General features: G+C 39.0%; 4 protein-coding genes across 8 annotated transcripts; 1 reads left to right on the top strand and 3 right to left on the bottom strand.

Annotated features, from left to right (window-relative positions):
* Positions 1–35854: 35854 nt before the first annotated feature.
* On the bottom strand, positions 35855–37141 carry LOC131018769 (uncharacterized). Its single transcript, XM_057947474.1, has 4 exons — positions 37079–37141; positions 36798–36980; positions 36500–36709; positions 35855–36402 (listed from the first exon to the last, which is right to left on the bottom strand). The coding sequence occupies exons 1-4, from the start codon at positions 37139–37141 to the stop codon at positions 35956–35958; spliced, it is 903 nt and encodes a 300-aa protein (XP_057803457.1). The 3' UTR covers positions 35855–35955.
* Positions 37142–38438: 1297 nt separating this feature from the next.
* On the bottom strand, positions 38439–39683 carry LOC131018768 (uncharacterized). Its single transcript, XM_057947473.1, has 4 exons — positions 39636–39683; positions 39355–39537; positions 39063–39266; positions 38439–38965 (listed from the first exon to the last, which is right to left on the bottom strand). The coding sequence occupies exons 1-4, from the start codon at positions 39681–39683 to the stop codon at positions 38690–38692; spliced, it is 711 nt and encodes a 236-aa protein (XP_057803456.1). The 3' UTR covers positions 38439–38689.
* An 8877-nt stretch (positions 39684–48560) lies between these two features.
* On the top strand, positions 48561–52166 carry LOC131016607 (fructokinase-like 1, chloroplastic). 4 transcript variants are annotated; one of them, XR_009099102.1, is made up of 3 exons: positions 48755–49584; positions 50006–50873; positions 51689–52166. XR_009099102.1 is itself a non-coding variant. In XM_057945313.1 (2 exons), exons 1-2 carry the CDS (start codon positions 48856–48858, stop codon positions 50696–50698), a joined length of 1422 nt encoding a protein of 473 aa, XP_057801296.1. In that variant the 5' UTR covers positions 48561–48855; the 3' UTR covers positions 50699–50961. The 4 variants fall into 4 exon arrangements, 1 of the variants encoding a protein (XP_057801296.1); XR_009099103.1 differs by having other exon boundaries at positions 51682–52166; XR_009099101.1 differs by lacking the exon at positions 51689–52166 and adding an exon at positions 51128–51392.
* LOC131016605 (O-fucosyltransferase 28-like) lies at positions 51486–55017 on the bottom strand. 2 transcript variants are annotated; one of them, XM_057945311.1, is made up of 7 exons: positions 54200–55014; positions 53466–53538; positions 53319–53389; positions 53166–53254; positions 52959–53091; positions 52181–52887; positions 51486–52088 (listed from the first exon to the last, which is right to left on the bottom strand). In XM_057945311.1, the coding sequence occupies exons 1-7, from the start codon at positions 54695–54697 to the stop codon at positions 51890–51892; spliced, it is 1770 nt and encodes a 589-aa protein (XP_057801294.1). In that variant the 5' UTR covers positions 54698–55014; the 3' UTR covers positions 51486–51889. The 2 variants fall into 2 exon arrangements, with proteins under 2 accessions (XP_057801294.1, XP_057801295.1); XM_057945312.1 differs by having other exon boundaries at positions 51926–52065; positions 54200–55017.
* Positions 55018–72089: the final 17072 nt, after the last annotated feature.

The following is a 72089-nucleotide window of genomic DNA, read 5'->3' as shown; positions in this document are numbered from 1 at the left end:
GTGGAGAAGTGATTAATTATGGTCCAAAGTAGTGGGTTATTTGTTCCTATTTTTCAGGAATCATGATTTCTTTAGCCAACATCCACAATGGTCAACTGAAAGTTTTTGGAAAGGTAGTGCAGCGGTTGTAGAAAGCTTCTAAAAGTACGTGGAAAGTGGAACTGACCATGACATGACATCCTATAAAAGCTACAAGATGGCCCTCTCATGTGTACGTTTTGGAAGTGTGATTTCACCGACCCAACATTCACTCACAATCAACTCGTCATTCACCGACCCAACATTCACTCACAAGATGGCCCTCTCATACGTACATTTTTGGAGAGGTAGTGTAGTGGTTATAGAAAGCTTTTAGAAGTGGGAAGTGGAACTGACCATGACATGTCAGCCTATAAAAGCTACAAGATGGCCCTCTCATACGTACGTTTTGGAAATGTGATTTCACCGACCCAACATTCACTCGCAATCAACTCGTCATTTATCCTACTGCAAACGTGACACCGATTCTTCAAGCCGTGCTTTGACGGATGTTAGGTCCCGAAAGGTCTAGAATAGGTGTATGGGGGGGGGGGAAATACACCTATATGCTATTTTTGAAAACAGACAAGACAACCTTTTAACTGATGAAAGAGTTAACGAAAACTTTAGTTACAAAGGTTGAAGACTGATACTGAAAGACTTATGGGAAAAAGATATTAGTTAGGCACAAGGCTTTAACTGATATTCAGGTAGGACTTTAGTCTTGATTTAAAACAGATGAGTGTTATGAATCTTACTGATTATCTGAAGATTTATCAGTTAGACTAATAACATTGGCAGCGGAAAACTTTTCTTTTGAAATAGCCTTTGTGATTAATACGTTGTCAAGATTAAGGTTTCACTTTGCAATTAATCAGTTTCAGTTAAAAACAAGTTTGCGCACAGATAAGAAAGTAAAACTGAAAGCGATAAACGACAAAGGAGTTTTTACGTGGTCTGGAACAAATTCCTACGTCCATAGTCAGTTGATCACACTGACAAACACTCTGGGCTTGTGCTTACGGGTGCACAACAAACCTTGAACCGAAAATACACTTTTCAGTACCAACACACTAGGTTGGATTTCTCGCCCACTCTTAGCTCGCTAAGACACAATAATGCCTTTTCTGCGGATAGCTAAGATCTCTTGGAGTCAGAACGCTAGTCTGAACTCATCTCTACTCAAACACTTTTTTCGCTCAGTTGAAAGGAGGTTCGAAATACCAACTAGATCACAGAGAACATGCTCTCTGTAATCGGGAACTTAGGCTTTGGATAAACAAAGAATTTGCATAACGATCTAAGAGAACGTATGTAATCAGTAGACTGATTTTGGCTTTGGGAATTCTCTTTTCGATTAAAACTTTAGAAGACTTTGAATGGCTGAGTTGCAATTTTGGCAGCGTTTCAGCTTGTGTATTTGAATCGGTGAAGATTGAAGTGATCCTCGAGCTCTATTTATAGGAGAGGTCTTCAATAGATCCATTGGCGGAGATGGTCTTCAATCTGTTGTGAGAGTAATTCAAATTTGGTTGAGGCTTCAATCTTCGAGGTTCCTTATTTGGTGAGAAACGGCATCTCAGGTACAGGAGGTAAGGCGCCTCTAAAAAGTAATCACAAAAAAGGAATGCATTGTAGAGAAAGAAAGATCATCAATATCTCTGCAATTAATGCGGTTGTACTTGAAGTGCGTGGCTTCCTTTTAACTCTGAAGTTTTAATCCGAGGAAGAATGTTAACTGATACTTGAATTTAGTATCAGTCCGCTAAATCCACGTGGCCTGCATTAATGAATCAGTCATAACTGATTCTTTAGTTGAGAAACTCGTCCAGTCAAATATTAGTATTTGATTTGGCTTTTAATTGCAAACATCAGTTGAGTTCTTCAGTCTTCAGTCTTCAGAACACTAGTTAAACTAGAAAAGAACTCCAATACTTGAGTTCGAAAAGTTCTAGTCTATTACAAAGAAAACCTAAAGATTTTGGTATCATCAAAACTGGGGATATGATATTTCATTAAGTTTCCAATAATTTCCCCCTTTTTGATGATGCCAAAACCATACAATCAGTTCTAAGAAAAAGAAAAGACTGAACACAAAAGGCAAGTTACTAAACAGGGTGAATACTATTCCCCCTTAACAAGGTAACCTATAAACTTGCACACAGAGGAAAAACAGAACAGTTAAAGAACAAAACTAAGACATAACTGAAATAAGTAATCAGAGCCTGGACAAAAAGACATTGTCAGGTTGAGATCAAGAGAAATAACATTTTCATTTCAAAATAAATGATGAGAAATCAGTTTTGATACAGAGCAAAGCAAATAAAACAAAGAAAATACACAAACACAAAGTTCGGATTTGTGTCCATGCACTCTAGCAGTCTGCTTGTTTGATCTTTAATCTTCATCTTCATCTTCTTCTTGGTCTTCATCTTCATCTTCATGTTCCTAAGCTTGTGATGCAGCCAGATCAGAGCTAAGCTCGCGCCAGGGCAGAGCTGAATCCCGCGCCAGACCAGAGCCAATCTCGCCAGAGCTGAAGTTGCGCCAGAGCAGACCTGCATAGCATAGTAGAGCATACCTGCAGAGCAGAGCAGAGCGAACTTCCAGAACAGAGCAGAATAAGCTTCCAGAGCAGAGCTAAGTCTCAGAGCAGAGCTGAAGTGTAGAGCAGAGCTAACGTTCAGAGCAGAGCTGAAGTGTAGAGTAGAGCAAAGCTAACGTTCAAAACAGAGTTGGCATTTCCAAAGTGGCGTTTTCCAGAGCGGGCATTTTGCAGAGCTGGCATTCTCAAGAGCTGTCAAAGCGTGCTGAACAAGTTTCTTTTAGTTTCCTTCTTTTTTACGTTATTTCCTTCATTAGATTAGGATTTTAGTTTGCCTATATATATGGCTACATGTGAACGAAAAACCTAGCTAATTTTTGATATATGATATTGTGAGTTATTCTCTCTCAAGTTTTCGAATTCTTCTTGATTTTTCCAAATAAGAATTCAACTATCGACGTAACGGCGAGTTCATCATCCCTCGTTGCGTGTCATTCATCGTCCCCGAGTGGCTGCATCAACTGCATGTTGGGGTTTAGGGATTCGTCGCCTAAATTATTTCATGGGTTAGGTTCAGATATTTTGGGATACTTCATCTTTATATTTTCTGTTAGTTATTCTTTACGAGTTTCTAAGTCTTCCGCGCGTACATACTGGTTCAGTTCGGCAACATCAGTCCAAGTCCGATGAGAACCACATCACACATGGAAAACGTCATGGACGTTCGCGAAGCTCGGAGGCAACGCTAGTTTATAGGCTACTGGGCCTACTTTCTCTAATATATCATATGGCCCTATATATCTCGGTTTAAGTTTTCCTTTAACTCCAAAACGGTGAACTCCTCTGGATGGGAAAACTTTTAGAAAAACTTTGTCTCCCACTTCAAATTGAATCTCTGTCCTTCTGGTGTCTGCATAAAACTTCTGTCAATCTTGTGCTTCTTTTATTCTCCGTCGAATCTATCGCACTATGGAAATCATCTCTTCTATTGCGTCTGGTCCAAGTACTTTTCTTTCTCCAACTTCGTCCCAATAAAGCGGAGATCTACACTTCCTTCCATACAAGGCTTCGTATGGAGCCATGTTGATAGTCGACTGAAAACTGTTATTGTAAGCAAATTCAATCAGGGGCAAAACTTGCTCCCATTGTCTTCCTCTATCAAGCACAACTGTGCGGATCATGTCTTCCAATACTTGAATAGTCCTCTCGGACTATCCATCTGTTTGCGGATGAAAAGCTGTACTAAAATTCAATTTAGTACCCAACTCCTTCTGCATGCTCAACCAAAATCGTAAAGTGAACTTCGAATCTCGATCAGATGTGATCGTCATCGGTACTCCATGCAATCGCACTATTTCTCGGATATAAATCTGAGCTAGCTTGTCAGATTCTTGCTGATGAGGCAGGTTTCTGGTGGGCTGTCTTTCCAAGAAACGACGTAGAGACTCCCTTGTCTGAATCCTTTCAGAACCACCATCTTTTGATTGTTTCTAACAGTGAATTCATCTTTCTTGATTTTCACTGTGAAACCGTTGTCACAAAATTGACTCACAGACAACAAGTTATGTTTAAGACCAGAAACAAAGCTAACATTACTGATACTGGCGTTACCCATGTTGAGCACATCGTAGCCTTTTGTTTCTCCGATTGAGTTGTCTCCGAATGCAACTTTGAATCCAGCTTTCTCAACGTACTGAGACAGATATTCTTTATAGCCCGTCATGTACTTCGAGCAGCCACTATCCAGATACCACGTTCTGATTGAAGCTTTGACCTCTTCCTTCTTTTTGTGTTTCCTGACATTGACCTGCAAGGAAGAGTAGCTTCAGGCACCCAATCAAGCTTTGGGTCCTTTGATGTTAGTTCGAGTTCCCTTTGGAACCCATATCTGCTTCAGAATTGGTCTGGCTGATCTCTTGCGCTTTGTTGATTGTCTGATTGACGTTGTTGGCGCTTCAGTTGGCACATGAGCATTCTTCTATTGAGAAATTCCTTTGAAGGCCTCACTCTTGTAGCAATTCTGTCTGATGAGTGGTTGAGGTCTTCTTTGCTCGGCGAAGTATCTTCCTTGAGATACTCGAGTCTTTGTAGACTTACGAAGACTTGACTGATGTCCAGATGCTTGTTGTTGTGGATGTCGCTTGGTTCGTCTGGACTCAGCATTGCTTGGTCTCCATGGATGTTGTTCCTTCTGAAACTGAACTGATGTCAGTTTCTGACTGATGTAGCCTTTCTTCCCCCTGGATTGGTGAGGAAGATTCTTTTTGACTTCTGATGTTCCTTCCCCGATCTTTGACTGAAATCTGCTTTCCAGTCTTCTTAGTAGGGTGATCTGGTTGGGGGCCTCCTTTGCTCGTCTATAGCTTCGTGGAGGTGGAACATTTGATCTAGCCATCAGTCTGCGCTTGCGAACTTCATCCATATCATGATCTCTTGATTCTTCTGATTTTGTGATTTCAGAAGGATCGTCCTTTGAAATGATCATGATCTTCTTTCCTTTGTCAGCTGCAACCTTTCCTCCAATGCTTGTAACAAGACCTTTCGATGGAAAGTTGCTCATCATGGGTGACTGCATCATGCAGTTCTTGACTGTTTCTTCTAGCTTGTGATTGAGCCTCTTGATCTCATGAGATGCTTTCTCACATTCTGAGTTGGAGTTTCTGAGCTTTTCTTCCAGTCGGCTGTTCTCCATGATTAGCTGATCAAGACAAGTTTCATCCGGAAAGTAGATGATTGTCTGATTCTTAGCTCGTTCATCATTGATCTCCTTGTCCAGTTTCCGAGAAACCAATCGCCAGAGAAATCAACATAAAAGTCAGAGAAATCAATCTCCAGAGCAGAGAAATAAGACAAAGCAGAGAAATCACCCATTCCTCTGGCGATAGTAATTTCTCTGGCGCGACCCGTGTTGGAAATCCTTGACATCATCTAATGATACGCAGCGGAAATAACAGTCAAGGAAAAGATCTAGATTTACAATTGAATCATGTGTAGAGATTACAAACACACAACAGTTAGAATAACTTACTTGTTGTGTTGTTGTGTAGCAAACAATCCTGTAGCAATCCTGCAGTTGAATCCACTACTATGGTATCCACGCATATTGCAGATTCGATGCAGGAACAATTCCCGATGCACAATTCAATCTTCGAAAGCTAGGAAATCTCGGATTGAATTCTATAGTGCTCTAAGTGTTTTCTCTCTTGTGTTTTCACGTGTGCTCAACTCACAGACAAAAGAAATATATTCCTATTCTTATAGGAATAAGACACGCCTGTAAACCCTAGGTTAAACAGGCCGGGCTTTTCTTTTGTCTCCAATTAATTAATCCAATAGTCAAACTATTTACTAATTAATTAAAGCTTATTAGAATATATCAAATATATCCTAATCTAGTCCATATATCTTTCAATCTCCCACTTGGACTAGCATTAGATTAAACACCAAGCACTATCTTTGCACCCTTGAGCGAATCAACAATACACATAAAGTGTGACCCAATAGGCCTCCATTATCGTCGATAATCAAATTAAAGTCTACACAAAACTCCTAGACTGCGTTGTGTAGCGAACTCGATATATGAAGAACGTTTACGTGGATTCTGTAAACAAAACCTTTATGCGAAGATATAGTAACATCCTTTCATTCACGAACCACTCGATAGAGCCTAGAATTTGCCATTGTGTCTTTCTAATAGCTCTATCAATTTATCTCATCTTTATTAAATGACCTCCATCGATCATGTTCAACTTTTAAAGTTCGAACATATCAATTGCACTGGCCAGTGACTTAACGGTCAAGTAATATAGAGAAACTGAGTGTTCTTCTCGAAATGTAAATCGAGGAACGAATCCTAATCTTGGCACAACTACCATCTTCCCTTATATCCCGATATACCCAACACAAGCCGTATCTACCCCTTTGGTTGGAGTGCAAGCATTGTACTTGGTCAAAGTATACCCTTCAATAAGTAAGATAAGTATTGCCCTCAAGTCAAAGGACTGTCACAATCTCACACACCAATAATCATAGACACCAAAACAAATGATATATTGGTTGGGTATGCCAATACTCTCTAAAGTATCCATGCATCTATCACGAGTATCTAATATCTCATAGTCGTGGGAACAACTATATTCTCTAAGAATGTGATACAGATCGCATGCCAACTTATAACATATCATCAATATCCCAATCTTGATGATCCTTAGTTGGGGCTCTTTAAGAGTTATACTCTATTGCTAACCTCCCACTAAATTAGCAACAGTATTAACTCATGGGAACATTTAATTGAATGAGAACAAATAATCAAAGTAATCAATCAAATAAATGCATAATGCCATTAGTGACATCAAATGTCATAAATGTGATCAAGTAATAAGTCTCAACACAGATTATTTCTAGACATATTACTTTTACTCCCACTGACTAAAGCCAGTCTCAAAGATATCCAATGCCCAAACACTCAAAGTGCTTGTTATGATTCATAATGCATAACAACCGGTCAAAAGGATTAGCTATGTCCTCTTATGTGGGAACTTGCTCTAACATAATCTCTTGTTTCTAATATCTCTTAAAATCTGCCAACAATGCTAAGCACACAAACTACACCTTGTGTAATGAAAATCATGACATTCATGACCATCCTATTGCCCTAGCGTTAGGATCATTCTTTGTGCATTAAATCTCATTGTCATTAGAAGGACAATCCTTCCTTGACAAAAAGATGCCATATTCCATTGGTAGATGTCCTTTCGGACTTCTTCATGGAGTATCGCCTTAACATCTTGCCTATGTAAGTGGATTTTGATAGCCTAACAATCCATTAGCTCAAACTCAATGGATCTGGATCCCAAGGATATAATAGACTTTACTCAAATCCTTCACCATGAAGGAAATTTACAACTAGTCTTTCATGGATTGCATCATGAGTACAATAATTTTCATTTTCAATATGTCATACATAAATGATGATGAAAATTGTGTTCTCATTCTTGTGTTTCCTATAAACACAATACTTTATTTGCTTTTGACTAAAATCAAACAATTTGATTTCTTTGTCAAAACATTTGTTCCATATTCTAGAAGCTTGTTTTAGTTCATAACAACAAGTAAAATCTCAATGGACTTGACTTTTGCAATTGACGAAAAGATCATAATCCATGCTCTCGCACTGACTATAATCTTTTGCCACTAACCTAGCCTTGCAGGTTTGCACATTGTCATTAGCATCAAATGGATATTACCCCAGATGATGACTCAGTTAAGGTCTAACCAATCCATTTCAAATTTTATGGCTTCTTGCCACTTCTAAGAATATATGACCATCATCGAACCTATGACTATCATAGTTTCGCATAAGTTCTAAGATCATAACCAATTTCAAATTCTTTCTTGTATTGATCTTAGACCAATAGATTAATTCTTCAACTGGTTTATGTTCTCTAGAACTTATACGACGTTGCATTTGTGCAGGCTCTTTGTTATTCTGAACTTGAGGAAGTTGATCCGCTATATCATGATGAAGAATCTTCGACATCCAAGTCATATCTCCCCCCGTATTGAAGAATCTTGCATTTCTGCATAATCTTCAATACTGCTCTTATTGGATGTAGATGACGCTCTAAGTAGTGCATCAGTACCAATGAGATCATGTAAAGCTCCCACTAAAATCTTGTTTAGACTATCTAACAAGTTTTTTTTCTTCAAAGTTGACTTTGTGGCTCTCAAATCTTGTCAAGATCTAAGTCATAACGATCTTGTTCTCTATAGACCAAGTCTTTTCAAGAAACATCGCAATCCTAAAACTGAGAACTTATATTTTCCAAGAAAATAGTAGTATTCTCGTGTTTTCTTCGGATATCCCACAAAGTAACTCTTCTCACTTTTGATTCCAACTAATCAGTGAGCATTTTCTCTACATATGTAGTGTAACCACCCAAGGTTCACACATGTGTAAACTATGCTTCTTTCAATACCACATTCATATGATATTTACTCAACTAATTCAAGTGGAACTTGGTTCAGAATATAAGCAATAATAAACAAGGCATGGTCCCAAAGATACACTGAAAGTTTTGAGAAGCTCATTATGGATTGAACCATATCTAATGAAGTTCGATTTCTCCTTTCGGATACCCAACTCAGATAAGGTATCCCTAGAGGAGTCCATTGTGGATGGATTCCATATGACTTCAAGCAATCGACAAACACATGGTTTAAGTACTTATTTCCCGATCTAATCTTAGAGATTAAATACTTCTCCAAGTTGTTTCTTGACTTCTAACTTAAACTCCATAGATTTCTCAAAGTTTCTGATTTGTGTTTCATAAGACACACATTTCCATACCTTAAGAAATCGTCTGTGAAAGTTGTGAAGTACGAAAATCCACTTTGTGCTTGAGTTGGAAACGGTCCACATATCACTATGTGAATCAACTCAAGTACTTCTTTAGCTTGTATTCTTTTCCTAGAAAGTGGCTCGTTGGTCATTTTAACCTTGAAATGTGATTTCACAAGCACTTTTTGACTTTACGTCAAAAGGTGTGAGATAGTCTAACTTTCTCGATCTTGTTATTCATTTCTCATTGAGTGACCAAGCCTACATGCCAAAGTTAAGTCGGACTATTCGCATTGCTTGTGATAGTTTATTTTACACACTGAGGATATTTTGTTCGCTTTGAGCAAATATAAAGTATTCTCAAGTGAAATATTTTCATCTCCATTAAGCAAAGTAGAATAAATTCTATAAGCAAAATGGAAAGAAAAACTTCAATGTCTAACACGAGAATGGAAATTATATTCCTCGTAATTTCAAGAACAAAATAACAATCTAACATGTCCACAATCCCAAAGATAGATCAAATCTATAAGACCTTATGCATTTAGCAGCAACTATTGCTCAAAACAAATGCGCAAGTCAAATTTCTTTGGTCTCATTCTCTTGTTTTTAGTTAGACAGTACACATTTTAACAAATGTGTGAACTATAACTCGTATCTAATACCCAGGAGTATGAGTTGTTACATGTTCACCTCAATGAAAAATATACCAAATTCTGCTATCAAAACATCCAATGTTTTGAACATCAAGCAGTATCCCTTCCAGTGCCATTTTCTTGACAAAAAAGGACTTCATCTTTGGGTAACTTCTGCTTCTTTTGGTTTCCACCTTAGGATGCAAAATTTAGTTCTTTGATCCTTCTTCTACCTTTTCTTTCCTTTTGGGTTAGAATTGGCAGAAGCATTAATCATACGAATTTATTTGTCCTTAGTGGAAGACGATTCAAAATCGTTCTTAACATGTCATGAAACTCATGGCAGTGTCACTGTCCTATTGTTCATTTTGAATTCACTATGAAGTTCACAAATGAGACAGATCATTACTGCAGGATTAAGTTGATTGAGACAAATATCGGATAGTCTCGTCCCAATCGTGGCCAACCTCTCAATTAACTCAATCTTTTTCATGACATCCATAGAGACCTTGTCTACTCCATGTAGATTAATCCTGAAGAGATCCATGAGTATCTTATACTTTATGGTCTTAGCTTCTAAAGCATTAACACTCTTCAGGTGTATCAACATCTCAATCGAAACGTGTGATCATGTTGTTTATGCAGTTCCAAACCCATAGACACAATCATGACACATTTAGCAGAAGTTACATCATCCATATGTTTCTTATAACTTTCAATGTCAAACATTTTGAAAGTTTCTAAAGTCACATTAAGGATGATGTGGATTGATTTCTCCAAGACATAATCAATCCTATCTAGCCCTAGCACCAAACGCAAATTACGCGGTCAATCCAGAAAGTTTGACCTAGTCAATTTACCGTATCCAACAAACATAACAAAACAGTTGCAGATAAAACAGAGATAAAATAAAGCAGAAAAAGGAATCAAATCAAATAAGATCACATTTATTTTACTAATCAAACAAGGCATTTTGTTTTGATTAGCTCCCACTATTTTTACATATTTTATGACCCCAACATAAAATACGAATTTATTAAACATAAATTATAGTGGTCCAAGATCCAAGTCAATATTATGCAGCCTCTGCTTGGGCTGATGACTACAATAATATTACTTAGTAGGCCTCTAAGTCAATTGCAACAACCATTTTGCAACTCTTGGTTGATTAATCTAATTAATCTGCGTCCTCTAATCACTTTGGTCGAGTTTCACGCCATAAATGATCAAGCAAGTCAACCCCATCACACGGTGCCAACCTATGTATGAGCCTTGGCCTTGTAGATTAGAGCAAACACTTGGGTGTAAATACTCTTGGTCGAAAAGGATGGGTTGCTCAAACAATTATGATGGACGACGCGTTTTGTGCTTACACAAAGACTTATATTTAGTGGGGATTTTGTATGTGATTCTAATTGCTTATATTTAATATCAAATATTAAATAGCAAAAACAATTACTGGGTGCCGCCTACCCAGGCATAAGAAATGCGGACCACACATATTGGGTGCCGCCTACCCATACATAGTAACGCGGACTACATATAGTGGGCGCCGCCTACCCAAGGATAAAAGCGGTCTCTAACTACTATAGTTAAATAATAAGCATAAAATCAAATAGCATGCTTATCACAAAACAACATAGAATCTCTACGAATAAAATCCATTAATCCAATTAAAATTTTATTCTCTAATTAAAATATGGGTTAATCAATTCGTATTAATTCCAAATTAATGCAACATTATTATTTCAAAAATAATAATTTCATATATTAATTCAAAATTAATATAAAAACTCATCAAATATTATTATTTCAAAAATAATAATAATCCATGATTTAAATCCAATTAATGAATTAGTCAATTTATATCAATTCCAAATTAATATAAATATACATTCAATATTATTATTTCAAAATAATAATACTAAATAAAATTCATTAATCTAATTAATTTATATTAATTCCAAATTAATATAAACACACAATGATTATTATTATTTCTAAAATAAAATAATCAAAATTTATTAATCTAATTAACAAATTTAATTCTGAAATTGGGATTAATATTATTAATTCAAAATTAATAACAGTTTTTTTTTTTTTTTAGTTAAAGGCCAAATGGACAATTAATTAAAACCATAGGGCCAGGCCCAAAGGAATAATATTTGCCCATCTTAGGCCCAACAGCAACAGCCCAGCAGTACCAGCCCAACAAAAGAAAGAGGCCCAGCCCAAGGCCAAAGGAACCCACGGCCCAGACCCGGTTCTGAGGCTAGGGTTTTCAGCCTTTGCAGCAACAGCTGCCGCCTCCCTTCCTGTCAGCCCGTCGCCGCCGCCTTCAGCCACGCCGGAGGAGGATCGCGACTTGTACGGCGTCGCGCGGCATCGCCGGACGGATCCCCGCCGGTTGTGGTGCGTTGGCTACTAAGCCCACGTCGAAGAGAGGCGTTTTCTTGGAAGGGAAAGCAGCGACGCTCTCGTCACGCCACCGCGATCCAGTGGCTTTCATCCACCAACGCCGCCACCTCCCCGTCGCCTTCCGCGCCGGCGGCCAAGCCTGCACTAGCGGGATTGTTACAAAGAAGCAGCGAGCGTCGGCTCAAAGCCACGACGCACCACGACGCAACCAGCAGCGGGTGGTCGGGCGCTGCACACCGGCGTGCCCCGACCTACCTGCCTCCGCCACATCTGTCATTCACGTTCCCCGCATCGGCGTCGAACGACGTTTATCGCAGTAACGGAAGTACAGAAACGGCGCGGCACGACGCGATGCCAACGGCGGCAGACGGTCGGGCGCAGCACCCCGGCGAGCCCCGAGCCATCTGTCGTCGCCTCTCACCGCCCCAGCAGTGTCAACGTTGTCCGGTGAACAATCGAAGCAAGTTCGACAAGTAATAAATTGCCCAGCAAGTGAAAACGATTTTCAATCCCAATTCAATGCTCAATTCCAAATTTTAAATTTCAGAAACAGATTTCTAAAATCATACTTAACCCATAATTAATTAGAACACAATTACAATTATAAATCGAGCCCCGGGCTCTGATACCACTGTTGGAAATCCTTGACATCATCTAATGATACGCAGCGGAAATAACAGTCAAGAAAAAGATCTAGATTTACAATTGAATCATGTGTAGAGATTACAAACACACAACAGTTAGAATAACTTACTTGTTGTGTTGTTGTGTAGCAAACAATCCTGTAGCAATCCTGCAGTTGAATCCACTACTATGGTATCCACGCATATTGCAGATTCGATGCAGGAACAATTCCCGATGCACAATTCAATCTTCGAAAGCTAGGAAATCTCGGATTGAATTCTATAGTGCTCTAAGTGTTTTCTCTCTTGTGTTTTCACGTGTGCTCAACTCACAGACAAAAGAAATATATTCCTATTCTTATAGGAATAAGACACGCCTGTAAACCCTAGGTTAAACAGGCCGGGCTTTTCTTTTGTCTCCAATTAATTAATCCAATAGTCAAACTATTTACTAATTAATTAAAGCTTATTAGAATATATCAAATATATCCTAATCTAGTCCATATATCTTTCAACCCGTTCCTCTGGCGATAGCCGTTTCCTTGACGACAGCCGTTTCTCTGGCGAGAGCTGCGAATTCGGCAAGAGTGGGAGTATTTTCCAGAGTGCGCATCCAGCTGGAGAGTTGCCTTATTTTACACGATTCTATTACCTTTAGAATTTTACTTTGCATGACAACTTTCATGGTGATCGAAGGAAATCTGAAAACTATAAATAGGTCCTCTTTTGACCTATTCAGAAACCCAACATTCATATTTCAGTTTTATAGCTTTAGAATATTTTAGCTTTCCAGTTTTCAAGGCTTGGATCAAGATTGAAGATTCAAGCCGCTACAATCGTTTTCAATCGGTTTTTATATAATTTTGTTTTTATAATTGCGTTGAATTTAATTATGTTTATGTTTTGTTTTGCGATGTTTGGCTAGTTCCTTAATCTGAACCTAGGGTTTGTACATAGCTGATTAATTATGTGTGTTTGATTTATTGATATCAAATTGCCTTCTAACTTGTGATTCATGATTCGTGGTGCTTTTTATTCTTGTGAATTATCTGATCAATGATTTACATGTCTAGCTGTTCAGTTTGAGTCTTGAATGCGATAATTGTTCAGCCGATTCAGGAATGCATGATATAATATTAGCCTTGAGTCTTGAATGCGATAGGTGAAGCTATAGGAAGCTATTCTTTATGTGCTACTTGGAGTTAATTTATTCCTTGGAGTCTTGAATGCGAAAAGGGGTTAATTAATCTACGTTCATAGGTGTTCGTTAGAGAAGCTTGTGAATAATATAGTGATCTTTCATCAGGGTTGGATTAAAATTGGTAATTGAATCAATAGATTAAATGCATGTAATTAATTAGTAAAAGTACATCCCTAGGGTCAGAGTATTTTATTATTTGAGTTTTTACCTTATTTTATTTGTTGTTATTTGAATTTAGTGCTAATCAAACCTTCCTACTTTTTGTTGCCTGTCTACTGTTATAGTCTGTTTAGGAGATAGCTAGAGTTATTTCGTTGTGTCAGTCCCTGAGGATACGATACTCGATTGCTTATTATTTGCTATAATTGCCTGTGTTAGTTGCAGTTTTTGTTGCTATAAAAATAGTGATCAACTTTTTGGCGCCGTTGCCGGGGACTGTTAAGAAGTTGCTTTAATATTTTCGATAGGATTTTATAGTACTACAGGTTTTATTTGTTTATATTTTTCTTTTCTGACTTTTAAAAGGTGTGTTTCTGTAGGTTGCGTGACACTAGATCTCACGGAAATCCTCTTTTTGAGTTTGACCTTGAAATCAACAAGACCTTGCGCAATCTTAAGAAGCAGAACAATCAAGTTGAGACAGATACGATGGCTACTCCTGAGCAAATCAAAATTCAAATGCGAGCTCTGCAAGAGCAATTGAAGAAGCTGATTGATAAAACAGAGGCTGAAGAGGTTCAGAAGCAACCAGCCATCAATGTGAAGGAATATTAAATTGAATTAATACTCGATTGCCCGATGATCGTTTCTTGGATTATTATTAATTCATCATACAACGATTAAATCCTAACATGCTCCTATGAATTTAACAGCTGCACATAGGTGTTAGGAAAACTTACTTGAGAATCGGATGCACAAACTGTTGATGATCGCGTCGAAAGAATCTGACTCCAGCTCTGATCTTCTCGACTGTATCCCGCTCAATTCCCAACGTTGGATGGACAACGAGCTATGGAAATTCCCAAGACAGAATGGCCACACACGTTTCCTGCGCCTTCCTCTGCTCTCAAAACCCTAATTTTTATCAGTGTGTTTTCCTGAGAGCTGACAGCTGTATTTAATAATACAGAAAAGAGGAGGAGGCGCCAATCTCTCTGTGAGGGCCGAAAATCTGTCTTCTTGGGCTAGGAGACATTGGGCCAGCCCAGGGACCAGATACAAGGAATAAAGATGGGCCTCAAATAAATTAATTTATCTATGGTCAGCCCAGACCATAATTAATTTATAAATATCAGTTCATTCCACTAGAGAACCGATACTGACTTACCCCTTTATTGCCGGTGATGAGTCGGGGCTTGTATTTAGACTTATTAAATCTCCGTATTTAAAATATCCGACATCCATTAATTAATTAGAGCTCTGACAGCTTAAATTAATTAGGGCTAATTGCCTGTAAATTCCTAACGTTTCTACGGAATTGGTTTTTGCACCTTTTTTTATTTTTCTTCTTTTAAATACCTAACCTTTCCTTTTTGTCTGGTTTTTGTCCGATGACCGGTTTTTTTTCACGCCGGCGCCGGAATTGATTATGTGGCAGCCGGAATTAACACTGTAGCAGCCGGAAATTGACACCTAGGCTAATTATTGACATGTGGAAAAAAAATAATAAAAAAAAACAAAAAAAAACACACACATAATCATCTTCCCCAATCTTCCCCACCCCCAAACCCTAATCTCCCTTCCCCCTCCCACCGCCGCCACCCTCAGCCGTCGGCGACGGCGACGGCGCCCGCCGCCCCCCTCCCCCTCCCCTTCCCCCACCCACTCGCCGTCCCCCTCCCCCTCCCCTTCCCCACCTCGGCGCACCTCGCTGCCTCCCTCCCCTTCCCCACCTCGGCGCCCATCCTCCTCCCCACCTCGACAGCGCGGCGGACGAGCTCCAGGGCTCGGCGGCGACGTCAGCCAAAATACAATCTCAAATTTCTTTTCAGACATCCCCAAGAATCAACTACACACCAAGAACACACGCAGAAGTCGTCGAATCCACCAGAAATTTCAGCCACCGGATATTCTAGGGCTTTTCTCAGAAGTCGTCGAATCCACCGGATATTCTAGGGCTTTTCTCCCCGCGGCGGCGATTTAACAGAAGTCGTCGAACACACGGCGGCGGCGACGATTTAACAGAAGGGCTTTTCAGCCACGGCCGCCGCCTCGCCATCCCTTCTCTCCTCGCCTCTGCTCTCTCTCATCTCCCAACGCACACACACAGACGGCCGCCTCTGATGCCCCTCGTCCCTCGCCCTCAAACTTCATCGTCGTTTGATTTTCGGATGAGAGGTGGCGGTGCCGGCGTCTGGTGGCGTGTGGTGGCGGCAGCGGGTGGGGGGGAGAGGGGAGGAAGGGGGAAGAAGATGGTTTCCACGGATTTTTTTTTGTTTTTTTTATTCCACATGTCAATAATTAGCCTAGGTGTCAATTTCCGGCTGCCACAGTGTTAATTCCGGCTGCCACATAATCAATTCCGGCGCCGGCGTGAAAAAAAACCGGTCATCGGACAAAAACCAGACAAAAAGGAAAGGTTAGGTATTTAAAAGAAGAAAAATAAAAAAAGGTGCAAAAACCAATTCCGTGGAAACGTTAGGAATTTACAGGCAATTAGCCCAATTAATTAATCTCTTAATAATTCCTTAAGCAGTACCACTCAAACTTTATTATTACGCCTGAACTTAATCAACCTGCAGGGTTTAGCGTAATAAACCTTATTGAGCTCCTTAAGGGGATGTCATTATCCTATACCGGATACGGGTACTAATACAGATAATCAAATATCATATATTAACCGCTATCACCCAAGATACAGAGTACTCGAGTTAGTATATAACTTTCACCCATAGTAAGTCAAAGTGATATACGAATTAATATATATATCTGAATACTTATTAGTATTAAGATTTATAAGTCGCCGAGATCTTTATTCTTCACTTAAGTCAGATAGAAGAATTCATCTCAAACTGTGGTCCTATCAATACGTAATGACGTACCAGTATAGACAAGTAGCCAAGACAAACTACTTCCATCTATACTGCAGCCTAAACCAATAACTTGTCCTAGAGTTATTTCGGCTGTGATCATATTATATCTCTTAAGGTTATTCCAATTATATGGTTTTCTGTGATCTACAACACACCATATAATCTACTTATACAGAGATAAAGAACATGCATATGCAATCATGAACACAATCAGATAAGAGATAAGAATAGTGAAAACAAGAATCATTGTATACAAGCATAAAGTTCTTGCTTTCAGTATACAAATCCAACAATCTCCCACTTATACTAAAGCAAAACCTTTAGTATACAATGTGTCTAAATACTATCTATTACAAAAAAACTTCACTTCATCTCTCCCACTTATATTGAAAGTTTTTCTCTAAGTGGGTGGCATCAACCGCAATCCCATCCCTCGAGCATGCTTCTCATAGGTCTTTTGCGGTAAGCTTTTCGTGAAAGGATCAGCTAGGTTCTCCAATGTATCAATCTTTTCTACTAGCACATCTCCTCTGTTTACGATTTCTCGTATGATGTGGTACTTTCTCTCTATGTGTTTTGACGCCTTGTGGCTCCTGGGTTCCTTAGAATTTGCCACTGCACCCGAGTTATCACAATAAATTATGATACTCTTAGGCAAATTAGGGACCACTCCTAGATCCAAGAGGTAGTTCCGGAACCATACAGCCTCCTTAGCAGCTTCCGAAGCAGCTACATACTCGGCTTCCATGGTGGAGTCTGCAATGCACTTCTGCTTTGCACTCCACCACGATACGGCTCCACCTCCCAAGGTAAACACATAACCAGAGGTAGATCTCTTCTCATCCCGGTCAGCCTGGAAATCCGAATCGGTGTAACCCAAAGGAAATAGACTGTCTGACTGGTAAACTAGCCTATAATCTCGAGTCCTCTTCAGGTACTTGAGAATATGCTTTACCGCAGTCCAGTGTCCTGGTCCAGGGTTCGACTGATATCTTGCAACCATGCCAACGACATAGCAAATATCAGGTCTCGTGCAGAGCATCGCATACATGAGGCTACCTACGGCGGAAGCATAGGGTATCCTCCTCATCTCCTCAACCTCACTAGGCGTCTTAGGACACATGTCCTTAGATAGAGGAATGCCATGTCTAAAAGGTAGCAAGCCTTTCTTGGCATTTTGCATGCTAAAACGAGCAATCACAGTATCAATGTAAGACGCTTGAGATAAGCTCAACATCATTTTCTGGCGATCACGAACGACCTTGATCCCCAGGATGTACGCTGCATCTCCTAAGTCTTTCATTTGAAACTGTTCGGATAACCACTTCTTTATGTCTGATAATAGCTCAACATTGTTGCCAATGAGGAGGATATCATCTACATAAAGTGCAAGGAAAACCACGTCACCATTGGCATCTAAACGGTACACGCAACTTTTATTCTCACAACAAGTAAATCCATAGGATTTAATGACCTCGTCAAAACGTTTGTTCCATGACCTCGAAGCTTGCTTAAGTCCATAAATGGACTTCTTAAGCTTCCACACAAGATGCTCTTCGCCCTTCTTCACAAACCCTTCAGGTTGCTGCATATAGATGTCCCTTCCTTCTTCAAGGAAACCGTTTAGGAAAGTGGTCTTGACATCCATTTGCCAAATCTCAAGGTTCATGTGGGCTGCTATGGCAAGGAGTATTCGGATAGACTTGAGCATGGCAACCGGCGAAAAGGTCTCATCATAATCTATACCATGTTCCTGGGTATAACCTTTCGCCACCAGTCTAGCTTTAAAAGCTGCGACTTCGCCATCCGAATCTCTCTTTCTCTTGTATACCCACCTACTACCTATAGCTAAAAAGCCATCTGGTAGTTCGGTCTTCTCGTATACATCCATAGCACCCATGGATTCTATCTCAGAAACCATGGCCTCGTACCAAGAATCTGCATCTTGATCTTTCATCGCTTGTCTATAGTTATCAGGGTCGACATCCTTTTGTTCATCAACAGGAAGTAGATTCGAAGATTCTCCCAAGAACATAAATCGATCGGGTTGAACTACAACCCTCCCACTACGACGAAGCGGTGGTGGTACAGCTGTGACAATGGTTCGTGCAGTGTCTTGTGGTGCATTCACTTGCACACTTGGCTGGGGTGATGGAATCGCCTGCCCATTGCCTTCGATTTCTTGAAGGACAATCTCGGACTTAGACTTGTGATTATTTTCATAATCGTGTTCCAAGAATCGTGCGTTGGTGCTAACAACCACTTTCTGATCCTTCGGATTATAAAAATAACCACCTTTCGTTTCCTTAGGGTATCCTATAAACAACATTAGTTCGCATCTCGGCTCCAATTTCCTCGCTTCCTTGTCTAGCACGTATGCAGGACAACCCCATATCTTTATATGATTCAAGCTGGGCTTACGCCCTGACCATAACTCAATAGGAGTTTTAGGAACCGATTTGGACGGTACCCGATTCAGCAAATAAACCGCTGTTTCCAAGGCATATCCCCAAAACAAAATAGGCAATGATGCATAGCTCATCATAGATCGTACCATTTCCATAAGAGTCTTGTTCCTTCTCTCTGCTACACCGTTCTGTTGGGGAGTACCCGGTGCAGTCAATTGGGATATAATCCCAAAATCCGACAAGTATTGCAAGAACTTGTTCCCGAGGTATTCGCCACCGCGATCAGACCGCAATGACTTGATAGATTTACCCGTTCTCTTCTCCACCTCCGCCTTGAATTCTTTGAATTTCTCAAAGCATTCAGACTTGCGTTGAAGTAGGTAAATATATCCATATCTTGAGTAATCGTCAATGAAAGTGACGAAGTACTCATACCCTCCACGAGCTCTAGTGGACATCGGTCCACACAAGTCAGAGTGAATCAATTCCAACACATGCGAGGCCCTATTCCCCTTTGCCTTAAAAGGCCTGGCCGTCATCTTTCCCTCTATACAGGATTCGCAGGTTCTAAATGGAACCGCTTGAAAATCTTTCAAGATTCCATTTGAAACGAGCCTTTGGATCCTATTTAGATTGATGTGGCCTAATCTTAGGTGCCAAGTATGTGTATATTGTTCATGAGAATAATACTTCCTCTTATTCGGATTTGGAAGGATTTGTGATGTAGATGCAACATGGACAGAGTTGTTAATTGGACATGTAATAGTATAGAGAGAGTTGTTCAAAATTCCAGAACAAATAGTCTTGTTATCTCTCATGATAGACACACCCCTATCAAAAATAACAGAATATCCATTCAAAAACAATTTTGAAACAGAAAAAATATTCCGCCGAAACTCCGGCACATATAAAATATCTCTCAAAACTAAAATGTCATCACCAAAACATAAAGATAAATCTCCAATTGCAATAGCTGCGACCTTCGACGCGTTGCCCATGGAGATGGTGATCTCATCACTTGCCAGTTCCCTTGTTGGCATGAAGCCCTGCAAGGTGTAACAAACATGGTCAGTTGCCCCCGTATCCACTACCCATGAATGAGTAGAAAACGAAGCTAAACATGTTTCAGTTACTAAAACTTGTGACGTACCTTGTCCCTTTGCCTTGAGCACTGGACAATCTTTCTTCCAATGCCCAACCTTGCCGCACTTGAAGCACTTTCCCTTGGCCGTTGGCTTGTTCACGCCGCCGGTAGGGCCATCTGCTTTGGCTTTACCGCTCCCACTAGCTTCATTGTCATGCTTGCCCTTTGGACATTTCCACTTCTTTTTCCCGCCTTTCAACGAAGAAGTAGATCCCTTGGCAGCAACAAGGACCTCTTTCCCATGGCCCATCACTCCCTCTGCCGCAACTAGAGCATCCAACAACTCATTAAGAGTGTAGTTGACTTTGCTCATAACGACATTGAGACGGAAGTTCTCAAAGGTCTTGGGGAGAGTATTGAGGATGATATCGACCTTGGCTTCGCCTTCGATACCCCCTCCTAGCAGATCAAGCCTGTCAAACAAATTTGTCATATGCATGACATGATCGTGCACAGGACTGCCCTCGCTCATCCTACAAGATAAGATTTCTCTCATCAAGTTAAAGCGAGCAGACCTCTCGGACTCCCCATAAACCTCCTTGAGGTTTAACATGATGGTCGCTGCGTCATCCATGACCTGATGCTGGAGTTGCAAAGTTTGCGACATAGTCATCATAATATAGCACTTGGCCATATTATTCGACTTGTGCCACCTTTTATGCGCGTCACGTTCCGCATCAGTCGACTTATCAGTTAAGGCCGCGGGACGTGGAGTGGTAAGCACAAAACTGTGCTCATCAGCGTCAAGTATGTACATAATATGGCGTTTCCATTCGGTGTAATTAGGACCGATGAGAGGATTGTTTGCTAGAATGTTAATAATCGGAGACATATACATATCTGAAAGTAAACAAATAAACATGTAAGAACATGAAAAACATATAGTTCGTAACAATAATATTGTAACCTTTTGATAAAACAATATTAATGAAACCTCCAACGGCTCAAAGAATCCCATGTGCAAGCCACGTTGGGTGGACGTTTACATACGAACTCCTTAACCAGACTATTTACCTAGTCATTTAATTTCCATCCATGTCAACTTAACCTTTTGACAAAGGAAATTAATAGTTGGCACCTTAACTAGACCATATCATCATCAAGAAGGGACTCATTTGGGAGTTGTACATTGTACTTGATATGATATCAAAGCAATGACCACATTTTAACCTTGAAAATTAAATTCTCGAAATTAGCATACTCACTCGGACCATGCCGCTTTCAATTTAATTTTCTTGGTTATCTTATTTAATTCCATTCTCCAAAGTACTTGTGAAAATTACACAAGTAAGCCACGTTGGGTGGACGTTTACTGCATAACTCCCACTACTTTAATGGTTTAAATATTTTTTATAGAAACCTCTTCTGACAAACTTATGAAAAACAAATATGAAGTAAGCCACGTTGGGTGGACGTTTACTCATATTGCTAATCACTTTGTCTAGAGACCGCATGTGGAGGTCTAAAATAATTTTTAATTACTATAAAAATTATTAAACAGCTTAGTCTTTTTCTTTCAAAAGGTTTGTTCATGCTCAAGCACATAAACCTAAACATGCTTCTCTAGAACGCAACATGTAAATCATGCTCGCAGAATTCTAAAACATATTTAGGAAAACGATAAACCTACTATCATGCTTGTCTAAGCGCAGTTAATAAACAAATATTAACAAGCAAAGACGTGCAAAAGCAGGTAAAGAGCATAAGGGATTAACAACCACGACATGCAAAGAACAGTAATAAAAGAATTAAAATTCTTCGTGACCCATTCGTGGAAACCCAACATCTATTCTATTACAAAATAAAATAGAAAAAGAACAGGCCCAAAACAGAATAAAAAACTCGGCCCGAACACATGGGCCCGTCAAGCTAGGGTTTGGGCCCCCTAGGGTTTGAAACGCAACTAGGGTTTGAGAAACCCTAGCCGCCGCCGCCACCTTCCATCACAGCCGCCGCACAGCGCCGCCCGGCAGCACGCGGCGACCCGGCGCTGGCAGCAGTCCCTTCCAGCAACCTCCAGCAGCAGCAGCTCCTTGGCGAACTCGGCGGTAGCAGCAGCACCCGACGGCAACAGCAACGGCAGCAGCGGCAGTGCGCCGCCCGCCGGGCGCGCAGCGCGCAGAGCGCGCAGGCGCGGCCCCGGGCGCGCACCGCCCCTGCCGGTGGCTTCCCGCCCTCACCCAGCACCTGCCCACCTTGCCTTCAGCGTCCAGACCGACCAGAGAACAGCAGCGGCAGCGCGGTCGCCGATCTGGGCGCGCTGCGCATGGTGTGCACGCACCCGCGCGCGCGCTGCCCCTCGGCGCCCGCAGCCCCTCGCTCCCGGTCACGAACGCCTCGCCTCGCCTCGGACCAGCAACCTCGGTGACAGCAGCACGCAGCAGCGCAGCCGCCTGACCAGGCGCGCGCAGCGCACGGTGCCGAAGCGCCCGTGCGCGCGCGGCCCTCGGCGCTGCGGCTGCCCGTGCCACACCGTGTCCGTGGCAACCTCCTTACACATTCCTCGTCGTTGATTCGTTGTCATCCTCGTTTCGTTCCTCAGTTTTACAGATTTACAACGGAAAAACAAATACAATTGAAAACCTAATCTAACCACGGATTTTCTCGTGGTGAAAAACGATTACAACGTCCAACGACGTATTCCACGAATCAACGAATCACGAAGAACAATAGTAGTTAAAACCAACGCACATTATTAATCGTACATAAATTAATAATAGAGCCAAGAAATTAATCCTGGGCTCTGATACCAATTGAAGGAATATTAAATTGAATTAATACTCGATTGCCCGATGATCGTTTCTTGGATTATTATTAATTCATCATACAACGATTAAATCCTAACATGCTCCTATGAATTTAACAGCTGCACATAGGTGTTAGGAAAACTTACTTGAGAATCGGATGCACAAACTGTTGATGATCGCGTCGAAAGAATCTGACTCCAGCTCTGATCTTCTCGACTGTATCCCGCTCAATTCCCAACGTTGGATGGACAACGAGCTATGGAAATTCCCAAGACAGAATGGCCACACACGTTTCCTGCGCCTCCCTCTGCTCTCAAAACCCTAATTTTTATCAGTGTGTTTTCCTGAGAGCTGACAGCTGTATTTAATAATACAGAAAAGAGGAGGAGGCGCCAATCTCTCTGTGAGGGCCGAAAATCTGTCTTCTTGGGCTAGGAGACATTGGGCCAGCCCAGGGACCAGATACAAGGAATAAAGATGGGCCTCAAATAAATTAATTTATCTATGGTCAGCCCAGACCATAATTAATTTATAAATATCAGTTCATTCCACTAGAGAACCGATACTGACTTACCCCTTTATTGTCGGTGATGAGTCGGGGCTTGTATTTAGACTTATTAAATCTCCGTATTTAAAATATCCGACATCCATTAATTAATTAGAGCTCTGACAGCTTAAATTAATTAATCTCTTAATAATTCCTTAAGCAGTACCACTCAAACTTTATTATTATGCCTGAACTTAATCAACCTGCAGGGTTTAGCGTAATAAACCTTATTGAGCTCCTTAAGGGGATGTCATTGTCCTATACCGGATACGGGTACTAATACAGATAATCAAATATCATATATTAACCGCTATCACCCAAGATACAGAGTACTCGAGTTAGTATATAACTTTCACCCATTGTAAGTCAAAGTGATATACGAATTAATATATATATCTGAATACTTATTAGTATTAAGATTTATAAGTCACCGAGATCTTTATTCTTCACTTAAGTCAGATAGAAGAATACATCTCAAACTGTGGTCCTATCAATACGTAATGACGTACCAGTATAGACAAGTAGCCAAGACAAACTACTTCCATCTATACTGCAGCCTAAACCAATAACTTGTCCTAGAGTTATTTGGGCTGTGATCATATTATATCTCTTAAGGTTATTCCAATTATATGGTCTTCTGTGATCTACAACACACCATATAATCTACTTATACAGAGATAAAGAACATGCATATGCAATCATGAACACAATCAGATAGGAGATAAGAATAGTGAAAACAGGAATCATTGTATACAAGCATAAAGTTCTTGCTTTCAGTATACAAATCCAACACAATGAAGCATTCATACCACAGTATGTGTACCAGGAGCCCCCACGAGTGAACGTAAACAACTTTGAGCTGAAAACGGGTTTGATCATGATGGTCCAACAGAGCCAATATGGTGGACAAGCGATTGAAGACCCTAATGCGCACTTGGCGCATTTCCTGGAGCTGTGTAGCACGGTGAAGATGAATGGTGTCCCCGATGACATTATCCGTCTTCGTCTTTTTCCCTTCTCACTGCGGGATAAGGCGAAGTCGTGGTATCATACGCTGCAGCTGGGAGATAATATCATGTGAGAAGATTTAGCTTATGCATTCCAACGCAAGTTTCATCCGCCTGGCCTTACGTTGAAATTGAAGATGGACATCGTGCAGTTTCAACAGTACGACGGAGAAAAGCTAGCGGAGACTTGGGAGCGGTATCAGGAGAAGCTCAGAAAATGCCCAAGCCGTGGATTTGATGAAGGTACGCTCGTGATAATGTTCTACAATGCCTGCGGGGAGCGTACAAGGATGCACATGGATACAGCTGCAGGTGGATCTCTACTCCAAAAAAGTAGTTCTGAAGCATGGAGCATTATTGATAGTATGGCTTCTACGAGCTACCAATGGCCATCTGAGCGAGTACAATTGAAGAAGGTTGCAGCTGCGGCAAGTTCTGATCCTATGGCAGCAATGGTTACTCAACAGGCAGCGATGGCTACACAGCTGGCAGAGCTGACTACAAAAATTGGTAAGTTGAATGTTGGACGTCATGAGCAAGCTGTGATAGACCCGTCAGGCATGGAAGATGTCAATTATGTGAATGGCAGAAATTATGGGAATTTCCAGCGAGGACGGCCAAGAATGTATGGCAGAGGTCAACAATTTCAGCAGGGTCAGCAGCAGTTCCAGCCAGGAGCACGCCCGCATCCTAACCTTTCTTACGGCAATCCGAACAATGCTTTGCAGCCTCCACCTGGATTTTCTGTATCTAGCGGAGGAGTTATAAATGAGCCGAAGAAAGTATCACTGGAGGATATGATGCAGCAGATGTTAACAGAGATGTCTAGCATGAAGACAACTGTTAATTCAAGGATGACTAATTTGGAGTCTCAAGTGGGAAATATTGGGAATAATTTTTCATCACTGTCCAAGCAAGTGCAGATTTTGGAGACTCAAGTTGGTCAGATTGCCAACCAAGCAGCTGCGCAGCACACACCAGGAAAGTTTCCTAGCAACACTGAGATCAATCCTAAAAATCAGTGTAATGCGATTCATCTAAGGAGCGGGACTCAATATCAAAATCATACAGAGCAGCGGGATCATACAGAGCAGCGGGACGGCAAGAATGGAAAGGAAAAAATGTAGAGATTATGGAGGAGGATGACCTGGAGACGATTGTGTGCAATTCGCCGCCTACTTCTAAGGTATCGTCGAATACCTCTGCTGTTAAGAAGCCTATTTCTACTCCTACGTTTCCCAGGCCAGAGTACAAGCCTATAGCACCATTCCCGAATAGCCTGGCAAAGCCGAAGATGGATAAGATGTTAGCCAAGTTCATGGAGATGTTTTCAAAGCTTCACATCAACATTCCTTTACTTGATGCTTTGAGAGATATGCCAGGCTATGCCAAGTTCCTCAAGGACGCAGTCTCCAACAAGAAGAAGTTGGGGAAATATGAGACGATAAATCTTTCCGAGGAATGCAGTGCTGTGGTACAAAGAAAGCTACCTTTGAAGCAAAAGGATCCTGACAGCTTTACTATAGCTTGTGTGATTGGAGGGCAGAATTTCTCCCGCGTTCTTTGTGATTTAGGGGCAAGCATCAATTTGATGCCTCTCTCTATTTTCAACCGGTTGGAGATTGGAGATATCAAGCCTACCTCTATTGCATTGCAGATGGCAGATCGTTCCATCACATATCCCAAGGGAATTGTGGAGGATGTCCTAGTGCAGGTGGAGCAGTTTATTTTTCCTGCAGATTTCGTAGTCTTGGACATGCCGGAAGACAAGAATACTCCATTGATCTTAGGACGTCCGTTTCTAGCTACGGGCCGTGCGTTGATAGATGTGCAAGAGGGAGATCTGACTTTCCGCGTCAATGATGAAAAGATGACGTTGTCCATTTATGAGGCGATGAAGAAGCCAGCTGAGCGACAAATCGAGGATTGCAATTCAATTGAGTCTGTAGTGGATTTTCCTGCAGCCGTGGAAGATCCTTTGGAGGAGTGCATCACACAGTCATTATACCCTTATTACAATCTAGACGAGGCGTGTGATGAGATCTTAGATTATATTGCAGAGCTGGAGGCCGTAGAGAGACATCCCATCGATCCTGTGTCTTACATGGATATTCACAAACCTGTTGATGGGGGAAGCAAGTCGGTGGAAAAAGAAAAAGAAAAAGAATTTCCTGCGCCATCGGAATCATCCAGAGTAGCGGGATCATCCAGAGCAGCGGGATCATCCAGAGCAGCGGAATCATCCAGAGCAGCGGAATCATCCAAAGCTGCAGTCGCACCCAAACTTGAGCTGAAATCGCTTCCTGAGCACTTGAGGTATCAATTTTTGGGTGACAATGAAACTTTTCCTGTTATTGTATCTGCCTATTTATCTCCGTTGGAGTTGGAGAAGTTGATGCGAGTTTTGAGGAAATACAAGTCTGCTATAGGATGGTCTATTTCTGACATCAAAGGAATTAGTCCTTCTATTTGCATGCATCGTATTCTATTGCATGCTGATCGAAAGGGATGTGAGAACGTGGTAGCTGACCACTTGTCTCGTTTGGAGAATCCGATCGAGGGGGATGATCCGAAGATGGCCATCAATGAGTCTTTTCCCAATGAGCAGATTTGGGCCGTGCTATTTAAGGATCCTTGGTATGCAAAGTATAGCAATTACTTGGTTATTGGAGCTCTTCCCGAGGGGTTGTCGCACTATCAAAAGAAGAAGTTCCTCCATGATGTCAAGTTTTATTATTGGGAGGATCCTTACCTATACCGGAGGTGCGCCGATGGCTTTATTCGACGATGTGTTAGGGAGCATGAATGGCCGAAGATCATTGAGGAGTGCCATAGCTCGCCTAGTGGAGGTCACTTTGCTGCCAATCGCACTGCCATGAAGGTAAATCATAGTAGATTATATTGGCCTTCAATTTTTGCAGATTGTCATGCTTTCGTGAAGTCTTGTGATCGATGCCATCGCATGGGCAACATTACCAAGCGGGATGAGATGCCACAGAACATCATTGTAGAGGTGGAGCTATTTGATGTGTAGGGAATTGACTTCATGGGTCCTTTCCCTCCTTCATGTGGTTTTTCCTATATATTGCTTGCGGTGGAGTATGTGTCTAGATGGGTGGAGGCGATCCCAACTGTCACCAATGATTCAAAGGTAGTCATTAAATTCTTGCAAAGGAATATTTTGACGCATTTCGGAGCACCGAGAGCGTTGCTTAGTGATAGGGGATCGCACTTCAACAACAAGTTGCTAGCAAGCCTGTTGGTGAACTATGGAGTAAAGCACAAGGTGACGACTCCATATCATCCTCAAGCTAATGGGCAAGCAGAGTTGGCAAATCGAGAGATCAAGCAAATTTTGGAGAAGAGCGTCGCCAACAAGAAAGATTGGGCAAAGCACTTGGATGATGCTCTTTGGGCGTATCGCACTGCATACAAGACTCCAATTGGTATGTCTCCCTATCAACTTGTTTTTGGCAAATCTTGTCATTTACCTGTTGAAATTGAGCACAAGGCATATTGGGCGACGAGGAGAATCAATTTGGTGTTCAAGGTGGCTGGGCATACAAGGCGAGATTTGTTGACAGAGCTGGATGAGTGGAGGAATGAAGCTTATGAGAGTTCTCGTATCTATAAGGAAAGAGCAAAGAAATTCCATGATTTGAGCATCCGCACAAAGGAATTCAAGCCAGGACATGAGGTACTCCTGTATGATTCTAAGCTTCGGTTATTTCCTGGCAAGCTGCAGTCTAAATGGAGAGGTCCATATATGGTTCACAAGAGCAATTGGAATGGGACTTATGAATTGCTTGCGTCCAATGGGTCCACGTTCACTGTTAATGGCCATCGCCATAAAACATACTTCAAAGCAGAGTTGGACCCCGACGTGGAAGTGGTCAACTTCGTTGATCCATGACCGTAAGGCATCGTCGAGCTCTAGACGTTAAATTAAGCACTTGTTGGGAGGTAACCCAACCGTTTTCGTTTTATTTTTCTTTCTTTCAGTTTCGTTTTGTTTCTTTTTATTTTGTTGTTTTGTTTGGTTTTTTTTTTGTGCGGTGTTGAGCTTGGAAGTGGCGAGAACTCGCAATTTGTTCATACTACCGCTGTGGATCTTGTGTTTCTCTGCCAGATTTCTGGAAATCTTCATGTTTCCAGCGCAGCCTTTTCTACTCGTCGCTGCCCTACCCAGCGCAGCCTTTTCTACTCGTCGCTGCCCTACCCAGCGCAGCCTTTTCTACTCTTCGCTGCCCTACCCAGCGCCGCCACTCTCTACTCTGCCCAAGGTCACAAACCTCACTCTTCACCGCCTCTCACGATGGTTCAGCTTTTCATTGCCGATAATCAGGGACGTTTTCTACACTCTTCGTATTTCTTTTATGCCTTGAGGACATTGCATGCTTTAAGTGTGGGGGGTGTTTTGTTGCTTATATTTTCAAAAATTGGGTGAGATCAATCTTTCTACGCTTAGTTTTTGGTCTCGAATCTTGCTAATTTTTATGAATTTGTGGAAGAGAAGATGGTTTTCGATGTGTATTTCGGTTTGTGTTTGTTTGGTAGTTATTCTTATTTTACTTTTGATATATGTTTCTTGATTGTGCAAAGAATTATGAGTTTTGTTGCAACACTTTTGTAAGTTAGTAAAACGTGATTTGTCCGATAGATGCTAGAAGGAGTGTTGTCATTGTGATTGCCTACGATCATATCTTATCTGTGAAAAATGAAAAAGTTGGACGAATTGCCAACTCTGAAATTGCCAGCTCTGAAACATCTGGCTTGTTCTGAAAAAGTGGCAGCTCTGAGTCTCTGCTCCTCTAGTCTAACTATGAGCATGGGAAACCACGTGAAAAGACTTTGGATTACATCCAAATGATATTTATTTCATGAATTATGGCTCAACTGTCGAAAATCTTAAGCACACAAAGTGTGAAACAATGATGATATTGATTATAAAGGCGATCACATTAGGGAATTCACTTCTAGCGTAGAATTGAGTCTGATCGAATTACTTGCATTACTCTTTTGTTGCTTCTTAAACTTTGAGTTACTTGCATGACCGAGAGATGTGTGTTGATTGTAAAGTTTTGAATTGACTTTGTGAATGTTTGATGGAAATTAACATTGTTGAAATCAATCTCTTCCTAGGATTCATATGGATTTTGCTTGAGGACAAGCAAAAGGCTAAGTGTGGGGGAGTTGATTTATGCTTAAATTGCTCTATTTTTAAGGGTTTGTATGTGCGTGTTTTAAGATAATCTTCTGAAAATTGGTGCGTTTTATGGTGTATTTTATGCTTTGCAGGAGATTTAGGCTTTCGAGATGGAAGAATGAAATTTTGGAGAATTTTGGATGAATTTGGCATTTTCTAGGTGTTCTGGTCTCCAGAGCAGAGGAACCGACATCTCCAGAGCAGAGAAGCGCCAGTATCAGAGAAGTAAAGCCCAGCGCTCAATAGTCAGAGAAGTGAATCACCATGCCAGAGCAGAAGCTGTTTTCCTTACATTTGAGTTAGTATCGTTATTTATATGTTCTTCAGTTTTTATTTAGTTACTCTTAGTTCGTAATTCACCTTCATAATTGTTTACCTGCATACTGTTAGAGTCTGTTTAGGAAATAGATATAGTAATTTCGTTTTACAGTCTCTGTGGATACGATACTCTGCTTGCTGTTATCATACTACAATTACACTGTTTAGTTGCAGCTTTTGTTGCTATAAAAATAGTGATCATCAGTGTTCAGTTTTATCAATTGAAATAACACAATTAAGAATGTAAAACTGAAAGCTGTAAACAACACAGAGACTTTTACGTGGTTCGGAAAAACCTTTTCCTACATCCACGGATGGTTGATTAGACCAACAATCCACTCTGCAAGTGCTTAACAGGTGCACTGCAAACCGAACCTGTGTGCTTGCCGGGTGCACACAACCGTACACTGAAGAAAACCCTTCTCCAGTACCCGCGCTTCACTCGCGTAGGATTTCCCTTGCTTAACACAACCCGTGCTAAGAATCTCAGAGTCAGAAAACCCTTCTGACCTCCGAATCACTCAAAACACTCTTATGGGGGGGAGGTTTGAACGAGTGCCAACTATACTTACAAAGAACAAGTTCTTTGAAGCAAGTTTGACCTTTGGCTTCTGGGTAAACAGATATATGCCTAGGGTCTAAGAGAATGTATGTAATCAGCAGTGGCTGATTTTAGGCTTTGGAATTCTCTTCTTCGATTCAAGCTTTTGGGGAGTTTAAGCTTAAGGCTGAGTAGCAATTTCGGCAGAGCTTCAGCTTATGTCGTTGAATCGGTGAAGGTTGAAGTGATCCTCGAGCGCTATTTGTAGGAGAACTATTGAATAGATCCGTTGGCGTAAATCATCCTCAAGATTTCTTCCGTTGGAGAGCAATTCGAATTTGAGCTGAGGCTTCAATCTTCAAGGTTCCTTGTCTGGGTGGAAACGGCTCTCTTTGATGGACATGAGATGTGACGTCTCTGAAAAGTAACCACCAGATAGGAATGACCTCTGCAGAGATAAGATCCTGAGATCTCTTCATTTAATGTGGCTGTACTTGTGCGTACGTGGCTTCCTCTGAATGTTGGAAGATCAGTCCTAGGAGGAATGTTCAACTGATACTTGACTTTAGTATCAGTCCTTTGCGCGCATTAATTAATCAGTCTTCAACTGATTCTTCAACTGATACTTCAGTTGGTATCTGCAGTCTTCAGTCTTCAGTCCTTCAGTCTTCAGTCTTCAGTCTTCGACACCGCAGACTAAACTATAAACGAACTCTAACACTTGAGTTCAAAACAATTCTAGTCTATTACAATTAAGTCCTATGATTTTTGGTATCATCAAAACAAGGGTTAGGATATTCCACAAGGTTCCCAACAATTATAGTCTATGAATGTTCATTAATTTAATCTAATATATATCTATAAAATATTAGTATAGAAGGGGCAAAAACATCCAAATATTCTAAAATTATAATTGTTTAAACAAAATAACTCATAATATCAATATTATATATATGTAATCAAAGTAGTTCATTAAAAGTAATTTGTCGCTCACATATACAAACATAAAAGGAATAAATTTTCACCTTTAAAAATTTGAGGACAATATAGAGTAGTTGCTCTTAATCAAGACAAGTGATTTGCTATATTTGTTACCAACGTTATAATTTTTCAATGAAAAATACTAACTAAGATGTGAGTAGGATTAAAAAAATTAGAATAAAATCAAATTCGTTATTACAATTTAAACTTATGAAAATGATCAATTTTTTTTTTCATGAAGCGTCTATTTCTATATAAAAAGAAAGTAAGAATGTGAAAATGTCAATTCAAAATAATTTCACTTCATTGAATTTTTTGTTTTTTAAAAAATATTTACTTTCTTTAAAAAAAATCTTAAACTTTTATGTTATCTTATGTCATTTTTTTCTCATTCAATTTATATATTCAATTAAAAAAATTAATTCATTTTAGCTTCAAATTTATCTTTAAAAAAATCATAAATTCACACGACAAAAGAGTATAAATTTTAGTGTGCTCAAAACAATCATCAAACTTCTTCTCATCTTTATTGTCCTGATACGCGTTAATTTAATTCTTTGATTCACTCTAGCATTAATGTATTGTCAAATAATAAATCTTGTATAATTTTCTTTTACAATGATTTTCTTAATAATTGTGTAGAATTCAATCAGCCTATATAACTGGGACGAATGAAGTCTTTTGAAAAAATTTAGAGTTGTATATTATGCATCAAATAATAAAAATTCTAGAAAATCTTTTTTACTAATATGCATAAAAAAAGTTTTAGAAAATTTTTCTTTCTTAATAGAAACCTAAAATAAAAACAGATGAATATTTTGATGGACATTTTAACTAGCTAATAATGATAGTTGATAAAAATATGTTGTTAATTGATATTGGTCATTGATTTAACTTACATACAACTATAAAAAAGTCACCTTTATTTAAACAATTATAGTATTAATGAGATTTCTCTTATATAAGTTTAAAAAATTATCAACATTATCTATTAAGTTATAAAAATATTAGTATAATATAAAAAGACATTCATTAAAAAGTATAAATTACTTAAACCAAACTTAATTGAATTGCTAAATGACTTACAATGAGTTGCTATATATATCAGTTTGCGTTTTAAATGAGAATAGAAATCTCAAATTCTTGAAACAAAATAACATGTAAACAAACTTAACAAAAATCATCTCAATTAGACTTGTACATTTGTGTCTGCTCATATACACAACAATATTTGAATATAAACTGATATCATTTCATATTCTCTATATTCTCTATGCAAATCCTATTTGCCTATACATCATTTCTAGTTGGAAATATTAGAAATATTATTTCCACAGCCAGTCTCAGTAGCATCAACAGTCAACAACATCACTACCCTAATCAGAAATTCTATTAGCCTAACATCATTTCTAGTTGGCAAATATTATTTCAAACAACTGCAGTGAAGATATTGACAACTACCTTAATCCCACCATTGTTGTTCTTCTTCTCAAGAAGAACCCTTACAGTCTCAGCAGCATCAACAGTAGACTTTCCAACATCAGTACCCTCATCAACAGCAGCCCCCTTACCAAGATACTTCTCAAGAGCAGAATTTCCAACATCTTTACCCTCATCAAGAGCAGCCCCCTTACCAAGATCCTTCTCAAGAGCAGAATTTCCAACATCTTTACCATCATCAGCAGTCGCCCCCTTACCAAGATCCTTCTTAGGATTATCAGTCTGCAGTGAAGATATTGACAACTACCTTAATCCCACCATTGTTGTTCTTCTTCTCAAGAAGAACACTTACAGTGTCAGCAGCATCAACAGTAGACTTTCCAACATCAGTACCCTCATCAACAGCAGCCCCCTTACCAAGATACTTCTCAAGAGTAGAATTTCCAACATCTTTACCCTCATCAAGAGCAGCCCCCTTACCAAGATCCTTCTCAAGAGCAGAATTTCCAACATCTTTACCATCATCAGCAGTCGCCCCCTTACCAAGATCCTTCTTAGGATTATCAGTCTTCCCCTTCGCAGCAAATCGTTTGGTCAATCCGGTAAACTCCATAAAGAGCTTAAGACCACGCTGCTCACACTGCAAAACAAAGAAAATTAAACATAAGCAAAATAATGAAAACTATCATGTAATTAAACATAAAGACCACATGAAAAATATGCATATTAATACTTACAAAATCAAATGTTTTCTTCCCATAAGACTCAGGGAGTTGCTCAAATTTCTCCAAAAAAGCTCTAACATAACCAATGGCGCATACACTTCCAATTGATCCCACAGTCAAAAGGTATTTTTCCATTGATAGCATACGAGTACGACAGACATATGAAGGATCATTAAGAATAGCAAATACTTCGTCCAGTTTACAACCACACAAAGCATAAACCTACAAATTAATAAGAACAAGTAAGTGAAGTAACAAAAAATAGAATACAAACAAAAATAAAACAAATAAGTTACTTAGAAAAACATACCATTTCAAATAGTGGAATAATCGTGTTGACTAAGTGAAAATCAAAATAAGAATAATAGAGTTTTTTCTGAGAAGTACTCCACTGATTAAGAGATGTCTGAGCTATAGTACTGTTATTAGAGAGAGATGACGTATAGAGAACTTTGATATGTTGAAGTTGCTCAACATATTGAGCATGATGAACCTATATTATAAAAAACATAAGTTCAACACATTGACTAAACAGCAAATAAACATAAATTTAAAACAACACAACAGAAATTACAAATAGATATGCATTATCAATTCCAAACTTGGAGTGACAAGCTTCGGAGTGACAAGCTTCTTCATCAAAGTAAAAGATGCATGTAAGATTTAGATGAATTAGGAAATTGCAATCCTAATTCTAAAACTAGATTATTTTCACGCACATTGAGAAAATAACGAATTATAATTAATAGGTTTACGTTATACTGCACTTTGATTTAGAAATCACAATATCAATTTATAAATCTCACGATCTATGAGATCAATCATAACATATTTATTCAAAAGTAAAACCAATCAGAACATAATTAATCAAAAATAAAACCAATCAGAACATATTTATTCTAATGAATCAATCAAGCACATAAAACTAAACACCTTAACACCATAATATTCTATTTTTGGAAATCACACTATCAATTTAAATACCTCACTATCTATCACATCGTGAACAATTTAGAAACCACAACAACAATAGCATATATGTGGAGCTAAAAAAAACAATCGCATATATGTAAATAGCGGTTCAAACTTTTTTGAATTTGTATTGTTGGGCTGTCCGACTCGAATGACCCGGTCCATCATGTTATATTACTACTCAATCAGCATTCTTTCATTCACACATTTCTCATTTTTATTTTGGCGCTCGGGAGAAATAGAAGTGAAGAGAGAAACAGATACATAACAATATGACTATGGTGTTGGCATCGAAGTCGAAGGTATTTAGCTTTCTATTTATGTGCTTGATTGATTACACTTGAATAAATATGTTCTGTTTGATTTCGTATTTGAATATATATATATATATATATATATATATATATATATATATATATGTTATTGTTGATTTGATAAATAGTGAGGTTTCTAAATTGATAGTGTGATTTCCAATCAAGCACATAAAACAGAAAACTAAATAACTTCAAAGCAAGTGTCTGGAAATCACACTATCAATTTAGAAACCTCACTATTTATCAAATCAACAATAACATATATATTCAAAAACGAAATCAAACAGAACATATTTATTCAAGTGAATCAATCAAGCACATAAATAGAAAGCTAAATACCTTTGACTTCCACGCCAACGCCATAGCCATAATATTATGTATCTGTTTCTCGCTTCACTTCTGTTTCTCCCGCGCGCCAAAAAGAAAATGAGAAACGAATGAATGAAAGAATGTTGATTGAGTATTAATATAATAGAACATGATGGGCCGGGTCATTCGGGTCGAACAGTCCAACAATACAAATTCAAAAAAGTTTGAACTGCTATTTATATATATGCGATTGTTTTTTTTTTTAACTCCACATACATTTGTGTCTGCTCATATACACAACAATATTTGAATATAAATTGATATCATTTCATATTCTCTATATTCTCTATGCAAATCCTATTTGCCTATACATCATTTCTAGTTGGAAATATTAGAAATATTATTTCCACAGCCAGTCTCAGTAGCATCAACTGTCAACAATATCACTACCCTCATCAGAAATTCTATTAGCCTAACATCATTTCTAGTTGGAAATATTATTTCCAACAACTGCAGTGAAGATATTGACAACTACCTTAATCCCACCATTGTTGTTCTTCTTCTCAAGAAGAACCCTTACAGTCTCAGCAGCATCAACAGTAGACTTTCCAACATCAGTACCCTCATCAACAGCAGCCCCCTTACCAAGATACTTCTCAAGAGCAGAATTTTCAACATCTTTACCCTCATCAGGAGCAGCCCCCTTACCAAGATCCTTCTCAAGAGCAGAATTTCCAACATCTTTACCCTCATCGAGAGCAGCCCCCTTACCAAGATCCTTCTCAAGAGCAGAATTTCCAACATCTTTACCCTCATCAGCAGTCGCCCCCTTACCAAGATCCTTCTTAGGATTATCAGTCTTTCCCTTCGCAGCAAATCGTTTGGTCAATCCGGTAAACTCCATAAAGAGCTTAAGACCACGCTGCTCACACTGCAAAACAAAGAAAATTAAACATAAGCAAAATAATGAAAACTATCATGTAATTAAACATAAAGACCACATGCAAAATATGCAAATTAATACTTACAAAATCAAATGTTTTCTTCCCATAAGACTCAGGGAGTTGCTCAAATTTCTCCAAAAAAGCTCTAACATAACCAATGGCGCATACACTTCCAATTGATCCCACAGTCAAAAGGTATTTTTCCATTGATAGCATACGAGTACGACAGACATATGAAGGATCATTAAGAATAGCAAATACTTCGTCCAGTTTACAACCACACAAAGCATAAACCTACAAATTAATAAGAACAAGTAAGTGAAGTAACAAAAAATAGAATACAAACAAAAATAAAACAAATAAGTTACTTAGAAAATCATACCATTTCAAATAGTGGAATAATCGTGTTGACTAAGTGAAAATCAAAATAAGAAGAATAGAGTTTTTTCTGAGAAGTACTCCACTGATCAAGAGATGTCTGAGCTATAGTACTGTTATTAGAGAGAGATGACGTATAGAGAACTTTGATATGTTGAAGTTGCTCAACATATTGAGCATGATGAACCTATATTATAAAAAACATAAGTTCAGCACATTGACTAAACAGCAAATAAACATAAATTTAAAACAACACAACAGAAATTACAAATAGATATGCGTTACCAATTCCAAACTTGGAGTGACAAGCTTCGGAGTGACAAGCTTCGGAGTGACAAGCTTCTTCATCAAAGTAAAAGATGCATGTAAGATTTAGATGAATTAGGAAATTGCAATCCTAATTCTAAAACTAGATTATTTTCACGCACATTGAGAAAATAACGAATTATAATTAATAGGTTTACGTTATACTGCACTTTGATTTAGAAATCACAATATCAATTTATAAATCTCACGATCTATGAGATCAATCATAACATATTTATTCAAAAGTAAAACCAATCAGAACATAATTAATCAAAAATAAAACCAATCAGAACATATTTATTCTAATGAATCAATCAAGCACATAAAACTAAACACCTTAACACCATAATATTCTGTTTTTGAAAATCACACTATCAATTTAAATACCTCACTATCTATCACATCGTGAACAATTTAGAAACCACAACAACAATAGCATATATGTGGAGCTAAAAAAAACAATCGCATATATGTAAATAGCGGTTCAAACTTTTTTGAATTTGTATTGTTGGGCTGTCCGACCCGAATGACCCGGTCCATCATGTTATATTACTACTCAATCAGCATTCTTTCATTCACACATTTCTCATTTTTATTTTGGCGCTCGGGAGAAATAGAAGTGAAGAGAGAAACAGATACATAACAATATGACTATGGTGTTGGCATCGAAGTCGAAGGTATTTAGCTTTCTATTTATGTGCTTGATTGATTCACTTGAATAAATATGTTCTGTTTGATTTCGTTTTTATATATATATATATATATATATATATATATATATATATATATATATGTTATTGTTGATTTGATAAATAGTGAGGTTTCTAAATTGATAGTGTGATTTCCAATCAAGCACATAAAACAGAAAACTAAATAACTTCAAAGCAAGTTTCTGGAAATCACACTATCAATTTAGAAACCTCACTATTTATCAAATCAACAATAACATATATATTCAAAAACGAAATCAAAGCAGAACATATTTATTCAAGTGAATCAATCAAGCACATAAATAGAAAGCTAAATACCTTTGACTTCGACGCCAACGCCATAGCCATAATATTATGTATCTGTTTCTCGCTTCACTTCTGTTTCTCCCGCGCGCCAAAAAGAAAATGAGAAACGAATGAATGAAAGAATGTTGATTGAGTAGTAATATAATAGAACATGATGGGCCGGGTCATTCGGGTCGAACAGTCCAACAATACAAATTCAAAAAAGTTTGAACTGCTATTTATATATATGCGATTGTTTTTTTTTTAACTCCACATACATTTGTGTCTGCTCATATACATAACAATATTTGAATATAAATTGATATCATTTCATATTCTCTATATTCTCTATGCAAATCCTATTTGCCTATACATCATTTCTAGTTGGAAATATTAGAAATATTATTTCCACAGCCAGTCTCAGTAGCATCAACAGTCAACAACATCACTACCCTCATCAGAAATTCTATTAGCCTAACATCATTTCTAGTTGGAAATATTATTTCCAACAACTGCAATGAAGATATTGACAACTACCTTAATCCCACCATTGTTGTTCTTCTTCTCAAGAAGAACCCTTACAGTCTCAGCAGCATCAAACAGTAGACTTTCCAACATCAGTACCCTCATCAACAGCAGCCCCCTTACCAAGATACTTCTCAAGAGCAGAATTTCCGACATCTTTACCCTCATCAGGAGCAGCCCCCTTACCAAGATCCTTCTCAAGAGCAGAATTTCCAACATCTTTACCCTCATCAGCAGTCGCCCCCTTACCAAGATCCTTCTTAGGATTATCAGTCTTCCCCTTCGCAGCAAATCGTTTGGTCAATCCGGTAAACTCCATAAAGAGCTTAAGACCACGCTGCTCACACTGCAAAACAAAGAAAATTAAACATAAGCAAAATAATGAAAACTATCATGTAATTAAACATAAAGACCACATGAAAAATATGCAAATTAATACTTACAAAATCAAATGTTTTCTTCCCATAAGACTTAGGGAGTTGCTCAAATTTCTCCAAAAAAGCTCTAACATAACCAATGGCGCATACACTTCCAATTGATCCCACAGTCAAAAGGTATTTTTCCCTTGATAGCATACGACAGACATATGAAGGATCATTAAGAATAGCAAATACTTCGTCCAGTTTACAACCACACAAAGCATAAACCTACAAATTAATAAGAACAAGTAAGTGAAGTAACAAAAAATAGAATACAAACAAAAATAAAACAAATAAGTTACTTAGAAAATCATACCATTTCAAATAGTGGAATAATCGTGTTGACTAAGTGAAAATCAAAATAGGAAGAATAGAGTTTTTTCTGAGAAGTACTCCACTGATCAAGAGATGTCTGAACTATAGTACTGTTATTAGAGAGAGATGACGTATAGAGAACTTTGATATGTTGAAGTTGCTCAACATATTGAGCATGATGAACCTATATTATAAAAAACATAAGTTCAGCACATTGACTAAACAGCAAATAAACATAAATTTAAAACAACACAACAGAAATTACAAATAGATATGCATTACCAATTTCAAACTTGGAGTGACAAGCTTCGGAGTGACAAGCTTCTTCATCAAAGTAAAAGATGCATGTAAGATTTAGATGAATTAGGAAATTGCAATCCTAATTCTAAAACTAGATTATTTTCACGCACATTGAGAAAATAACGAATTATAATTAATAGGTTTACGTTATACTGCACTTTGATTTAGAAATCACAATATCAATTTATAAATCTCACGATCTATGAGATCAATCATAACATATTTATTCAAAAGTAAAACCAATCAGAACATAATTAATCAAAAATAAAACCAATCAGAACATATTTATTCTAATGAATCAATCAAGCACATAAAACTAAACACCTTAACACCATAATATTCTGTTTTTGAAAATCACACTATCAATTTAAATACCTCACTATCTATCACATCGTGAACAATTTAGAAACCACAACAACAATAGCATATATGTGGAGCTAAAAAAAACAATCGCATATATGTAAATAGCGGTTCAAACTTTTTTGAATTTGTATTGTTGGGCTGTCCGACCCGAATGACCCGGTCCATCATGTTATATTACTACTCAATCAGCATTCTTTCATTCACACATTTCTCATTTTTATTTTGGCGCTCGGGAGAAATAGAAGTGAAGAGAGAAACAGATACATAACAATATGACTATGGCGTTGGCATCGAAGTCGAAGGTATTTAGCTTTCTATTTATGTGCTTGATTGATTCACTTGAATAAATATGTTATGTTTGATTTCGTTTTTGAATATATATATATATATATATATATATATATGTGTTATTGTTGATTTGATAAATAGTTGAGGTTTCTAAATTGATAGTGTGATTTCCAATCAAGCACATAAAACAGAAAACTAAATAACTTCAAAGCAAGTTTCTGGAAATCACACTATCAATTTAGAAACCTCACTATTTATCAAATCAACAATAACATATATGCGATTGTTGTGTGTATATAAAAGCAGCTGATGTTTTCAATTGAAATTGTTTTTTTTTAATTATCCAAATATTCAATTTTGAAGCCAGTGGCGGTTTTGAGGGTGTGCGGGGTGGGCGACCGCACAAGGCCCCGAAAAATTGAGGGCCCCCGATTATATATAGGTCTATATATTTATATATACTTAAATAATTGAAAAATAAATAATTTTATTAACTAGTTCAGTGGAAAGATGCTCTCTTCAAGTTATGTGGAATCTTGTTGATGTAGATTCGATTCTTGAGAGTTACAATTTTACATTTTATTGCTTTGGGACTCTTTTCCTTCATTAAGTGGTGTGTGAAATTGCTGATGAAAGTGTTATTAGTGATTTTGTTTAGTTATAATTTTATATTTTTATTGCTTTGGGGCTCTAGCAGGATTTATTAGTGATTTTGTGATTTTGTTTAGTTATATCTAATATCTCCCTATTGTGTGATTTTAAATTTTAAATAATAAAGTAATAATTAAAAATGAGTTGTTTAGTATCTGGTGTTTTTCCCAATAAAATTAATTACTATTAACTTAATTCTTTTAATTATTTAGTGTTTAGGGTCTCTAGGCGATCGCGATTGTGATTATCATCTGGAAATTTGTATATGAATGTGGTTCAAACAATATATGTATATACATGCACATTAATGGTGAGTATATATTAGGGCTAATTGCCTGTAAATTCCTAACGTTTCCACGGAATTGGTTTTTGCACCTTTTTTTATTTTTTCTTCTTTTAAATACCTAACCTTTCCTTTTTGTCTGGTTTTTGTCCGATGACCGGTTTTTTTTCACGCCGGCGCCGGAATTGATTATGTGGCAGCCGGAATTAACACTGTGGCAGCCGGAAATTGACACCTAGGCTAATTATTGACATGTGGAATAAAAAAAACAAAAAAAAATCCGTGGAAACCATCTTCTTCCCCCTTCCTCCCCTCTCCCCCCCACCCGCTGCCGCCACCACACGCCACCAGACGCCGGCACCGCCACCTCTCCTCCGAAAATCAAACGACGATGAAGTTTGAGGGCGAGGGACGAGGGGCATCAGAGGCGGCCGTCTGTGTGTGTGCGTTGGGAGATGAGAGAGAGCAGAGGCGAGGAGAGAAGGGATGGCGAGGCGGCGGCCGTGGCTGAAAAGCCCTTCTGTTAAATCGTCGCCGCCGCCGTGTGTTCGACGACTTCTGTTATAATCGCCGCCGCGGGGAGAAAAGCCCTAGAATATCCGGTGGATTCGACGACTTCTGAGAAAAGCCCTAGAATATCCGGTGGCTGAAATTTCTGTGGATTCGACGACTTCTGCGTGTGTTCTTGGTGTAGTAGTTGATTCTTGGGGATGTCTGAAAAGAAATTTGAGATTGTATTTTGGCTGACGTCGCCGCCGAGCCCTGGAGCTCGTCCGCCGCGCTGTCGAGGGTGGGGAGGAGGATGGGCGCCGAGGTGGGGAAGGGGAGGGAGGCAGCGAGGTGCGCCGAGGTGGGGAAGGGGAGGGGGAGGGGGACGGCGAAGTGGGTGGGGGAAGGGGGAGGGGGGAGGGGGGGCGGCGGGGCGCCGTCGCTTGTCGCCGACGGCTGAGGGTGGCGGCGGTGGGAGGGGGAAGGGAGATTAGGGTTTGGGGGTGGGGGAGATTGGGGAAGATGATGATGTGTGTGTTTTTTTTTTGTTTTTTTTTATTATTTTTTTCCACATGTCAATAATTAGCCTAGGTAGTCAATTTTCCGGCTGCTACAGTGTTAATTCCGGCTGCCACATAATCAATTCCGGCGCCGGCGTGAAAAAAAAACCGGTCATCGGACAAAAACCAGACAAAAAGGAAAGGTTAGGTATTTAAAAGAAGAAAAATAAAAAAAGGTGCAAAAACCAATTCCGTAGAAACGTTAGGAATTTACAGGCAATTAGCCCTATATATTATGTGCCTCGAATCCTGACCACACTCTATGTGTGCATATAGCCTTGAGTATAAATATATACACAAACACAATTATTAAGATTTTATATAATTACCTCATTCATATATGTTCTTTCCTAAATATTTACGACTATTTCCAGTTTAAATTATAAATTATATATGTATATATAATATCCACTTTCTAATTTAAGGTAACCAATTCAATAGATTTACGGGAGTATTTATTTATATTCTATACAAGATGTAGTAATTACTAACATTAAGAACGTTTAGGAGTTGCATATTTAAAAAAAAAAAAAAACTTTTTGAGTTCACGTTACTAATTATGTGTGCAATTGAATCTATACATAATGCTATATAAACACTTCCTCCCTCTGTCTCATTCTTCGTGTTCCATTTTCTTTTAGATGGGAATTAAGATAAATTAATTAATTATTATTTATTGTGTGATTCACATAGTTTAAATTATTTTTATATTATTTTTAAAACTCATTATTGCTCTTTATGTCTTTTGAGTATGAAAATCAAAATCTTTTATTAGATGTTAATTTATACTCCCTTCGTCCCACGAATCTTGACACGTTTTTCTTTTGGACCGTCCCACAAATCTTGACACATTTTCAAATAAGGTAATAATTATTACCTTCTCTCTCCTACTTTGTTACTTTTATTACCTTCTTTTGTTCGAAGTGCATGATCACAGGTCATGTTCAAGATAAATGTCGTCGTAAACTTAAAGCTAAGGCCAAGCCGGCTAAGGTTGTCGTCACTAAGAAAACTTGGCAAGCCACGGGGGCTGAAAAATATAAATGCTCATGCTAAGGTCGTTAGCGATGAGCAGAAGGTTGGGGTGGTTGATCCCGAACAACAGGTGGAGGCGCAGCATACTTCGCCCTCACATCTTCAGATTGGAAACGACGAGGGCGTCGTTGGTCGTGGCTCCTCTCAGCAGCAGATTCAGTTGTTGAATAGTAAAGAGAGATTGACTTCTGGCCGAGGGTCTAAGCAGACTAGCACCGCTCAGAACTCGCGGTCTGCTCAGGAGCAGATCATGACACACAATCGAGGTGATTTTTATGATCAGGGGGTGCAGATGCAAAACTCTTTCAGTGCTTTGGTTAATGAAGATGGTGCTTTGGCTAATGAGGATGATAGAAATCTAGACGCGAAAGACTCGGATGTGGATAAAACTTTGGAAATAGAAGCTCCGGATGGCACGGTGAGTAGTACGGTGAAAGACACGGGTATTGCTCTTGAAAATGCAGAATGTTTAGCGAGTCAGCAGGTCACTTCTCCGATTATTCAGCAATCGGAGGATATTGTTAGTCGTCTTAGTCGACTAGAGGAGCAGCTTAATCACGAGATGCAGATGCTCTCAGAGCCGAAGCGAGGACGTGACCGTCCAAAGGGCTCGAGAAAGGGCATGGGAAGGGAGCCTATGCATGCACCTCTAGAAGGTAGCATAAAAAGTCACCTCAGGAATGAGAGAGAAATGGGTTACAAGCCGAGGAAATTTATGATTGACGTTAGCAATAGTCCTAGTATGCGTGCTATGAATAATGTTGTTCATGACCGTTGGTCGGATGAAATGGATTATTATCCTGAGATTCGGTATTGATTTGATGTTTTTGTTAGTTTTCTATAGTTTTACGATCTCCTTTCGAGTTTCGTGCCTTTAGTCTGCTCTTTGTACTTTCAAGGGGTGCTTTTTTTTCTTTTCTTTTCTTTTATATTAAACCTCAATTTCATCATTACCTTCTTTCTCATATTTTATTATTTTTATACATTATTAACTACACACTTAAAATACTAATCTACAATTCCTTAATTTTCGTATCGAAATCAAACGTGTTAAGATTCGTGGTACAGAGAGAGTATCTAGAAATTCTAGTGAGTGGAACAATCAAAAAAAGAAAATTAACAAAAGGACAGCGACTGAGGGAGCATAAATGTGAATCATAAATTTCTATAATTATATTGATTGTACGTATTAAAGATAGTAATTATTGTATATTTGTATATGCATAGATATACGCATAAAAGCATCGTTTCCATGCAAAAATAATTATTTTACTAGGAATCCGAACAGTCTCCCGCGTTACTTTTTCTCACTTTTAATTAATATATGCATTGATCTTAATCAACTTTGTTTTTTTTTTTTTTTTTTTTTGAGTGTAGATTCTCTTATTAAAGCTAAATATATTACTCTTATCGAAAATATAAGAATTATTATAGTACATCAAAAACTCCATCGAGTGCATTTAATTTTTAAAAAATTACGTTTTGCTGCCTTCCGTCTATCCAATAACTAATATGCAATATCTTCCTAAAAAATCTATCTAATATAATATAGATTTTCAAATCTTTGATTTAGGAATAGATTCATGCAGAGAATCTATATTTATATAAAAACAAAATTATATATATCTATATATTTTAAATATATATAAGCTATGACTTGAGTCAGAAATATATTTTAAATTATTGATAACATTAATCAAATACTTGAACTGTTAAGTTTGTATTCCTTTGGGACATTTTACCACTATGTTTCATATTCTTTTTAGTAAAAATTATTTATTTAAAATATTATTATTAATGATAGGTCCAACTGACTTTGTAAACCAACTTACTTAAAATTATCTTTAAATATTTTCCACTGACTCATTTTATACACTAACTATATTTTTTCTTATTCTCTATATACAAAAGGGACATTACTAATAGGATGGAGGGAGTATTAAATATGATATGGGTTATGTTTTTTTATCACAAAAGCTCAACAAAATATATCAAATTTGAGCTCCTACGTTTCAAAATTGGGGGAACTAAGGATAGAACCTTGATGTAGGACACACAGCTCGATGCGCTCTATCCTTAATTTCTCCAATTCTCAAATATAGGAGCATAAATTTGACCTGATGCATTTTTTTAATTAATGAATGTTGAATATCTTAAATACGGGGTTCAATAAGTCTAAATACAAGCTCCGACTCATTATCGGCAATAAATGAGTAAATCAATATTGATTTTCTAGCGAAATAAATTAATTATGATCTGAACTGATCATGAGATTTAATTCATTTCAGGCTCATCTTTATGGGTAATTCTATATATAGCTCCTTTTTTTCTCACTATAGCCTCCTTAATAAAAAAATTACTAAGAATATTTATAAATGTACTGCTTTAGCCTTATAGCCTCCAAATTTATTTTCTAATAATTAATAACTTAATAACCACATCACCATAGCCTCAAAATTTGAAGAAATAACTTCTACGATGAAGTTGAACCAAAGGTCAATGAGATGTTATCTTCCTGCTTCCATCATCAGCATCAATAAATTTACTTTGAATATTATAATATAGGAACACCACAATCTACAAATATAATTTCACTTCTCCAATAAATCGAATCATTTAGAGCATCAAAAGTTGAGACAATTAATGAAAGTTCTGATTCTGCATTTCGTCAACAATTATGATTCGAGATAAAGTGTTTCATGAAATAATTGAAGAACCAAATACAATACAAATTGCCAAAACATCTGATTCTTCCACAAATTAAATAGCCACAATCCGTAGAAAATCACATAATGCACGAAAACAGTATCAAAATTCAAAACCACAATTCTACGCAAACCCTAACCAGTCACCAATATCTCATCAATTAATGAATGTTAAAATTTACAAAATCGATAGAATTCCAACCATCCAATTCAATACGAAAGTACCTATTTTGGAATCTAAAACCATTGTATATAGTAGCAACATCACGACTTTACTAGGAAATCAAAATTAAAAATAATAATCCACAAATTTTACACTTGAGTTGGCATAACAATACATAGCAGAATCACTTTTGTTCCCTTCTTTTTTAGTTGTAGCTATACCAATGAGATTATTATTAGAGATTGCTTGTTCAACTCAAGCTTCAACGTTTATTTTGTCTAAACAATTTTTCTTTTTTTAATCTTCTTCTCCATATATCTGGGGTTATACGGTGCTCCGGTGTTTTCCTTTTTTTCTATACGTAGCCCCCTTTAGTTTAGAACTATGGGGATAAAATAGTAATTTTATCAATATTTTTATTATTAATTTTAGTTAAGAGGCTATGGTGAGTAAAAAATGGGCTATGTATAGAATCACCTCCATCTTTATTCCTTGTATTTGATCATTGGGCTAGCCCAAAGACTTCTGGGCCCAGTAAGAGAAAAGTAATCTAACTCATAAGTCTGAATCATATCTTGTATTTATAATTTCATACCAGACGTATTACGTAATTTCATATTACATAATATTAGATTTTCTGTGAGAGTTGAGCGACACTTATTGAGTGCGAATTTTTCTTCGGGAATCTTCGAATATCTTCATCCATCCGACATCGGAGATTGAGCGGGATACAGTCCAGAATATCAGAGCTGCAGTCAGATTTTCGCAGGAAACCACTTTCTGGCAGACTTCGTAGAACGGTCATAACTTCGTCTACAGAACTCTGATGCAGGCGAAACAGGCGGCCACAGAAAGCTCTTTCGAAAAGGAAGAAGTCGTATTTCTGTACAGAATGTGATAGGAGATCGTTTGAGGGGTCAAACGGCGGGTCAAAGTCTGCTTCACTGTTTCAGAGATTTAATTGATGAATTCCTGCGAATTCTTCAGGTATTTCTAAACACCTATGTGTAGTATTTAAATTAATAGATGCATGCTATGTTCAATCGATTTATAGTGAATTAAGATAATCCAAGAGACGATCCTCAGGTAAATCGAATGTTAATTAATTTTAATATTGCTACAATTTGTGTTTAGGGGTTTAAAAGTGCTTTTATTTCTATACTTAAATGAGTATCTAATAATTAATTATTTTGAATTAAATTTAAATTCAAATTTATATTAATCAATAAGTTTTTTTAGTTTGTTTCATTAATTAAATTAATTATATACTTAAGTAAGTATCTAACAATTAATCATTTTGAATGGTGCCGAATAAGAGCAACCCAAAGGAGATCAGTCGGAGGGAGCAGGGACCAGTGCACCAGAACCCTGAAAAAACTCTCAACACAGTGCTCGGCACCAACACCCACCAAAGCACAACTAAACAATTCGAACATAGGGAATGAGGCGAATGTCATCCCAAACAAGCTGCAAAATATCAGGGATAGCAAAAGGCCATAAACCCCTGTCCACCACAGAGAAGGCAAGATAGTCAGAAACACAGTTCCCCTCTTTATAAATATGCGTGATAACAATGTGCAGGTCCGCAATATCCCGAAGAAGTTTCTGCCACCTACTGAAAAACCTCTGCGGGACCGAAGCGGAACGCAAGTGGAGGAGGTCCACCAAATAAGTGCAATCAGACTCAATCCAGATGTAGTCTCAGCCCTGTAACACCACCTGCTCCAAAGCAATAATCAGAGCTAAAAGCTCTGCCTCGAAGGCCCAACAATAGAGAGAGAGAGAGAGAGAACATGGAGACGAGGGTGATGACGTTGGTTGAAGATAGTTGGCCTCGCTGGAGGAGATGCCGCGACGGCGAACTTCGTGAAGAAGATGGGGGCTGACCATTGTAGAGAGAGATAACAGGGAGACAAGGGTTGTAGAGAGAAAGAGGAAGATAAGAGAGAAAGAGTGGAATTAATTGGGTCAATTAAAAAAAATAAGGGTCCACTTAGTTTTGTTAAATAAGCTCTTAAATTCCATAATTTTTGCCAAAAAAGAAATGACTCACTTTCGTTGGGACGGCTAAAAAAGAAATACACATCACTTTCAGTGGGACGAATGGAGTAATAATTAAAACAAAATTACAATAATAAAAAAAAATATTACAATACTTAAAAAGTTATATCAATCCTCGACGCTTCATGACTTCCTCGAGCAGTAAATTGTGCAATGCCAGTTGTTGCGCATCCATCCTCGAGAGCTTCCTGTTGAGTGTTGTTGAAGAACTCGACACTTTGTAAGACGAGATCCATTGCATCGTAGTATTTCACCTTCTCTTCGTCCGTCGAGTACTTTACCTTCTTGCCCTTTCCTTTATCTTGCTTTACCGCTTTATGGCCTTGGAGTCTCAGTCCTCATTATGCTCGACTCCGAGGATATCGTCATGTATGCCCCATGCGAACCCTTTCGAGCGCTTCGAAGAGTGGATATTACCTATCTCTTATATGAATATAATTATTGGGTCGATTATTCCAGCAACAATTACAACATCCTCGGCCCAATATCATGGCCTGCAAAAGGATACACTCAGGCCTACTTCTCTCTCCTTCCCTTATCTCGATAACAAAGAGAAATGGTAATTGGATAAACCGTTAAAACCCTGAAACTGAAGAGAGAAAAAATGGCAACTCTTGAGCTCCTACTCCACCATTCTCACTCATTTGCCCTAAGTCAGCACCCCATCATCAATTTCTCAAGTTTTCGCCCAATTTACCCCAAATTACCGCCTATCAAATCCTCCGCCACTGATTCTCCATCCACCAGCTCCACCACCCCCCGCCGCGGCCGCAAAAAATCCACCACCACCACCACCTCCACAACGAAAAGATCAAGGCGGCCGAGGAAATCAGGAGATTCGCCAGACACCAAAAATGTCGACGACGAGCTCTACGATTACGACGACGGCGTCGATTTCCCTTACCTGGATCCGCCGTTGGTATGCTGCTTCGGAGCCGCGCAGAAGGAGTTTGTGCCCACGGTGAGAGTGGCGCCGGAGCAGATGCACCCGGACATCTACTCGCAGTGGAAAATGTTACAGTGGAACCCGCCGGAGTTCGCCCGGGCCCCCGGCGGCGCGCCGTCGAATGTGGCGATCTCCCACGTGAGGCTCGGCGGGCGGGCGGCCTTCATGGGGAAGGTCGGGAAGGACGAGTTCGGTGAGGAGCTGGTGTTGATGATGAATAAGGAGAGGGTGCAGACGAGAGGGGTGAAATTTGATGATAAGGCTCGAACTGCGTGTAGCTATATGAAGATCAAATTTGAGGAGGGTAAAATGTCGGCCGAGAATGTGAAGGAATGCCCTGAGGATTCGTTGCTTGGATCAGAATTGAATCTTGCTGTGCTGAAAGAGGTAAATCGAAATTGGTGTTTTTTGCAGATTCTCGAAGTTTTTGTTTTTAAGCTGCTTATGATATGCTTATGTTGCTGTAAATGTTGAATTTTGTTGATATTGTATAGGGTTTTGGACATTGTCTTGATTTGGAGTATGTTAGTCGATGAAAGTTACTTAGTTTTAGATGATTACGAGTCTATGATTACTATATGGAACGACAAAGTCGACGTGTTCATCTATTTGTTATGCAGTTTCACAATCTGCAGTAGCTATTTTGTGGTTGGTTTGATTCAAATACACGTTGTTACTTGCAAAGTTGCAATGTAGGTCTTATAAACAGAAGTTTTAGCTTTTGCAGTGTAGAGATATGTCTATTTCCTGCAATGTAACTTGCTTGACTGTAGAATTTAGTTGTGTTTCTTGGATTGCTTTCTTGCAGGCCAGAATATTTCATTTTACTTCTGAAGTCCTGACATCAACTTCTATGCGTTCTACCCTTTTCAAAGCTATTGCATGGACTAAGAAGTTTGGTGGTCTTGTATTTTTCGACTTGAATCTCCCACTACCATTGTGGAAATCACGGGATGAGACGAGGGAGGTGATTAAGGAAGCCTGGGAGAAAGCAGACATCATTGAGGTCACCAAACAAGAATTGGAGTTTCTCTTGGATGAAGAGCATTACGAGAGAAAAAGAAATTATACGCCTCAATATTATGCTGAGAGTTATGAGCAAACCAAGCAACGAAGAAATTACTATCACTATACTCGCGAGGAACTCTTGCCGCTGTGGCATGATCGCCTGAAATTCTTGTTTGTCACAGATGGAACGCTGCGGATACATTACTTCACCCCTACTTTTGATGGAGCTGTGGTTGGTACTGAAGATGTGCTCATAACACCATATACTTGTGATAGAACTGGTTCGGGCGACGCTGTTGTAGCTGGAATTATGCGGAAGCTCACGACACAGCCTGAGATGTTCGAAAGTCAAGATATTTTGGAGAGGCAACTCCGGTTTGCCATTTCAGCAGGCATAATATCACAATGGACGATAGGTGCAGTACGAGGCTTCCCCACGGAGAGTGCTACGCAAAATCTGAAAGAACAGGTGTATGTGCCTTCGATGTGGTAGGATGAACAGAAAATGCTGCTGATATTAATTTTTGTGAGATTCGTCTGCGTTCTTCAAGACACACGTATTAATGTATACGCACGAGGCTGCTTTATCAAGAAAGGCTCGTGAACCCCCACGTTTTATGTTTCAGGGCTTCAAATCTCCCTTGTGTCCTTGTATCCACGATATCCAGGTACCTAAAAATGTATTAAGCAGCTATAAGAATTAACATTCTGTGTAATCGTTGTCCAATGAGGTTTTATTCATCATATTTTCATCTCTTTCTCTCTCTCTCTCTCTCTCTTGCTTGCTTGAACATATTTAAAATACTAGCATAAGCTGACTTCCTGAATGCTTGAATTGTACACTTTTTGTATAGACCAGCCTAATTTGCTTCAGATATTAACCACCACTTTTATATGTTCTTCTTCACCACATGGGTTCCAGGTGGCACAGAAGAAGATGCTTGTTCCTTAAACTGTTATTTCAACAGCAAATCAGTAGAATTGGACAGCCGAAGTCGCGTGAATATATTACATATTAGACCATGTTTGGATTAATTAGCAACTCCATAAACTTATTAAGATAAAGTGCCCCATAAGCAAAACCATGTCTGAAGAAATAGACCAATATTTGTTTGACTCTGGCAACTTTTTTTTGCCTATGCGCTTCTATTTGTGTTTACTTGCTGTCTAAGTATCTCTTTTGTTTTGGTTGGTATCTATTTATCTTTCTATTATGAGTGTACACCCTACTCTGATATAAACATGCCCTGTGAAACGTAACAACATGCAGAGAATAGTACTTGATGCAGAGTTATGTTAGAGCCTGTTGATAATTTTTTCTCTGTTATGTTTCTTGACAAAAGTTACATTAATTGATGAAGTGTAACAATAAAATCAAATAATCTCTACTTCTCTAAAGGGAAAAAAAATGTTTTGTCAGTGCACTCATTCTGTTATGTATCGCATTCGTGGAAAAAAATAACCCATATTTCCCAGCATGCAGTTGCAGATATCTTGCAAGATAACACGAGAACTTCTTCATCCAGCCTAATGTCTGCAGGTGTTTCTCCGATCATCCAATTCCCCAATTAGGTAAAACGTGCATCCATTTCGTTGCATCATGGTTTTATGTACTTCACGGTTTTCTTTGTCGACTTACTTCTTGTCGATAAAAGAAGCTACCATCATGGATCAGTCTGACACTTCACTTGAGATATCTGTCACATATACAACCGGGATAAGGATTTGCATAAAAGTTCTCCTCAAGTCTTGGAGACGGCCCTGCTTCTCTCTGGTAAGGCGCTCCGACTCTGTTCTTGTGTAATTTCTTCACCTTGGCAGCAAAGTCTTCCCAAGTAATCGAGCCACTGTCTAATCTATCTATGAGTGTTACAAAATTGAGCCTGTTAAGAGAAACAAACACAACCAAAATCAGTTGTTTTACTCTTAGTTGATGTATATGAAGTGTAGAAAGTATTAAATAGTTGTTCTTCACCTGTCAGGATTGATAGTTCGTCTGAATCCCTTGAACCTCCTGTGCCCTTGCACGGCCTTTGCCATATTCCCATCATACGTGTAAACAAAAACATCGCTTTCCAAAGCTATGATGTAGTCGAGAGCAGCTAAACGGTTCTGATAGCCCCTCAAAGGTCTCAACTCTTCCGGTGTTGCTAGTATCGAGTGTGAAAAAACGTTAGGGTATTCCTGTCGAAATGCATCCATACTTTTATTACCGTAGATTTCTCCTGCTACGATGTATATTCTGGTCGTGCTAGGATAGCCCATAGCCTTGAGGAACACTGCTGCCTCCCTGGGGGCCAACGGGCAGCCCCCGTGCAGCCTCTTCTCTCTGCTGTTGATCTCCTTCTCCTTCCAATGCTTGACATCGTACCTCATCCTCCGCAGCTCCTCAGCCTCGGCTGCGCTTAGGTTATGGCTGCAGCCAGTGAATGCCAGCATATCTTTCTCATACCTGAGGTGAAGAGCGATGTAGGGCTCACCGTCTTCCCTCAGCCTCTTCACCAGTTTCCTCCCCAGCTCCTCAATCTCTGGGGTGTAACGGAGTGCCTCGTAGTTGGTCCGACACCTCAGCTTCTGGATTGAGGGAGCCAGGCCGTTGTTAGCTAGACGTGAGTCCGTGTGAGTGAATCTGATTAGCTTGCGCTTTTTTAGCAGATTACCCATATCTCTGTAGTAGCCAGCCTGCAATAAATTCAAGAATCTTGATTTTAGGTCTAATTCACACACACACACACACACACACACACTATCACCTTAGACCAGGAGATGGGAGCTTTGTTGACAGGCTTCACCCTTGCAAACTTGGGCGGCAACTTGTCGACAATCTCGATGTCGAGACTGAGAACCTCGATAAAATGCTTCCAGTCGAAGATATCCTTGAAGTCGCTGCTCGAGAGTGCAGTCCGGTGAGAGCGGAAAGAAAGGGAAGATGGGTATATATGTAGTGTAGAAAAGCATACCTCGGATCGGTCCAAAAGCTGGAGTGATCAAGGGAAGGAAGCACAAGAGTGGCATTCATGATCTTCGTTATGGCAACCATGTCGCATATCTGACGTCATTCCAGAGCTCAATACATTCCTTAAAATATTGGAAAAAAAACTCACTAGACTTACTCCTGTTCTCATTTGATTCAGTCCCCCGTTGGCTTCAACCACAACATACCCATTCGTTGCATTTGATGTCTCTGAAAACAAAATTAAAGATTCAATCTTCATATTACAACAAAATTCTTCTTTGTTTTCACAATGAATTTTACGTACTGATGCGATTCTTTGGTCGAGTAGTGCACGGGTATAAATCGCCGCTGTAAGGTTTTTTCCATATTTCTGAAACCTGTGGGGAAAAAATGCCATGCACCGTAAATTCAAGCATCATGACATAAAATCTCTTTCAAATATTATTAATCCAAAAAAATACAAATTTTAAGATGAATTTTGATTTTGCACTATTTTATTTTTAAAATAAACAAGTGCGCAACGTTCGGTTAATCATTAGAATTCAACGTTTGAGAGTAATTTGAGTGAGAAATACACGTAATAATTTGATGAGACCCACTACCACCATCGTGGCGCAAAAAACAACGGAAAAACTAACCAACCACAAACATAGCTCCGATTAATGCTAAGTCGTTACTTTCTATAAACAAAAATGGAGTACGAAGAATTAAATATTTTCGAGCAAATAAATTCCACGTTCCCTCTCAAAAAAAAAAAAAAAAAAAATCCATGTTCAACTATTTCTGGACACCGCCAACACAAATCGATAACTAAATTTCTTGACCAAAGAACTCATTAATGACCGGAATTTAATTTCAGGTAAACTTTGATTCAAGTCGCCCAAAATTTAATGCCACCAGTAGAAAACGTAGAGAAAATTTAAAAATAAATAAAATAAAATATGATTCATGTTAACTGTAATGAACTTCAAAGGAAATTAATGTTTAATTTATTTGGGAAAAAAAATTAAAAAATAATCGACGCAACATTCTACTGACCGGAATTTTCTTTTTCTTCCGCCGCCGCTTCTCCGCCGTGGGACGCGAGTGCAACTCCGTCTCAAAAAGCACCTTCTGGGCGGAGGCGGCAGGATCAGTCTTGAAGAACCGTACGATCATGGTCTCCTTGGCCGCCGCCAGCTCCCCGTCCGCCACCGCCCCGCCGCCGCGCAGCAAGAAAAAGAATCTCAGATACGCCGAGAACGCCACCATCATCAACAGGATCACGAAAACTGTGCGGCACACGCGCTTCCTCGGCGTCAAAGATTTCAAGAACCGTTCCGCGCAGGAAGCCCACTTCTCCGGCAACCACCGCCGACGGTGGTGGTGGCGCGGAATATTATGTGGGCCGTTGCTACTTTCCATGTTCAATGCGTCTGATGGCTCCGTATCTGATTCGGAGGGATTTTCCTTTTCCGGCACGGTGTCGGCGACGCGGCGGCGGTGGTGAGTATTGGAGGTCGTGACGGTGGTGGCGGTTGCACCGCCGTTCGACATCGGTCGGAGGTAAAACCCGGGGTGGAAATTCAAACAAGTAAGAGAAAGTTGGATGATGGGAGAGAGAGGGAAGAAGGCATGGATGGAAAAACCGTTGCTTTCTGTTAATTTCGCAAATATAGATTTTTTTAAAGGAAATTTGCAAATATAAATTAAAAAATCAATGCAATATATATTATATATAAGAACGTATTTATTTTTTTGAGATAAATATATATAAGAATGTATTAGAAAAATAATGTGGCGTTTTAATTTTGGGTGGGATTGCAATCTTAAGAAAGTTGATTTTTCCCTACTTGTTTTTCCTTTGCCGTGATATTAGGAGCAAACAAAACTAGCGAGGGGGAGAAGAGATATATAAGAGTTATATATGAAGCTCACTTCTCACATAGTAGGAGAGAGAGAGAGAGAGTCATAGATATTAATTACTCGCAACATCAACTAGATATGTATGGGAGGTGGTTGGGGAGGACCTTATTGCTGCCGTTCGTCGGTTCTTCACTCATAGCTATCTTCCCCAGGGCCTTAATTCCAACTTGCTTTGCCTTCTCCCAAAGAAGACTGATGCGGTTCTTGTCTCTGACTTCCGACCTATTGTGTTGGGAAATTTCCTTTTCAAGGTCATCACCAAGATTCTTGCCTCTAGGTTGAACGAGGTAGCTGCTGTTATTGTCTCGGCCAATCAGTTTGGGTTTATCTCTGGGCGTTCTATACAGGAATGTATTCTGCTGGCCTCTGAAGGAGTGAATTGCATGGAGCGCTCAATTCAAGGGAGGAACATGGCTCTTAAGGTAGATATTCGGAAAGCTTTCGATACCCTGAATTGGGATTTTGTGGAGGTTGTGCTGGATTGCTTTGGTTTCCTTCAGACTTTCAGACACTGGATTAGAGTTATTTTTCAATCTGCCAGAATTTCGGTTCTCTTTAATGGAGAGCAGCATGGTTACTTTGGTTGCTCTCGAGGGGTTCGTCAGGGAGACCCTTTGTCTCCGATTCTGTTTGCTTTGGCGGAGGAGGTCCTGAGTAGTATGCTCTCGGACGCTGCTGATAGGGGATTCATTGCCCGTATGAGGATGTCCCGCTCTTTGCTTTTTCCCGCTCATCTCCTGTATGCTGATGATGTCCTACTTTTTTGTAAAGCTACTTGGCGCAGCTGCAGGATGATTGAATCGATTCTTCATATATATGCTTTGGTTTCTGGACAGTTCTGCAATAAGGCCAAATCCAAGGTTTTCTTTGGCAAAGGTGTTTCTGTTCAGCTGAGACGTCGACTACAGCGGGATCTGGGTTTCTCAACTGGTTCCCTTCCTTTTATCTATTTGGGAGTCCCCATTTTTGCTGGTCGTGCTTCTGCTGCCCGTCTTATCAGCACTCGTGATCGCATCATCGCCCATTTTCCTAGATGGCAGGGCATGCAGTTATCTATGGCGGGCCGTCTTTGCCTCGTCACTTCAGTCATTCAGAGCGCGGCTGTTCACAGTATGCTGATATATCGTTGGCCAACTAAGCTTCTTCATGATTTGGATAGAGCTTGTCGGTCGTTTATTTGGACTGGCTGCACTACTTCTAGGCCTAAGTCATCTGTGGCTTGGAATCGAGTTTGCGCCCCCAAGACTCAGGGTGGGCTTAATGTGAAATCCTTTACACACATCAGCCAGAGTTTCATGTTGAGGTTAGGCTGGTTGCTGATTACTGCGGACTCGATGGGTTTTCAGTTGTTTCGCCAACGCTATCTGGATGCGTGCCTAAGACCTCGCTCCCCTTGGTTCTCTTCTACGATTTGGTTGGGCACCCGAGCTGCTATCCAGACTCTCGTCAGCGACACTCATTGTTCTATTGGTTCTGGTTCTACTATTCTTTTTTGGACTGATAACTGGTTAGGGTATCGTCTGGTTGATAGAATCGGCATTCCGGATACTTTTCATCATGCTCTTTTGCAGCCGATCTCGGATTACTACTTTGATTATACCTGGCACTTTACTTTGAATTTTTTGCAGATCTTTCCGGATATTGCCTTTGATATTGTCTCGGTTCCTATTAGCGAGGGAGAGGATCGAAGAGCTTGGACCCATTCTCATTTTGGTGAGGTCTCCGCGTCGCTTGCTTCGGATCATATTCGTCCCTGCTTTCCGACCGTTGATTGGGGTAAGTGGATCTGGGCTCCGTTTATCCCAATGCGGCGTTCCATTGTCACTTGGCGGGTGATTCTGGGGCGTCTTGCGACTGCTAGCTCTCTTCGTCGTTCGGGGCTGGTTGGTCCGGGCTGGTGCCCTCTCTGCCGGAATGCGAATGAGGATATTGATCATCTTTTTTGGGACTCTACTTTTGCTCGACAAATCTGGCGCTCCCTTTTCGGCTGGTTCAGGGTGGATAGTCCGTTGATTCACGACATTGGGAGTCTGCTTCTCTGGGCAATGAAGGTGCAGACTAGCAAGCAGGTTGTAAATCTTTGGCGAATGGGTGTTATGTCCACGATTTGGAGCATCTGGAATATTCGTAACAAAGTTGTATTTGATGCGGCTTCTGTCTCTGAGAGGGCACTTTCGATCCAGATCAAATCTTTTATTTTGGAAACTTCCCAATTATGTTCTGGTGAGATGGCTAACTCTGTTGAGGACTTACTGATTCTTCATGGTCTTGGGGTGCCAAGCAGACCTCGTCGCCCAACCTCTTTTGTTTATGTTTTCTGGATTCCGCCTCCGACTCCTTGGCGCAAAATCAATATTGATGGCTCGGTTCATGGATCCCCTCCTCTGATTCACGCTGGTGGAGTTATCAGAGATTCTTCTAGCGTTCTGGGTTGTTTTCATTTCTCTGCTGGACGTGGTTGGGCTTTTGAGGCAGAGCTGCTTGCCCTCATCATTGCTTTGGAGCAATCTGTCAATCATGGTTGGAGACACGTTTGGATCGAGACTGACTGCGCTTATTTGGTGGATCTTTTCAGTTCTCGGTCAGACACGGTTCCTTGGAGGTTCTTCATCCGGTGGCGTAAGGTTCTCTCTTCCCTTGCTGGTTTTCATTTTATTATCACTCACATCTACAGGGAAGGGAACCGGGTTGCGGATTGTTTGGCTTCTTCTGTAGCGGAGGAAGGCTATTGGAATTTTACGATCCCGGATATCCTACAGTTGGTGAAGGATGACAGGCGGCAACTTCCTTACATTCGGGTTGTCAATTGAGGTGTTCTTCTTTCTTGGGTGTTCCTCTCCCCTTTTCTTGCTTGCGTTTTGTTTGTTTCGTTTGTTTGTTAGTGATTCTGCCTGTCTGGTGTGATGACTTCTCCCTTTCGCACTTTCTTGCCTCTCTTACTTCTTTGGTCCAGCTTGGTCTCCTTGGGGCACTGGTTTGTGTTTGTTTGGGTTGTTAATCTGGTTCTTTTGGTCCTGCTGTCCGGGTGTTGGGAAGGTTTCCAAAGTTTGGGTAGTCACACTTGGCGGTCCTTGCTTGTCGTGATTTGTCCGGTAGATGCTAGCAGGAGTGTCTTCACTGCGATAAGCTTAATATCTTCTCTGGTTGGTATTGGAGTTTGCTGCTGGTCTTTGCTCCTCTGATGGATCCCTCATTATGAGCATGGGAAATCACGCGGGAAAACTTGGGTTACCACCAATGGTTTCATCCCGTGATCTTGACCTTGAAAAGCACTTTTTGAGCATAAGCTTAATAAGTTTGAGAATTGATTATAAAAGTAATTGCTTTAGGAGATTCACTGCTAGCGGAGAACTGGGTCTGATCGTCTTGTTTGGTCTTCTCGCTGTGATGTCCCTTGCTTTTGTTCTTCCCTTCATCTGTGATGGTTGGATCTTTTGCTCCTGGGTTTGGTTGGTGCTTGTTTTGAGGTTGTGCCCCTCTGGAGTTCAACCTGTACTGAAGTTTGTTTGGTGGCCAGTTTGTCTTGTTTGGTTGGGTCTTCCCTCGATGGGCTGGGGCTCGTTTTGTGGTGCTGTCCCCTCTTTTTCCTTTACTGTGTTTGTTTGCTCTTTTTTGCTGTTTCGGTTTCCTCTTCCGTCGGTTGTTGGTTTTTGGCAGATCTGCGCTTTTTCCCGTTTGCGCTGATGCGGCGTCTCCAGTGGTTCCGGAGGTGACCAGAGCAGGGAAGATTCATGATGCGTTCGGTGGGCATCCTGTGCTGCCCGCTCGGCTTGGTCCGGCCACTGCAGATTTCTCTGGATGGCCAGTGCTGCCCCCTCGGGTTTTGTTGTTGGCTCTTTTGTGCTTGAGCTGTGTTTCTTCCGGCTTAGGGGGACGACTCGCCGATGGGTTTTGGTTTGGCCGTAATCTGTGGCGGCGAATTTCCCGTCCCCCTGAACTGTGGTTTTGTTTTTTGGTTTTTCGTTAGGTCGTGTTGCGCCTTACATTGGTCCCTTGCTGTACTGCTTTTCGTTACACCGGTTTTGTAACAACTTTTCTTTCTTTCTTTTCAATAAAATTTTTATTTCAGCATGTATATCTAATAAGGGCTAATTTTTATTTTTTTTTAATTATTACACTCAAAGAAATTACAGGAGAAGCGTCTTACCAATAAACTGCGCTTCATCGTCCTAATAAGAACTAAAATAAAAACATCTATTAAAATATAAAATATGAACTATTTTTAGTGCTTAGATTATCAAGATCTATTATTGATTTATCACATTGTTGGATGAATTCATAGTAAGTAACGAAAATTAAGTTCATAAATTAAGTGTTATTTTTAGTAAGTGAGTATATATATTAAAAATTATTTGTAAATTAAATTATCAATAGATTCAGCAAAAGCAAAAAAAAATACATAATATTATATATTATGAAATACTTTCTGTATAACATTAGTACCGTCATTACTATCATTATCATAAATTAAAGGGGAAATAGCACTAAAATCCTTGTGATTTCGCGAAATTCGCATATTTCCATTGACCTTCAAAATGTAGTGATTAAATCCTTGAACTTAATCCCGATTCTTAATTTTCCCATAAAATTGATCGGCTCTTAAACTTATGCTGACATGGTTGTCGGAAATCCATATAGGATAAAATTTCCAGCGAATCGCTGACTGTGTTTAAGCAAGAACATTAAACGTCGTCGTTTTAAATGAAATTAGGGTTCTTCAGAGATGATCTGCCCCTCTTCTCTCTTCTCCTCCGGCTGCCGGTCGCCTCTCTCCCGCTAACCCCTTTCTCCTCTCTTTACAGATCTCCTCTCCTCTCTTCTCCTCTGGCCGCCGCGACCAGGTCGTTTCTCTCCCGCTAACCCCTCTCTCCTCTCTTTACAGATCCCCTCTCATCTCTTCTTCTCCGGCCGCCACGGACACACAAGCACGAGGTGGCCACCGCTGTAACTCCGACGAGGAGCGCCAGCCTCGTCCTTCGTCTGTACTCCCTCAAACTGAAACACCCTCTGAATCTCTCCCTCTGTCCTCTTCCATCCACCCTTGGCTGGGCAGCGCAGCGACACCGCCGCTGCCGACCCCAGCCTTCCTCATCTCTCTTAACTCTGCCCCTAAGTCAGACGACGGCACACAACCGCCGACCGCCTTGTTCCCTCAACCAAAACCAAACACCCTCAACAAGAAGCTCAGCAAAACGGCGAGAAAACATCATTTTAATGGCAAGAAAAAAAACGAGAATCGAGTCAAACTTCAGGGATTTTGACGCTATTATGTTAGACGCAAAACGACGAAATAAGTACTCATATTTGAAACTTTATTTTTAATTTATAGTATAACTTATTATTCCATATAATACTCACTCCGTCCACGAAATAAGTACTCATATTTCCTTTTTGATCCGTCCACCAAATGAGTACTCATTTTGTGAACAGGTCGGTCTCTGGTGCGACGGTCGCACTCCAGTGCAACGGGTCCGTCCCGACCCGCGCCCGACCCTGCCCGCGCCCCAGACCCGAAACTCTGAATCCTAAATTATTACATTTGTTTATAATAATTGTTACTTTTAATAAGCATGAGATATACATTTGTTCGCACAAATGTATACTTATATTAATATAAGTATTTACCTTCATTTAATATAAAGTATTATATTTTCTAAACCCTAAATTCTGTAAACTAAACCCTAAACCCATAAGCTAAACCCTAAATATGAACATTAAACCCTAATATGAGTATTTACTTTTAATACGCATAAGATATACATTTGGTCGCACAAATGTATACTTATGTTAATATAAATATTTACCTTCATTCAATATAAAACATTATACATATCAATAATTTCTTTTTCTTACGATAATAATTATTTAATCAAATAATAATGTAATTATTTAAGCTTATTAAAAGTAATCATTGTTATAATAAAAGGTAATATTTGATATGGAGAAATGTAATGTTTCAAAAATATTATATTAATTGTAATTATTATTGTAATAAAAATTAATTATTATTATAATAATAATAATTATTATTATTATAAAGAAAGGTAATGTTTTTAAAATATTATGTTTCTTCACAATATTGATGTTAACTACTTATATTAAAATAAATATACATTTATATGAACAAATGTATATATTATGTTTATTAAAAGTAACAATTATTATAAACAAATGTAATAATTAAGAGCATGGATCAAACCCACGCGGGTCAAGGTTTCGAGTCAGTAGGGCGGGTTTGGGGCGCGGGTCGACCCGTTGCATGGGATGCGACGGTCGCACCCAATAATCTGCGTTCGTGAACAGATGGAGTATTAAATAGTTCTAAAATGAATTAATATATTTGGCTAACTTTATCTGCATTGAAAATTATAATTTAGAATATATATACCTAAAAAAGCATAGAAAATAAACAAAAATAAAAATACTGAAAGTGAAATAAAATCAAAATAGAAAAAAAGACAAAGAAAAAACGTGGATGTGAGGAGAGAGAAACTATAGAACATGAAAAATAAACATTTGTTTTATTAATTTCATACTTTAAACATTCATAACATATTAAATTAAGATGGATATTTTAATGAATCAAATATAATGATATTTAGAAAAGATTTAAAATAAAAAGAAGAAAGAATAAGGAGAGAGAAATTTGACGCTAAAAAGTTATTATTCAAACAGCATTTTTATAATATATATATATATATATATATATATTATAGATTAGATTTTTTTTTTTTCATTTGGGGGAGGGAGAGGGGTGGAGTTAGAATTCTAAACCTCACTGTTCACAAACAAGAGTTCGTCCTTGAGGACATATTAAATACTCCATCCGTCTCAAAAATAAGTTCCTCTTTGGGGACGACACGAGTTTTAAGGAAAAAATGGTAAAGTGTATTGATAGTGGAGAAAAATATGTTATAATTAGTATGGAGAGTGGTGAAAAGGTGAAAAAGTGTTATACTCCCTCCGTCCCAATAAAAGTGGCCACATTTCCTTTTTGGGTGTCCCATTAAAAGTGGCTACTTTCTAAAAATGGCAAAAGATTACTTTAATTAAGTCAACAATTATTCATTAATTTAGTCAACAATTGTAGGCCACTTTCTAAAAATGCCAAAATTACTCACTAATTTGGTCAACAATTGTAGGCCACTTTCAAAAAATTATTCACTAATTTTGGTGGATCACACTCAATTAAAACATAACAATCCCCTTCTTAATCTCCGTGCCCAAAAAAAGTGGCCACTTTTATTGGGACGGAGGGAGTAATTAGTATTTGGAGTGGTGAAAAAGTAAAAAGTAAAAATAAATAATGTATTATTAGTGGTGGAGTAGTTATCCAAAAATAGAAAGAAAGAAAGAAAGAGGAACTTATTTGGAAACGTCCCAAAAAAGAAAAAGATGAACTTATTTAAGGGACGGATGGAGTATATTAGATATACAAGGGAAGGTGGGATTTAGTAGTTGCTCAAATTATATACGTATGTTTCTTGATTGTGAAATTAATAAATACAATAGATAGAGGGAGTTAACTGAAAAGTGAAAACAGAGGATCTTGAGTAGTGTCGTCGAGATATGGATGTCTAGATGCAAGTATATTAATGTGTCTATCGAGTACATTGGTAGCGTTACAACAACATACATACTATTAGAAATTTAGAATTAATGTAATTTGAATAAGTGGCACTCACACGTAATTAATAAGTAGGTTAATATGTCACGTGATTAGTATAGTATGTTTCCCTCAAAAGAGTAAAGTGTGTTAACGAATTTAGAATTAATGTAATTTGAATAAGTGGCACTCACACGTAATTAATCTATATAATATATAAAAGAGGAGTTTTTTCCTCCATTCTTTCCCTCTATTTTTTCTCTCTCTTCTTCCACCAAATTTTTCAATATTTTCTCTTCTTTTTTATAATTTTAATTATTTTCTAAACATCACAAAATTTTATTTATGAAAAAAATATTCAATATGCATCTTAAATTTGATTTTGTGACAAGTTTTTTAATATGGTAAAAAAAAAATCATCAAAAATGAATTTAAAACGAATAAGTTATGAAAATTTTAAGATATTTTATTTTCTCTCTCTTCGCTAAAATTTTATAATTTTTTTATATTTATGTTAGTCCATGAGAATATTTATTCATTTAATATGTCGTGTAATACTCTATAATAATAATGTGTAATGTTAATTTTTATTATCAAAAAAATTGAAATTATTTAATAACTATGATTATCATTGCACATTATACAAAGTTAAAATTTGTAATTGATGAGGTTTATCTTTAATTTATTTTTAAAATATATTTTGTATTTAATTATAATTTATCTAATATTTATATATTTTTATTTAAAAATATGTGGTTGATTTCGATGTTCGTTGTGCATCGCACGAATGATCATACTAGTAAGTAGGTTAATATGTCACGAGATTAGTATAGTATGTTTCCCTCAAAAGAGTAAAGTGTGTTAACGAATTATAAAAGGGCAAGTAGATGATAAATATTTGCATTTCCCCCTCCAATTTAATATTGGAAATCGGATGAAATTTTCACATCTTTAAATAAATATAAGTCACACAATTAGAATATCTCACGTTTTAGGTTCATTTTCATTTATCGTCATATTTGATGATCATTCTCATTAGATGTTTTCTATTTATATAACATGTGTGTGTGTTTAGCGGGGAATGAGATTCAGTGTACCACACTTTATGCCCCATTTTGTGTCCCACTTTCAATTTTATTTATTTTCTTATATATTTTTTCTTCAATTTCAACTTTATATTCTTTAGTTTAATTTTGTGATTATTAACTAGGGTTTATTCCATCAATCTAGGGTATATAATTATTTTTTATCATTTAATTTCACTTTTATTAGTTAATAATAGGTTGATAAATTCAAAGTCATGGTATATACTTTTTAAAAATTTTAATTTTTTAAAATAAAAATTAAATATAATTCATAGTATCATAATAAATTTTATTTTTATAAAAAAATATTTTTAAAATAATAAATATAAGAATGGATCTCATCCGGTTTAGCGGGGGTGTCTAAATTGATTCTTTATTTTTTAATATATCAAGATTAGTGATATAATTAATTACGTAATGATTATATATGAAATTCATTCAATATAGGTAAATGTATACAAAGAAATGGTAGTACTAGTATTTAAATATAACAACTACGCAAGCCAGTTTAATTAAGATGCTGTTCCAAGGTTCATAAAGCTTAATTATGCAAAATTTACCTTTGCGAGTACTGTTTGAAAATAAATATGTACAATATTATTATTATTATTATTATTAGAGTGGATTTTGAAAATAGCCACTTTTATATAGTAAAAACAAATTTTACCCACTAATATAAAAACTTAAAAAAATACCCACAGTTACCATTTTACCCTTACATATAATTTTTTTACAAATACCCACGAATTCACAACCAGTGAATTCACAACCAAAATAAATTTTGATTGTGAATTCAAGCTTTAAAACTCGAATTCACAACTGAATAACAAGTATTGGTTGTGAATTCAAGTTTTAAAGTTTGAATTCACAACTATAAATAGTGTTAGTTGTGAATTCGCGTGAATTCACAACCCACACTATTTCAAGTGGTGAATTCACAACCGATAAAACTTGAATTCACAACCAATAATTTTTCAAGTTGTGAATTCACAACCAATTAAACTTGAATTCACAATCAACACTATTTCAATTCTGAATTCACAACCAACGCCGATAATTCAGTTGTGAATTCATAAAGTTGGTTGTGAATTCAAGAACATATGCACAAAATTGAGCAATTTTCATCAATTTCTTCAATCTGTGATCCAATATACTTAGTATTCAATCAAAACAAAATTTATACAGAAAATTTATTATATTTCCTTTCTTGAAACGAAATACATCGCTTGTAAACATAAAAAATCCCCAAAATAAGAAAAATTTAAAAAAGCCCCAAGTTCATCTCAAATTAGGGCACGATTTCCCCAAATCAGGAAACTAAATCAAAAACCAAATCAGGAAACTAAATCAGGAAACCACATCGCCACGACCAATCTCCAATATTTTCTAGCAATTGACAAAACTCCTCCAGATTTGTCGTTAACCTCATCGTCGTCGTCTTTACCGTCAGCGTCGACGTTGACGGACGAGCACCGCTCCAGTGACGCGAAAAATGCAGAGGCGATGGCAGAAGCAGGAGGAAGCGGCTAAATCGCAGTCCATGGACTCGCCGCCGTCTTCCATCCTCGGCCGCCGCCCTCACCTCCTGCCACGACTGCCGGAAGAGAGAAAGGAAGGGAGAGGGAGAGAGAGAGAGAAAGAGAGAGAGTGCAGCGGAGGAAGCCGATCGCCGCCGCAGTCCTCGGCACGCTGTGAGATCTACGTGCTCAGCCGTCCGCTAACGCTGATTGGGGAGGAGGACAGCCTGGACCAGCGGAGGAAGCCGATCGCCGCCGCAGTCCTCGGCACGCTGCGAGATCTACGTGCTCCGCCGTCCGCCGACGCTGATCGGGGAGGAGGACAGCCTGGAGCAGCGGAGGAAGCCGATCGCCGCCGCAGTCCTCGGCCTCAGCAAGCTCAGATCGAGAAGAGAGAGAGAGAGAGAGAAGAGAGCGTGCAGAGAGAGAAGAGAGAGAAAAAAATGAGAGGTTTGCCCATTTATATAGAAGGCCAATTTAGTCTTTTAACACAAAAAGTGGGTAAAATTTTAAGTTTTAATTTGAGTGGGTAAAATTTATTTTTGTTATTTATTAAATAGAGGTTTTTTATAAAAGAAAAAGTAAAAAGAATCCCTTGAGAGCACAAAACGCAGACTAAGGGCACGAAACTCGAAAAGAGATCGTTAAACAAAGAAACCTGAAGACATTAGTGATCCCATAAATCAGGATAGTCGTCCATCTCATCTGACCAACGTCTATGAACTATATTATTCATTGCATTCATGCTATCACTATTGCTATAATCAACCACAAAGTTCCTCGGATTGTACCCCATTTCCCCCGCATTCCTGAGGCGACCTTTTATGCTACCTTCCGGAACTGCTTGCATCGGCTCACTTCCCATGCCCTTTCTCGTGCCCTTTGGGCGGCCACGTCCCCGCTTGGTCGTCTTGTCCGAGAGTAATTGCATCCCCTGACTAACCTGCTCCTCTAACCGACTAATGCGACTAGTAATATTGTCCGGGTTACCTTCATGCGAAACACCCCCGCTTTTGTCCAAAGTTGGGTTACGTTCGAGAGCAACAGTTGTGTCGTCAATAATCGGTGTGTTCAAACCCGTGCCATCCGGAGCCTCCATCTCCAAAGTTTCCTCCACATCCGTGTCCTCCTCGTTAATGACCAAGTCACTATCTTTAATCACATCTTTATCCCCCTGAATCGGAACCAGTATTTTGTCCAACAAATCCGGCTCAGATAAATGAACCCCGAAAGACGGTCCAGAAATAGGATCCACGCCCGTATCCAAACAAGTCTCCGCATTATTCTCCAAGTCCAGAGCCTGAAATGCATTTCGCATCTCGACAGCCTCTTTCTGAAGAACCGGAACAACAATATGTTTTTTTACCGCCTGTTCGGCGACCTTTGACCAAACTGCAGCAGGTTTATCATGAGTCTTCCCAAACTCTGCCGATTCCGTCGGAGCATCCTGCTGCTGCTTCTTCAAAGGGCCAGCCTCCTGCTGCCCAAACTCTGGCTGCACCGGCTTCCAAGTTAGTTGTTGTTGGACATTTATATTTGCAGCCTGTTCATGCGAGGTAATCGCCGCCTGCCAATGCGGCTCGTTGTGAACTTGCGTAAGCTTAGCCTTGTCATTCACAGTGTCATTCTGCTCACCCATCCCCCCAAACTTCGACTTGCGGCATTTATCGGGGGAGTGTCCCGTAATCTTGCAACGACCACAATAAAGAGGGAGATTTTCGAAAACAAACTCAATATGAAAAGAAAAATCCTCCATATCAATAAGAAGAGTATTAGGAAGAGGGTTAGACATATCTATTTCAACAAGAATACGGGCAAAATGTCCAAAATCTCTACCTGCCGAAGCTCCATCGATCTTTAGAGGATGGCCCAAGTAACGACCAATTCCAGAGATAATTTGTGGATTCCAATACTCGATAGGAAGATAATGAATTCGCACCCAAACATTCGCCAAGGGAGAGTTTTCTTTGAATGGATCAAAGTTGCGAGTCCAGTATCGGAGCCGAAGAAGACCCTTTGACAGCTCCCAGATCACCTTTGCCTTTGCCGTAGCTTTATCAGTCGCTGTAGTAAAACGGAGCGTGTAAAATCCCTTTCCCAGCGGAATCAGTTGCCAGTCAGAGTTTATACCCCAAATCTGTTGAAGCTCCGACTTCAACTCCATAGTTGAACGTGGCTTATCGCCTTTCCCCAACAGAAGTCGTCCTGTTAGTGCATGCTCAAAAGCTTGGACCTCCTTTAAATATAAAGCCTTAGGAATTTTGAGAGAGAATTGATCTCCTTCCTTCGTTGGACGCAAATCATGAAAAACATGAGCAGCTAAATCTTGCCGTTTAACAGGTCGCTTAACAGTAGCACTAGCATAAGAAATCCTAGCGTTATCGGCCACGCTAGGATTTACAGAATTCCTATCAACTGCCGTGCAATCGGCACCACAAGGATTTGTGGCCGATGTCTTCCCAGCGGCATCCTGGGCCTCAGTAGTCTTCACCTCGCTGTTACCAACCGTGGCAGATATAGACGTAGCGGAAGAAGATCGAGGTTGAGGGTGTTCAAAATTCGCAGAAACAGAGGGGAGATTTAGGAATCCCTTATCTTGAGTTCCGGCCGACGAGGTGGCCCGAGCAGCCGAATGAGTCATCGAGTTAAAGCTTGAGGGAGGAGTTCTTGAAGCTCCCTTATCATGAGCTCCGGCCGGCGAGGTAGTCATTGTACTGCCTTAGCAGCAGCACGAGGTTCCAGTCCGTTGGCGGCAGGTCCGAGACTGGAGTGGCCGTACCGGTGGGAGCGGGTCAATCACAGCTGTGTTCCAGTTCCCACCGCCCAGAGCTTAAAGCTCCTCGCTGGAGGAGTCCGCGCCGCACCGGAAGGGAGAAGCCCGTCCTCGTGACTCTGGCAGACACGTCGGAGAAGACGTCGCCGACGTCGAAAAGCGGCTGCTGACCAATCTCAATTCGGCGGCTCTGTTCTCAAACACGTCGGCGGCTGCGGAAACCAAAGGTCAAAAAGTGGCAGCGGCGGCGCAAACCCACATGCCGCTATTATTGACGTAATATGATGAATGGTGATTTAGTTCAAAGAAATCGGCCACTTTCTCCAACTCAAATTTTAGTCAAAGAAATCGGCCACGTGCAGATCGCCACATCCTCTTTCGCGGCTGCGTGCGAAGAGCGAGAATTTGCTTTGGCCGAGTGGCTGCTGCTAGGGGGTCCGAGGCTCAGAGCTACGGCGGCGTCTGCTCTCTGGAATGGTCCGTAAGGCCCGTCGTACCGGACGAGAAGAGAAGTGGCTCGCGACGGTGCCGCTGCTGCTGCTGGTGTTCGGGGCGGAGGTCGGCAGCCTCAGCAGGGAGGAGCTGTGGCGGAGGATCTGGGACACCAACGCCGGCTACAACCTCGCCACCCTCGTCGCCTTCTTCGCTGTGGCGGAGAAAATTTATTTTTGTTATAAGAAAGTGGGTACTTTGATATATTAACACTTATTATTATTATTATTATTATAGTTTAACTATTTCCGCTTTATGAAAATTTAGTTGGTTCTTAAGCTTTTTTCAGCTTGAATATATAGTATCTGAGGTATATTTACGCCTTTTTTTATTTAAGATACAGTTTTTTTTCTCTTTATGTACATATATTCATTTACTACTACTCCCTCCGTCCCAAAGGAAATGTCCTCCTTCTTTTGGGCACGGTTATTAAGGATGCATAATCTGCCTAATCTAGTAGAAACTGAAATGATGCATAATATGTCATTGAATCTTATATGCTGCCTAATCTAGTAGAAACTGAAATTTCCTTAATATTCTACTAGATTAGGCAGATTATGCATCCTTAATAACCGTGCCCAAAAGAAGGAGGACATTTCCTTTGGGACGGAGGGAGTATTATTTATTGTGGCACTAGTTTTCATTAGTAATAATCTGGAACTTTAAAAACTTTTTTCCTTATATATCTGCAGCCAATGTTTTGCCGAAACTGTCGTTCATTAAATTTTCATTTTAGAGATGCTTGCTAGTTGCTACTCATATCCGTATAGTTACTCTTTTATAGCATGAATTTTATTTTCCACGGCCAACTACTCTTTAATATACATTGTAACTTTTATGTGCAACTTTAATTAATTATAATTAACTATATAAATTATACATTAACTATACAAGTTTCAACCTGTTTATTTCGTAATTCATCACAATTCACTTAATTATGACTAATTACTTCGAAAACGATACATCATATGTGATCTGTTATCATGCAATGTTATTTCTGAAGTTGAACGGCACGCAACGAAATGAATTGTTTGATGTATCTGTGAGTGTTGTGTTGTGTGTGTTTATATAATTATCAAGGTTTGTAAAATTAATGAGACCAAAATATCTTCCCTACTTTCACGTTCACGTTCCTAAAGTTGATAAATTTAGTAACAAATTCGAGAATTTTCTGCCGAATCTTTTGTGGTCATGGGATTGTCATTTTAAAGAATTTTAAACATTTTTATTTATTTATTATAACTTTTTTCAGTTTGGAGATAATAGAATTGGGGAACTGGTCACTCAACCACATAAATAAACGTGGTAGTATTACTATTTCGGTAACTGACTGATGCAATAGATGAATAGAATAAATAGAATTCCAAATTACAATGACACAATATGCTGATAGGGCCATATACATGACTATCAACGGAATGTTCTAATATTTTTATATATATACATATTATATACACCTTATATACTCCCTCCGTCCCATGAAGCATGACACACTTCTTTTCGGCACGAAAATTAAGAAATTTGTATTTTGTGTGTTAAGTGTGATAGGTGAAAAAGTGAAAATGTGAATAAAGGGTAATTTTTTTTTACTATTTTTAGAAACGTGTCATGCTTCGTGGGACAGATCAAAAAGAAAACTGTGTCATGCTTCGTGAGACAGAAGGAGTATTTATTTTTTTCGTGTTTAATGAGTCCATGATCGATAAAATAGCATTTCATATTTTATTTTTTCTATGTGTTGATATTTTTACCGAGTCTTTTCTTTCTAAAATAGAAGGGGAGAAATTGCTACGAACCTTTGTCATTGGCATTCAACCTGCTTTATCGAATTGAAGTGCAAGATACGGTAGTGTGGAAGTTCAATTTTCCATAATGATAGTGTGATATTGTTTCCAAGTGATTTGATTGATTAATGAGAGTTTTCTGTTTTTCTAAAAAATAAAACAAAATAGTCAAACTCACTTTTTAAATATGTGTGTGTATCATATTACTATTCGTTTTAAATTTAAAACGCGAGTAATTTTAATAATTTTTTATGGATCCCACGATGGCTGCCATCGTGTCTACGATGGGAGCCCCCATCGTGATCATAACAGCCCCCTTCACACCCACCTTTTTTTTAATTGTTGTATTATTTCTTTCAAATGCATGATTTTCTTTCTAATTGCTTTTAATACATTGATTTTGTAGGTTAATTGTGATTGGAAAAGACCTACATTGATCTATGTGACCCGTGAGGTTAATATTTATTCGAGGGCTGAAATATTCAAGGATGTGAAGAAGATTTTACTTGATATTGAAGGTCTTATCAAGAAGTATAGGTGGCTTGTAGGATTTAGAATATTTTTTCTTACCCAACTTTGAAATATATTGAGACTTAGTTTGAGACTTATTGAGACATATTCCATGTTATTTGTTTTTAGTTTGGTATGTTGATTTTTGTATATTATTGTCTTGAGAAACAAAAGTAAAAAAAAAAAATGTTGGTGGTTGCCGTGATCACGATGGGGGCTTCCCATCATGGACACAATGGCAGCCATCGTGGGCCACGATCGTGGTCACGACGGCGCATCGTGGGCCACGGTCGTGCCCTCGCCCTGCCCCATCGTGCCCTCACCCCCGTCGTGCCCCGCCCTCGCCCACACCAGCCATTCGCCCCGTCGTGTTTTTCCACCATCGTGTCCTATCATCGTGGACACGACATTATGACACGATGGCTCTCACAAGTCATCGTGTGGTTATTAAAATCATTTAATTTCGAATTTAAATATGATTATTGACTTGTTTAATGTATTATATTATGTTTAAAATCATAATTTAGCAATCAAGCTTGATTTGTAATAAAAATTAAACGAGTGGGAGTTATATACATCGAGATCTATGAATATCTACTTGAAAAATACTTATAACATTTCATGGAATGTTATATAGCTGTCATGACTCATTTCACAAAAACACTTAAATTATGTGTTTTAAGACAAAATGGTTTGATTAACTATGTATTAAAATGTTGTTTAAAATATATATAACATGTTCAAACTTAAATTAGTCGAATATAACATCATAAATTTCAAAAATTTCAAACAATAATAACACACGATCGTGGACACGATGGTGTGATCGTGATCACGATCGTTGCCATCGTGAACCATGATCGTGCCCTCCGTTTCTCCCGCCTGAACCCATCACGGGCACGATGGGTGCCTCCCATCGTGATCACGATGGGAGGTTTCCATCGTGATCTCTGCTCTGGAGTGCAGCTCTGCTCTGCCCTGCTCTGGAGTGCAGCTTTGCTCTGCTCTGGAGCGCAGCTCTGCTCTGCTCTGCCCCGAAGCGCCGCTGAGCGCAGCTCTGCGCCGAAGCGCTGCTGAGTGCAGCTATGCCTCGGAGTGCTGCCCTTCGCAAACCTAGGATTTGTGCAACAGCACAGTCCTGTTCCGCCTTCCACTCCTACGACCTGTTCTCCATTCCTCGTCTGATCGTCGTCGTTCTCATCTCGTTTTACCATAATTACAGATTACAGCCGAAAAACAAAGTACAACTTGAAAAA

The sequence above is a fragment of the Salvia miltiorrhiza genome, chromosome 3 (genome assembly GCF_028751815.1).
Source record: "Salvia miltiorrhiza cultivar Shanhuang (shh) chromosome 3, IMPLAD_Smil_shh, whole genome shotgun sequence".
Taxonomy (NCBI): domain Eukaryota; kingdom Viridiplantae; phylum Streptophyta; class Magnoliopsida; order Lamiales; family Lamiaceae; genus Salvia; species Salvia miltiorrhiza.
The sequence above is the reverse complement of the archived record's forward strand: the minus strand, read 5'-3'. Positions and strand labels throughout refer to the sequence as shown.

Excerpts from the sequence above, each read along its gene's own strand:
- LOC131018769 (XM_057947474.1), bottom strand. The coding sequence starts at position 37,141 with ATGAAGAAGCTTGTCACTCCGAAGCTTGTCACTCCGAAGCTTGTCACT. Across the intron at positions 36,710-36,797 it reads TTATTCCACTATTTGAAATG|GTTTATGCTTTGTGTGGTTG; the intron begins GTATGATTTTCT and ends ATTAATTTGTAG. Across the intron at positions 36,403-36,499 it reads GGAAGAAAACATTTGATTTT|TGTGAGCAGCGTGGTCTTAA; the intron begins GTAAGTATTAAT and ends TTTGTTTTGCAG.
- LOC131018768 (XM_057947473.1), bottom strand. The coding sequence starts at position 39,683 with ATGAAGAAGCTTGTCACTCCGAAGCTTGTCACTCCAAGTTTGAAATTG. Across the intron at positions 39,538-39,635 it reads TCACTCCAAGTTTGAAATTG|GTTCATCATGCTCAATATGT; the intron begins GTAATGCATATC and ends TTTATAATATAG. Across the intron at positions 38,966-39,062 it reads GGAAGAAAACATTTGATTTT|TGTGAGCAGCGTGGTCTTAA; the intron begins GTAAGTATTAAT and ends TTTGTTTTGCAG.
- LOC131016607 (XM_057945313.1), top strand. The coding sequence starts at position 48,856 with ATGGCAACTCTTGAGCTCCTACTCCACCATTCTCACTCATTTGCCCTA. Across the intron at positions 49,585-50,005 it reads ATCTTGCTGTGCTGAAAGAG|GCCAGAATATTTCATTTTAC; the intron begins GTAAATCGAAAT and ends GCTTTCTTGCAG.
- LOC131016605 (XM_057945311.1), bottom strand. The coding sequence starts at position 54,697 with ATGTCGAACGGCGGTGCAACCGCCACCACCGTCACGACCTCCAATACT. Across the intron at positions 53,539-54,199 it reads GGAAGAAAAAGAAAATTCCG|GTTTCAGAAATATGGAAAAA; the intron begins GTCAGTAGAATG and ends TTTTCCCCACAG. Across the intron at positions 52,089-52,180 it reads CGAACTATCAATCCTGACAG|GCTCAATTTTGTAACACTCA; the intron begins GTGAAGAACAAC and ends TTCTCTTAACAG.